The sequence below is a fragment of the Salvelinus fontinalis genome, chromosome 20 (assembly GCF_029448725.1).
Source record: "Salvelinus fontinalis isolate EN_2023a chromosome 20, ASM2944872v1, whole genome shotgun sequence".
NCBI lineage: Eukaryota > Metazoa > Chordata > Actinopteri > Salmoniformes > Salmonidae > Salvelinus > Salvelinus fontinalis.
The window spans coordinates 38,636,520-38,708,608 of NC_074684.1; the positions used below are offsets into that span (position 1 = coordinate 38,636,520).

At 47.7% G+C, this 72,089-nt stretch overlaps 2 protein-coding genes across 4 annotated transcripts; one reads left to right on the top strand and one right to left on the bottom strand.

Annotated features, from left to right (window-relative positions):
- Positions 1 to 20,254: 20,254 nt before the first annotated feature.
- LOC129817810 (vacuolar protein sorting-associated protein 18 homolog) lies at positions 20,255 to 49,498 on the bottom strand. Of its 3 annotated transcripts, XR_008753775.1 has the most exons (17): positions 49,134 to 49,498; positions 48,774 to 48,915; positions 48,259 to 48,350; positions 42,267 to 42,517; positions 40,795 to 40,974; positions 40,439 to 40,612; positions 40,046 to 40,171; positions 30,230 to 30,336; positions 29,523 to 29,805; positions 29,093 to 29,338; positions 27,831 to 27,965; positions 27,368 to 27,595; positions 26,954 to 27,094; positions 24,052 to 24,261; positions 23,550 to 23,789; positions 22,031 to 23,175; positions 20,255 to 21,995 (listed from the first exon to the last, which is right to left on the bottom strand). XR_008753775.1 is itself a non-coding variant. In XM_055873381.1 (16 exons), the coding sequence occupies exons 1-16, from the start codon at positions 49,225 to 49,227 to the stop codon at positions 22,873 to 22,875; spliced, it is 2,952 nt and encodes a 983-aa protein (XP_055729356.1). In that variant the 5' UTR covers positions 49,228 to 49,498; the 3' UTR covers positions 20,255 to 22,872. The 3 variants fall into 3 exon arrangements, 2 of the variants coding, with proteins under 2 accessions (XP_055729356.1, XP_055729357.1); XM_055873381.1 differs by having other exon boundaries at positions 20,255 to 23,175; XM_055873382.1 differs by lacking the exon at positions 20,255 to 21,995 and having other exon boundaries at positions 23,045 to 23,175; positions 23,546 to 23,789.
- Positions 49,499 to 49,538: 40 nt separating this feature from the next.
- On the top strand, positions 49,539 to 54,169 carry LOC129817811 (rho-related GTP-binding protein RhoV-like). The gene is made up of 3 exons (XM_055873383.1): positions 49,539 to 51,316; positions 51,532 to 51,590; positions 51,978 to 54,169. The coding sequence occupies exons 1-3, from the start codon at positions 51,079 to 51,081 to the stop codon at positions 52,422 to 52,424; spliced, it is 744 nt and encodes a 247-aa protein (XP_055729358.1). The 5' UTR covers positions 49,539 to 51,078; the 3' UTR covers positions 52,425 to 54,169.
- The last annotated feature ends 17,920 nt before the right edge of the window (positions 54,170 to 72,089 follow it).

Here is a 72,089-nt window from a genome sequence, read left to right on the forward strand (position 1 = left end):
TACAGTGGGGGACAGCGATCTGTAACAGTGGGGGGGAGATCTGTTACAGTGGGGGGGGGGGGAGATCTGTTACAGTGGGGGAGAGAGATCTGTTACAGTGGGGGGGGGAGATCTGTTACAGTGGGGGGGGGGGGGATCTGTTACAGTGGGGGAGAGAGATCTGTTACAGTGGGGGGGGAGATCTGTTACAGTGGGGGACAGCGATCTGTTACAGTGGGGGGGGGAGATCTGTTACAGTGGGGGGGGGGGGAGATCTGTTACAGTGGGGGGGGGGAGATCTGTTACAGTGGGGGGGGGGAGATCTGTTACAGTGGGGGGGAGAGATCTGTTACAGTGGGGGGGAGAGATCTGTTACAGTGGGGGGAGAGATCTGTTACAGTGGGGGGGAGATCTGTTACAGTGGGGGGGAGATCTGTTACAGTGGGGGGGAGATCTGTTACAGTGGGGGGGAGATCTGTTACAGTGGGGAGAGAGATCTGTTACAGTGGGGGGGGGGATCTGTTACAGTGGGGGGGAGAGATCTGTTACAGTGGGGAGAGAGATCTGTTACAGTGGGGAGAGAGATCTGTTACAGTGGGGGGGAGAGAGATCTGTTACAGTGGGGGAGAGAGATCTGTTACAGTGGGGGGGAGAGAGATCTGTTACAGTGGGGGGGAGAGAGATCTGTTACAGTGGGGGGGAGAGATCTGTTACAGTGGGGGGGAGAGATCTGTTACAGTGGGGAGAGAGATCTGTTACAGTGGGGGAGAGAGATCTGTTACAGTGGGGGGGGGGATCTGTTACAGTGGGGGGACAGAGATCTGTTACAGTGGGGGAGAGAGATCTGTTACAGTGGGGGAGAGAGATCTGTTACAGTGGGGGAGAGAGATCTGTTACAGTGGGGGGGAGAGATCTGTTACAGTGGGGGGGAGAGAGATCTGTTACAGTGGGGGGGAGAGATCTGTTACAGTGGGGGGGGAGAGATCTGTTACAGTGGGGGAGAGAGATCTGTTACAGTGGGGGAGAGAGATCTGTTACAGTGGGGAGAGAGATCTGTTACAGTGGGGGAGAGAGATCTGTTACAGTGGGGGAGAGAGATCTGTTACAGTGGGGGAGAGAGATCTGTTACAGTGGGGGAGAGAGATCTGTTACAGTGGGGGAGAGAGATCTGTTACAGTGGGGGGGAGAGATCTGTTACAGTGGGGGAGAGAGATCTGTTACAGTGGGGTGGAGAGATCTGTTACAGTGGGGGAGAGAGATCTGTTACATTGGGGTGGAGAGATCTGTTACAGTGGGGGAGAGAGATCTGTTACAGTGGGGGAGAGAGATCTGTTACAGTGGGGGGGAGAGATCTGTTACAGTGGGGGGGAGAGATCTGTTACAGTGGGGGGGAGATCTGTTACAGTGGGGGAGAGAGATCTGTTACAGTGGGGGGAGATCTGTTACAGTGGGGGGGAGATCTGTTACAGTGGGGGGGAGATCTGTTACAGTGGGGGGGAGATCTGTTACAGTGGGGGGGGAGATATGTTACAGTGGGGGAGAGAGATCTGTTATAGTAGGGGGGAGAGATCTGTTACAGTGGGGGGGGGGAGATCTGTTACAGTGGGGGGGGGATCTGTTACAGTGGGGGAGAGAGATCTGTTACAGTGGGGGACAGCGATCTGTTACAGTGGGGGACAGCAATCTGTTACAGTGGGGGGGAGATCTGTTACAGTGGGGGGGAGATCTGTTACAGTGGGGGGGGAGATCTGTTACAATGGGGGGGGGAGATCTGTTACAGTGGGGGGGAGATCTGTTACAGTGGGGGGAGAGATCTGTTACAGTGGGGGGGGGAGATCTGTTACAGTGGGGGGGGGGATCTGTTACAGTGGGGGGGAGATCTGTTACAGTGGGGGGGAGATCTGTTACAGTGGGGAGAGAGATCTGTTACAGTGGGGGAGAGAGATCTGTTACAGTGGGGGAGAGAGATCTGTTACAGTGGGGGGGGGGAGATCTGTTACAGTGGGGACAGAGATCTGTTACAGTGGGGGGGAGATCTGTTACAGTGGGGGAGAGAGATCTGTTACAGTGGGGGAGAGAGATCTGTTACAGTGGGGTGGAGAGATCTGTTACAGTGGGGGAGAGAGATCTGTTACAGTGGGGGGGGGGAGATCTGTTACAGTGGGGGGGGGGGGATCTGTTACAGTGGGGGAGAGAGATCTGTTACAGTGGGGGGGGAGATCTGTTACAGTGGGGGACAGCGATCTGTTACAGTGGGGGGGGGAGATCTGTTACAGTGGGGGGGGGGGAGATCTGTTACAGTGGGGGGGGGAGATCTGTTACAGTGGGGGGGGGGAGATCTGTTACAGTGGGGGGGAGAGATCTGTTACAGTGGGGGGGAGAGATCTGTTACAGTGGGGGGGAGAGATCTGTTACAGTGGGGGGGAGATCTGTTACAGTGGGGGGGAGATCTGTTACAGTGGGGGGGAGATCTGTTACAGTGGGGGGGAGATCTGTTACAGTGGGGAGAGAGATCTGTTACAGTGGGGGGGGATCTGTTACAGTGGGGGGGAGAGATCTGTTACAGTGGGGAGAGAGATCTGTTACAGTGGGGAGAGAGATCTGTTACAGTGGGGGGGAGAGAGATCTGTTACAGTGGGGGAGAGAGATCTGTTACAGTGGGGGGGAGAGAGATCTGTTACAGTGGGGGGGAGAGAGATCTGTTACAGTGGGGGGGAGAGATCTGTTACAGTGGGGGGAGAGATCTGTTACAGTGGGGAGAGAGATCTGTTACAGTGGGGGAGAGAGATCTGTTACAGTGGGGGGGGATCTGTTACAGTGGGGGGAGATCTGTTACGGTGGGGGGAGAGATCTGTTACAGTGGGGTGAGAGAGATCTGTTACAGTGGGGGGGAGAGATCTGTTACAGTGGGGGAGAGAGATCTGTTACAGTGGGGGAGAGAGATCTGTTACAGTGGGGGGACAGAGATCTGTTACAGTGGGGGAGAGAGATCTGTTACAGTGGGGGAGAGAGATCTGTTACAGTGGGGGAGAGAGATCTGTTACAGTGGGGGGGAGAGATCTGTTACAGTGGGGGGGAGAGAGATCTGTTACAGTGGGGGGGAGAGATCTGTTACAGTGGGGGGGGAGAGATCTGTTACAGTGGGGGAGAGAGATCTGTTACAGTGGGGGAGAGAGATCTGTTACAGTGGGGAGAGAGATCTGTTACAGTGGGGGAGAGAGATCTGTTACAGTGGGGGAGAGAGATCTGTTACAGTGGGGGAGAGAGATCTGTTACAGTGGGGGAGAGAGATCTGTTACAGTGGGGGAGAGAGATCTGTTACAGTGGGGGGGAGAGATCTGTTACAGTGGGGGAGAGAGATCTGTTACAGTGGGGTGGAGAGATCTGTTACAGTGGGGGAGAGAGATCTGTTACATTGGGGGGGAGAGATCTGTTACAGTGGGGGAGAGAGATCTGTTACAGTGGGGGAGAGAGATCTGTTACAGTGGGGGGGAGAGATCTGTTACAGTGGGGGGGAGAGATCTGTTACAGTGGGGGGGAGATCTGTTACAGTGGGGGAGAGAGATCTGTTACAGTGGGGGGAGATCTGTTACAGTGGGGGGGAGATCTGTTACAGTGGGGGGGAGATCTGTTACAGTGGGGGGGAGATCTGTTACAGTGGGGGGGGAGATATGTTACAGTGGGGGAGAGAGATCTGTTATAGTAGGGGGGAGAGATCTGTTACAGTGGGGGGGGGGAGATCTGTTACAGTGGGGGGGGGGATCTGTTACAGTGGGGGAGAGAGATCTGTTACAGTGGGGGGAGAGAGATCTGTTACAGTGGGGTGGAGAGATCTGTTACAGTGGGGGAGAGAGATCTGTTACAGTGGGGAGAGAGATCTGTTACAGTGGGGGAGAGAGATCTGTTACAGTGGGGGGGAGAGATCTGTTACAGTGGGGGGAGAGATCTGTTACAGTGGGGGGGAGATCTGTTACAGTGGGGGAGAGAGATCTGTTACAGTGGGGGGAGATCTGTTACAGTGGGGGGGAGATCTGTTACAGTGGGGGGGAGATCTGTTACAGTGGGGGGGAGATCTGTTACAGTGGGGGAGAGAGATCTGTTACAGTGGGGGGGAGAGATCTGTTACAGTGGGGGGGGGAGATCTGTTACAGTGGGGGGGGGGATCTGTTACAGTGGGGTAGAGAGATCTGTTACAGTGGGGGACAGCGATCTGTTACAGTGGGGGACAGCAATCTGTTACAGTGGGGGGGAGATCTGTTACAGTGGGGGGGAGATCTGTTACAGTGGGGGGGGAGATCTGTTACAATGAGGGGGGGAGATCTGTTACAGTGGGGGGGGAGATCTGTTACAGTGGGGGGGAGATCTGTTACAGTGGGGGGGGAGATCTGTTACAGTGGGGGGGGGGGGGGGGATCTGTTTAAGTGGGGGGGGAGATCTGTTACAGTGGAGAGAGAGATCTGTTACAGTGGGGGAGAGAGATCTGTTACAGTGGGGGAGAGAGATCTGTTACAGTGGGGGGGGGAGATCTGTTACAGTGGGGACAGAGATCTGTTACAGTGGGGGGGGGATCTGTTACAGTGGGGGAGAGAGATCTGTTACAGTGGGGGAGAGAGATCTGTTACAGTGGGGTGGAGAGATCTGTTACAGTGGGGAGAGAGATCTGTTACAGTGGGGGAGAGAGATCTGTTACAGTGGGGGAGAGAGATCTGTTACAGTGGGGGAGAGAGATCTGTTACAGTGGGGGAGAGAGATCTGTTACAGTGGGGGAGAGAGATCTGTTACAGTGGGGGGGAGAGATCTGTTACAGTGGGGGAGAGAGATCTGTTACAGTGGGGTGGAGAGATCTGTTACAGTGGGGGAGAGAGATCTGTTACATTGGGGTGGAGAGATCTGTTACAGTGGGGGAGAGAGATCTGTTACAGTGGGGGAGAGAGATCTGTTACAGTGGGGGGGAGAGATCTGTTACAGTGGGGGGGAGAGATCTGTTACAGTGGGGGGGAGATCTGTTACAGTGGGGGAGAGAGATCTGTTACAGTGGGGGGAGATCTGTTACAGTTGGGGGGAGATCTGTTACAGTGGGAGGGAGATCTGTTACAGTGGGGGGGGAGATCTGTTACAGTGGGGGAGAGAGATCTGTTACAGTGGGGGGGAGAGATCTGTTACAGTGGGGGGGGGGGGATCTGTTACAGTGGGGGGGGGGTCTGTTACAGTGGGGGAGAGAGATCTGTTACAGTGGGGGACAGCGATCTGTTACAGTGGGGGACAGCAATCTGTTACAGTGGGGGGGAGATCTGTTACAGTGGGGGGGAGAGATCTGTTACAGTGGGGGGGAGATCTGTTACAATGGGGGGGAGATCTGTTACAGTGGGGGGGGAGATCTGTTACAGTGGGGGGGAGATCTGTTACAGTGGGGGGGGAGATCTGTTACAGTGGGGGGGGGGAGATCTGTTACAGTGGGGGGGGAGATCTGTTACAGTGGGGAGAGAGATCTGTTACAGTGGGGGAGAGAGATCTGTTACAGTGGGGGAGAGAGATCTGTTACAGTGGGGGGGGGGAGATCTGTTACAGTGGGGACAGAGATCTGTTACAGTGGGGGGGAGATCTGTTACAGTGGGGGAGAGAGATCTGTTACAGTGGGGGAGAGAGATCTGTTACAGTGGGGTGGAGAGATCTGTTACAGTGGGGGAGAGAGATCTGTTACAGTGGGGAGAGAAATCTGTTACAGTGGGGGACAGCGATCTGTTACAGTGGGGGGGAGAGATCTGTTACAGTGGGGGGGAGAGATCTGTTACAGTGGGGGGGGAGATCTGTTACAGTGGGGGAGAGAGATCTGTTACAGTGGGGGGGAGATCTGTTACAGTGGGGGGGAGATCTGTTACAGTGGGGGGGAGATCTGTTACAGTGGGGGGGGAGATCTGTTACAGTGGGGGAGAGAGATCTGTTACAGTGGGGGAGAGAGATCTGTTACAGTGGGGGGGAGAGATCTGTTACAGTGGGGGGGGGGAGATCTGTTACAGTGGGGGGGGGGGATCTGTTACAGTGGGGGACAGCGATCTGTTACAGTGGGGGACAGCGATCTGTTACAGTGGGGGACAGCAATCTGTTACAGTGGGGGGGGAGATCTGTTACAGTGGGGGGGAGATCTGTTACAGTGGGGGGGGAGATCTGTTACAATGGGGGGGGAAATCTGTTACAGTGGGGGGGGGAGATCTGTTACAGTGGGGGGGAGATCTGTTACAGTGGGGGGGAGATCTGTTACAGTGGGGGGGGGGGAGATCTGTTACAGTGGGGGGGAGATCTGTTACAGTGGAGAGAGAGATCTGTTACAGTGGGGGAGAGAGATCTGTTACAGTGGGGGAGAGAGATCTGTTACAGTGGGGGGGTGGGAGATCTTTTTACAGTGGGGACAGAGATCTGTTACAGTGGGGGGGGGGTCTGTTACAGTGGGGGAGAGAGATCTGTTACAGTGGGGGAGAGAGATCTGTTACAGTGGGGTGGAGAGATCTGTTACAGTGGGGGAGAGAGATCTGTTACAGTGGGGAGAGAGATCTGTTACAGTGAGGGAGAGAGATCTGTTACAGTGGGGGGGAGAGATCTGTTACAGTGGGGGGGAGAGATCTGTTACAGTGGGGGGGGAGATCTGTTACAGTGGGGGAGAGAGATCTGTTACAGTGGGGGGGAGATCTGTTACAGTGGGGGGGAGATCTGTTACAGTGGGGGGGAGATCTGTTACAGTGGGGGGGAGATCTGTTACAGTGGGGGAGAGAGATCTGTTACAGTGGGGGGGAGAGATCTGTTACAGTGGGGGGGAGAGATCTGTTACAGTGGGGGGGGGAGATCTGTTACAGTGGGGGGGGGGGATCTGTTACAGTGGGGTAGAGAGATCTGTTACAGTGGGGGACAGCGATCTGTTACAGTGGGGGACAGCAATCTGTTACAGTGGGGGGGGAGATCTGTTACCGGGGGGGGGTGATCTGTTACAGTGGGGGGGGAGATCTGTTACAATGGGGGGGGGAAATCTGTTACAGTGGGGGGGGGAGATCTGTTACAGTGGGGGGGAGATCTGTTACAGTGGGGGGGAGATCTGTTACAGTGGGGGGGGGGGGGGATCTGTTACAGTGGGGGGAGATCTGTTACAGTGGAGAGAGAGATCTGTTACAGTGGGGGAGAGAGATCTGTTACAGTGGGGGAGAGAGATCTGTTACAGTGGGGGGGTGGGAGATCTTTTTACAGTGGGGACAGAGATCTGTTACAGTGGGGGGGGTCTGTTACAGTGGGGGAGAGAGATCTGTTACAGTGGGGGAGAGAGATCTGTTACAGTGGGGTGGAGAGATCTGTTACAGTGGGGGAGAGAGATCTGTTACAGTGGGGAGAGAGATCTGTTACAGTGAGGGAGAGAGATCTGTTACAGTGGGGGGGGGGGGATCTGTTACAGTGGGGGGGAGAGATCTGTTACAGTGGGGGGGAGAGATCTGTTACAGTGGGGGAGAGAGATCTGTTACAGTGGGGAGAGAGATCTGTTACAGTGGGGGAGAGAGATCTGTTACAGTGGGGAGAGAGATCTGTTACAGTGGGGGAGAGAGATCTGTTACAGTGGGGGAGAGAGATCTGTTACAGTGGGGGAGAGAGATCTGTTACAGTGGGGGAGAGAGATCTGTTACAGTGGGGGAGAGAGATCTGTTACAGTGGGGGAGAGAGATCTGTTACAGTGGGGGAGAGAGATCTGTTACAGTGGGGGGGAGAGATCTGTTACAGTGGGGGAGAGAGATCTGTTACAGTGGGGTGGAGAGATCTGTTACAGTGGGGGAGAGAGATCTGTTACATTGGGGTGGAGAGATCTGTTACAGTGGGGGGAGAGATCTGTTACAGTGGGGGGAGAGATCTGTTACAGTGGGGGGGAGATCTGTTACAGTGGGGGAGAGAGATCTGTTACAGTGGGGGGAGATCTGTTACAGTGGGGGGGAGATCTGTTACAGTGGGGGGGAGATCTGTTACAGTGGGGGGGAGATCTGTTACAGTGGGGGGGAGATCTGTTACAGTGGGGGAGAGAGATCTGTTACAGTGGGGGGGAGAGATCTGTTACAGTGGGGGGGGGGGGATCTGTTACAGTGGGGGGGGGATCTGTTACAGTGGGGGAGAGAGATCTGTTACAGTGGGGGACAGCGATCTGTTACAGTGGGGGACAGCAATCTGTTACAGTGGGGGACAGCAATCTGTTACAGTGGGGGGGAGATCTGTTACAGTGGGGGGGAGATCTGTTACAGTGGGGGGGAGATCTGTTACAATGGGGGGGGGGAGATCTGTTACAGTGGGGGGGGGAGATCTGTTACAGTGGGGGGGAGATCTGTTACAGTGGGGGGGTGGAGATCTGTTACAGTGGGGGGGGGGGAGATCTGTTACAGTGGGGGGGAGATCTGTTACAGTGGGGAGAGAGATCTGTTACAGTGGGGGAGAGAGATCTGTTACAGTGGGGGAGAGAGATCTGTTACAGTGGGGGGGGAGATCTGTTACAGTGGGGGGGGAGATCTGTTACAGTGGGGGAGAGAGATCTGTTACAGTGGGGGAGAGAGATCTGTTACAGTGGGGTGGAGAGATCTGTTACAGTGGGGGAGAGAGATCTGTTACAGTGGGGAGAGAGATCTGTTACAGTGGGGGAGAGAGATCTGTTACAGTGGGGGGGAGAGATCTGTTACAGTGGGGGGGAGAGATCTGTTACAGTGGGGGGGAGATCTGTTACAGTGGGGGAGAGAGATCTGTTACAGTGGGGGGAGATCTGTTACAGTGGGGGGGAGATCTGTTACAGTGGGGGGGAGATCTGTTACAGTGGGGGGGAGATCTGTTACAGTGGGGGAGAGAGATCTGTTACATTGGGGGGAGAGATCTGTTACAGTGGGGGAGAGAGATCTGTTACAGTGGGGGGAGATCTGTTACAGTGGGGGGGGGATCTGTTACAGTGGGGTAGAGAGATCTGTTACAGTGGGGGACAGCGATCTGTTACAGTGGGGGACAGCAATCTGTTACAGTGGGGGGGGAGATCTGTTACAGTGGGGGGGAGATCTGTTACAGTGGGGGGGAGATATGTTACAATGGGGGGGGGGGAGATCTGTTACAGTGGGGGGGGGAGATCTGTTACAGTGGGGGGAGATCTGTTACAGTGGGGGGGGGAGATCTGTTACAGTGGGGGGGGGAGATCTGTTACAGTGGGGGGGGAGATCTGTTACAGTGGGGAGAGAGATCTGTTACAGTGGGGGAGAGAGATCTGTTACAGTGGGGGAGAGAGATCTGTTACAGTGGGGGGGGGGAGATCTGTTACAGTGGGGACAGAGATCTGTTACAGTGGGGGGGGGGATCTGTTACAGTGGGGGAGAGAGATCTGTTACAGTGGGGGAGAGAGATCTGTTACAGTGGGGTGGAGAGATCTGTTACAGTGGGGGAGAGAGATCTGTTACAGTGGGGAGAGAGATCTGTTACAGTGAGGGAGAGAGATCTGTTACAGTGGGGGGGGGGGGTCTGTTACAGTTGGGGGGTGGGATCTGTTACAGTGGGATAGACAGCAACACAATTAGACCCAACCAAATCATGAGATAACAAAAATATATTTACTTGACACATTGGAAAGAATGAACAAAACTGAGCCATCTAGAATGCTAGTTTGATCCGTTTTGTTAAGAGTAGAATAACTGGCAGAATACCTGACCACTGTGACTGACACAAACGTAAGGAAAGTACAGACTCAGTGAGCATAGCCTTGCTATTGAGAAAGGCCGCCGTAGGAAGACTTGGCTCTCAAGAGAAGACAGGCTATGTGCACACTGCCCACAAAATGAGGTGGAAACCGAGCTGCACTTCCTAACCTCCTGCCCAATGTATGACCATATTAGAGACACATATTTCCCTCAGATCCACAAAGAATTCGAAAACAAATCCAATTTTGATAAACTCCCATATCTACTGGGTGAAATACCACAGTGTGACATCACAGCAGCAAGCCACGAGAAAAGGTCAACCAGTGAAGAACAAACACCTTTGTAAATACAACCCATATTTATGTTTATTTATATTCCCTTTAACTATTTGAACATCATTACAACACTGTATATAGACATAATATGACATTTGAAATGTCTTTATTCTTTTGGAACTTTTGTGAGTGTAATAATTACTGTTCATTTTTATTGTTTATTATCTACTTCACTTGCTTTGGCAATGTTAACATATGTTTCCCATGCCAATAAAGCCCTTAAATTGAGAAACTGGAGAGAGAGGTTAGGAGAGAAAGAGTGTGTGTGTGAGAGACAGACAGACAGACAGACAGACCAGACCAGACCAGACCAGACCAGACCAGACCAGACCAGACCAGACCCTTTTGTTCCATACAGTCTAGATAAGTTTTCAGGGTATAGACATGGCTCTTTGGGTTGACTTGATTCACAGTGAGCCAAGCTAAGACTTTATTTCCCTGACTTAAGTTACGTTCCACTGGAGTTTTTACAACCAGAAAAGAACAATAGTTGTTAAATACCCAAGCTATAGTGTGAACACGGTATAATTCTGGGTGTACAGGGTTTTCTACAGGGGGAGACGAGGGTGTAACCGATGTGAAATGGCTAGCTAGGTAGCGGTGGTGCGCGCTAGCAGCCTTTCAGTCGGTGACGTCACTTGCTCTGAAACCTTGAAGCCGCGGCCTTTGTGGAGCGATGGGTAACGACGCTTCGTGGGTAACTGTTGTTGATGTGTGCAGAGGGTCCCTGGTTCGCGCCCGGAGCGAGGGGACGCCATAAAGTTATACTGTTACAAGGGCATAGGTTGTTCAGTAGGATGACTTAGTTTAGATCCAGTTACCAACTCAGCCTTCACGGCTCTTAGAATATTGCATCGTCACTTATTGTAAAACACATAGTGAATGTGCCATTGGCTCTCCGGGCTCCAGAACGTCCTGATCACCTTCCTGTCGTGAGGGTTCCCCTAGTATGGCAACACCTGAAGGACAAACATTACACAAGGTAAGCACACAGAGTTTACAAAACTGAAGAACACCTGCTCTGTCCATGACATAGACTGACCAGGTGAATCCAGGTGAAAGATATGATCCCTTATTGATGTCACTGGTTAAATCACCTTCAATCAGTGTAGATGAAGGGGAGGAGACGGGTTAAAGAAGGATTTTTACGCCTTGACACAATTGAGAGATTAATTGTGTATATGTATCATTCAGAGGGTGAATGGGTAAGACAAAATATTTAAGTGCATTTGAACCCTGTATGGTAGTAGGTGCCAGGCACACCGGTTTGTGTCAAGAACTGCAACGCTGCTGAGTTTTTCCACACTCGACAGTTTCCCGTGTGTATCAAGAACGGTACAACACCCAAAGAACATCCAGCCAACTAGACAAAACTGTGGGAAGCATTGGAGTCAACATGGGCCAGACATCTTGTAGAGTCGATGCCCCGACGAATTGAGGCTGTTCTGAGGGCAAAAGGGGGTGCAACTCAATATTAGGAAGGTGCTCTCAATGTTTCTATAGCAACTATTGACTACATTTATTTAAATATTTAAAAGGAGTTCTCCTGTGTAAAATAAATAAATAAAACATTTGTCTTATCACAACAGTGTTTTTAAATGTACAAGCTGCAACAATACTTGTTTCAGTATAAAAGAGAACTTTTTTAGTTTTCATACAATGTCCTTTTACAAAATCTCCTTCTTGTTTGTCCAGAAAACATGTGAACTCTGACTGGAGATTGTTGATGTGAGACTTAATGAATCAGGCGTACCGGCTGAGGCTCCATTGTGTGTGTGTTTCCATTGTTGTTGGGTCAGTTTCTATGCCCGTCTCGTTCCCCAGGAACTAACTGATATTCATCTGACATTTGTTAACACCTCGTTACCATGGGGAAACTTTTGATTTACTATCTTCTGAGAAACAGCCAACAGTGACGGAGGAGGAGAGAGGAGGAAGAGGAGGGTGTGGAGAAGGAGGAGAGAGGAGGAAGAGGAGGGTGTGGAGAAGGAGGAGAGAGGAGGAAGAGGAGGGTGTGTGGCAAGATGCCAGGCCTTTGATACAAGCTGGTTGACATGCCGCACCCCCCTCACATATACTGTACAAAACAGTGAATTAACCCCTCACATCTACAAAACAGTGAATTAACCCCTCACATCTACAAAACAGTGAATTAACCCCTCACATCTACAACACAGTGAATTAACCCCTCACATCTACAACACAGTCAATTAACCCCTCACATCTACAACACAGTGAATTAACCCCTCACATCTACAACACAGTCAATTAACCCCTCACATCTACAACACAGTCAATTAACCCCTCACATCTACAACACAGTCAATTAACCCCTCACATCTACAACACAGTGAATTAACCCCTCACATCTACAACACAGTCAATTAACCCCTCACATCTACAACACAGTCAATTAACCCCTCACATCTACAACACAGTGAATTAACTGAGAGAAAGAGAGGATCGGTGGGATGGGGGGGGGGGGAACAAAGTAAGAAAACAGCCGAGGACAGGAGAAGACAGAGAATGAAAGAGGGGAACATTTCCCTGCTATATCCATATGTCTCCTAAGGTGCAGTTGGTGTCAGGTTAGCAGTGTAAACTCCTGTTGCCAGTTATTCAACGTGGAGGCGGGAGAGATGATGAGGAACGGACCCCAGACGTTGTCACGCTGTACAGGTCAGTAGGACCACACTCAGTCAGTCACCACAACAGGTGTGTGTGTGTATTAAAAACAGAAAACGCTTGGCGACAAGGCACAGTTGTCTTCCTACGGGACAAGGGCTCGAAACAGTAGACTGACATTCTCCAAATGTCCCTCTACTTCCCCTTGCATTTATAAGCAACTTAGGTTCAGAGAGACTCATGCAATTATGTCATGGATGCAGCTGGAATGGTCCCATTCATCAACAATTGTCCATAAAAAAAGAATGACACGTTTTTTTTCCACTCGTTCTTTCTCAACAATGAGACATTGCAGCTTTTGCATCCAAAGTGCAAACACAATAGAGAGTACTTTTGAGTTCATCCAATGTTTGGTTTGTTCATTTGTACGTCATGTTCCATTTCACCAGGCAAACAGTATTTGACATTTAGTTTGTATTTGAGCTAGGTGTGAGAGCTTACCTCAGCCAGGGGCCCCAGCAGGGCGGTGCTCTGAACAGTCTTCCCCAGACCCAGCTCATCTGCTAGGATACCATTAATACCCTACATGAAAAATGTAAGAGATATGAGAGAGAGAGAGAGAGAGAGAGAGAGAGAGAGAGAGAGAGAGAGACACAGAGATAGACACAGAGATAGAGAGAGACAGAGAGAGAGAGAGAGAGAGAGAGAGAGAGAGAGAGAGAGAGAGAGATATGAGAGATATGAGAGAAAGGAGAGAGAGAGACACAGAGATAGACACAGAGATAGAGAGAGACAGAGAGAGAGAGAGAGAGAGAGAGAGAGAGAGAGAGAGACACAGAGAGAGAGAGAGAGAGAGAGACACAGAGAAAGAGAAGTTTATCTTTTGAAGCTTCTCTTACGCACCTGTTCGTAGAGGTTAGCCAGCCAGTTCATGCCTTTGAGCTGATAGCCCTTCAGTTTCCCTTTGAAGATGGTTGAATGGGGGATGTCCACTCCAGCCTGGATAGAAGGGTTAGACAGGCTTGTAGCTCTCCCCGAACCCTGACCTCCCACTGGCCTGGTGAAGGGAGGCACAGCGACTGTCCTTAGCCTCCTTGTCAAAGAGACGCATCTAGAGGACTTAAGTCTGCTTTGAAAATGCTGGTCAGTTTTCATGTCTGTCAGCGGTGGCTGGTGGGAGGAGCTATAGGAGGGTGGGCTCATTCTAATGGACGGGATGGAATAAATGGAACGGGGTATGTTTAATAATGTTAAATTAACTCCATTCCGGTCATTACAATGAGCCTGTCCTCACATATCTCTTCCCACCAGCCTCCTCTGGTGTACGTGGGTCATCATTATGGACCTCATGATGATGGGGTGTTGGAGGTAATACCGGTACTTACTCTGGCCTGGTGCATCTCGTAGGCCTCTTTAGCGTTCCTTCGGGCCTGAGACTTGTAGTTTTCACCATCTGAGACGGACAACAATTGAACACAATGACAACTGAACTTCATTTCACAAAAAGTGTAATGGACCTCTTCACGGTCAAGCACACAAGAAGACTCCACTTGAGATCCAAGTAATCAATCAATTATGATTGGATTTGACTATTAATTAACCTGACTGTGTTATTTAGAATGTTAAAGTAGCAATCATTACTCTAGTCCTCCTGTCCAACGCTGAACATCACCCCTCGACCAATGTCCATCTGGCTGTGAGAGGAGGTATCATCCAGCTTGTTGAGAATGTCCTCCTGTCCCCCCTCCTCCTCCTCCTCCTCTCCCTCCACCCCAGGACCCTTGCCCCCCCCCCCCCACCACCACCCCCCCCCCCCCCCCCCCCCCGTACAGTTCCGTCTGGGTGATCAGGAAGTTCAGTTTACACAGCTGACGTTTCACCTGGAAGGAGACAACTGGAGATATGAGGGTTGTCCTGGGATAATGAGGTAAGTTTTATGGTGTATTATGGAATTAAGCAAACACTCATTTTACATTTTATAGCCCAGTTGTTTTACAGGCCAGTTGTTTTACAGGCCAGTTGTTTAACAGGACAGTTGTTTTACAGGCCAGTTGTTTTACAGCCCAGTTGTTTAACAGGCCAGTTGTTTTCCAGGCCAGTTGTTTTACAGGCCAGTTGTTTAACAGGCCAGTTGTTTTACAGGCCAGTTGTTTTACAGGCCAGTTGTTTACAGGCCAGTTGTTTTACAGGCCAGTTGTTTTACAGGCCAGTTGTTTTACAGGCCAGTTGTTTAACAGGCCAGTTGTTTAACAGGCCAGTTGTTTTACAGGCCAGTTGTTTAACAGGCCAGTTGTTTTACAGCCCAGTTGTTTAACAGGCCAGTTGTTTAACAGGCCAGTTGTTTTACAGGCCAGTTGTTAAACAGGCCAGTTGTTTTACAGGCCACGTCAGTTATTGTACTGGAGTACTTCCGGTTGAGGAGCTCACTGAGTAAACGCTGTGTGACATATAGAAGTCAGTAGAACTATTGTTTGTATAGCAGGTTGTGCTCCCCCAGTCTCACCTCTCTCATTATATTTTTTTATATTTTTTATTTAACTAGCTGGGGCGGCAGGTAGCCTAGTGGTTAGAGCGTTGGACTAGTAACCGAAAGGTTTCAAGTTCGAATCCCCGAGCTGACAAGGTAAAAATCTGTCGTTCTGCCCCTGAACAAGGCAGTTAACCCACTGTTCCTAGGCCGTCATTGAAAATAAGAATTTGTTCTTAACAGACTTGCTTGGTTAAATATATACACTGCTCAAAAAAATAAAGGGAACACTTAAACAACACAATGTAACTCCAAGTCAATCACACTTCTGTGAAATCAAACTGTCCACTTAGGAGTTACATTGTGTTGTTTAAGTGTTCCCTTTATTTTTTTGAGCAGTGTATATATATCCAATTTGTAAGTCGCTCTGGATAAGAGCGTCTGCTAAATGACTTAAATGTAAATGTAACTAGGCAAGTCAGTTAAGAACAAATTCCTATTTACAATGACGCCTACCCCGGCCAAACCCGGACGACGCTGGGCCAACTGTGCGCCGCACTATGGGACTCCCAATCATGGCCGGAGGTGATGCAGCCTGGATTCAAACAAGGGACGGTAGTCACTACCGTGCCTCCAGTCACTACTGTGCCTCTAGTCACTACCGTGCCTCCAGTCCAGTCACTACCGTTCCTCCAGTCACTACCGTGCCTCCAGTCCAGTCACTACCGTGCCTCCAGTCACTACCGTGCCTCCAGTCACTACCGTGCCTCCAGTCACTACCGTGCCTCCAGTCACTACCGTGCCTCCAGTCACTACCGTGCCTCCAGTCACTACCGTGCCTCCAGTGCCTTACAGATGGTAGGCAATTAAGGTCACAGTTGTGAGAACTTAGGACACTAAAGAGGCCTTTCTACTGACTCTGAAAAACACCAAAAGAAAGATGCCCAGGGTCCCTGCTCATCACCAGATACTGACTGTTACTTTCTGTTAGTCACATGTCTGTGCAACTTGTTCAGTTTATGTCTCAGTTGTTGAACCTTGTAATGTTCATACAAATATCTACACATGTTAAGTTTGCTGAAAATAAACGCAGTTGACAGTGAGAGGACGTTTCTTTTTTTCCTGAGTTTATTTATGTTTTTGACAACTTTTACTTCACTACATTCCTAAATAAAATAATGTACTTTTTACTCCATACATTTTCCCTGACACCCAAAAGTATTCGTTACATTTTGTTTGCTTAGCAGGACAGGAAAATCGTCCAAATCACCCACTTATCAAGAGAACATCCCTGGTCATCTACTGTCTCTGATCTGGTAGACTCACTAAACACAAATACTTAGTTTGTAAATGATATCAGAGTGTTGGAGTGTGACCCTGGCCATCAGTACATAAAAAAATAGATAGTCGTGCCATTATACTTTTACTTTTGATGCTTAAGTATATTTAAAACCATATACTGTACTTTGACTTTTACTCAAGTAGTATTTTACTGGGTGACTTTCACTTTTACTTGAGTCATTTTCTATTAAGGGATCTTTACTTTTACTCAAGTATGCGAATTGAGTACTTTTTTCCACCACCGACAGTTCACAACAACTCACAGATTTACAAAGACCTCCACCCACTCCTACATTTATCACCATGACTCTTATAGCCGTCTCAGACTACACTACCCAGCGTACCTTGGGAGGAGAGCAGTTGTGTTCTATCACACTGACACTGCTGCAGCTGAGGAGGGGTGAGAACAGTTACAACACAAACTGAACAGGGTCTTCATAGTTCAGTCAATGCTATCACAGTGTGTGTGTGTGTGTGTGTGTGTGTGTGTGTGTGTGTGTGTGTGTGTGTGTGTGTGTGTGTGTGTGTGTGTGTGTGTGTGTGTGTGTGTGTGTGTGTGTGTGTGTGTGTACCTATAAATGAGTGTGTACTTCTGTGAGTGTGTAGTGTTCCATAAATGTGTGTGTGTGTGTGTCTATATATGAGTGTGTAGTGTTCCATAAATGTGTGTGTATGTACCTCTCGGGTCGTTGTGGAACTTGTTCTGGTGCTCCCTGATGAACCGGTGCAGTCTGAGCATGCCTTGTAGCTCTTATCTGGACAGACTGAAGTCCGAGTCCTCTGTGTCTGACTAACTGGTGTCATCACTCAACAGGATACTCGTATGGCGGGGGGGGGGGGAAGAGGATGAGGAACAATTCAGATACATCCAGAGAATGTATTTATTTTTTGTCCAAGGCTAGATTTTTTGTTTGGGAAACTTAATATTAGACACTCAATCATAAAGCCATGCAAAATAGCTTGATCCATTTCCTGCTCTTCTTCAGCTTGGATATGTTGTATAGCCTGGCTTTGTCTGCCTTGTGTTCTGTGGAGAGAGAATGAGAGCAGGAAGTGTGAAATAGAGAATTAATGGCAGTGAATAAAGGTCTGTGTGAGATTGGATATTGATACAGGATATTGCACTTGTATGGAGTCAATGTTTACAATTAATCTGAGATTACACCTTGGAATCCAAATTCCTTCTAAAGCATATCCTGTAACAGTACGATCATATACACGATACAACAGCTGGTAGGGAGTGGACTCTTTTAAAGGTACACTATGCAGAAATCACTCCACCATTTCCTGGTTGATACAATTCTTAATATTCGCCTAATTTCAGTTTATGTGACAAAATAAGATAGTGTAGTGTAGAGAATCATTGTACCATCTTAACCGCTGTGAAATATATTTTCCACAACCAAACATATTGTATTTTCAGCTGGTGTACAAAACTGAAAGTAAAAGATGCAAAAACGAAATATAAGAAAAGGAAGCATAGAAGTAGAGCACACAGAACAGATCTACCGCTTCTTAGACTTGCTTTCAATGAGAATGACACCTTTAGTCGGGACGCCCAAATGCTACACATTGCAGCTTTAAGGTGCATGCAACTGTTTGAACCTTCCAGGTGAACTAATGGAACCTTCCAGGTGAACTAATGGAACCTTCCAGGTGAACTAATGGAACCTTCCAGGTGAACTATTTGATCTATCCAGGTGAACTAATTTACCCTTCCAGCTGAACTAATTGACCCTTCCAGGTGAACTAATTGACCCTTCCAGGTGAACTAATGTAACCTTCCAGGTAAACTAATGTAACCTTCCAGGTGAACTAATGTAACCTTCCAGCTGAACTAATTGACCCTTCCAGGTGAACTAATTGACCCTTCCAGGTGAACTAATTGAACCTTCCAGGTGAACTAATTAAACCTTCCTGGTTAACTAATTGAACCTTCCTGGTGAACTAATTGAATCTTCCAGGTGAACTCTCACTAAGCTCATATTCACCTTGTAGTAGAGCTCCATTGAGGGTGTTTCCCTCGGTAACAAGCCCCTCCTCCTTCGGGTCACAGGACCCATCCTTTAATCAGCGCCACGCGCTGATTGATCAGCCCCAGAGAAGGCCCCTCCCTCAGTCCACCATCATCGCTGTCATCACTGTGATATGAAAACCATATACACATAAGACCAGGGTCATCCAAGTCACATCAATAAAGGACATTTAGCATTAATTCCAGGCTGCAGAGAAATCCCCGGTGCTGACTCTGTTGTTGACCTTCTGGTCATGCTAGAAGAAGAAAACTAAAGTATAGCGCCATCTAGCCACAAAGAGGATTTACAACACTGGTTAAGAGTTTCCACTTGAATATTTTCCCAGCGGAGTGCAAAGGCCCCAAAATCAACATCACGGGCCCTTAAATCTAACCTCACATAGAACAGGTGCAGGTCACATGAAATGTTATTGTGCCAACATATGTCTCTGTTCTGTTGTAATGTGTTGTTGTAATTCATATTGTATAGTACCTAAATATAATCTCTGTTCTGTTGTAATGTGTTGTTGTAATTCATATTGTATAGTACCTAAATATAATCTCTGTTCTGTTGTAATGTGTTGTTGTAATTCATATTGTATAGTACCTAAATATAATCGCTGTTCTGTTGTAATGTGTTGTTGTAATTCATATTGTATAGTACCTAAATATAATCGCTGTTCTGTTGTAATGCATTGTAAATAACTGTACTTTTCCTAGATAGGGCTCTGCGGAAGACTGAGGCAGTCTGACAGAGGAAGGCGTCGAGGCGTAGGGATCTCTCCAGGTGCTGGAGGTGAAGTGGCTTGGCCAGGCCTGATGAAGTCCCTGCTGCCACATCGTCCTCCTCCGCCTGCCCAACCCCAGACGCCATGGAGGACTGAGATCTGTAGGGCCTACTGGGCAGGTACACTCACTGAGGAAGGGAGATTGTGAGAGGGTAAAAAGATAGATAGTTGGAGAGAAAAGGAGTGGGATAGGGAGAGAGAGAAATTGGAGGGGAGAGAGAGAGACAGGGAGAGAGAAATGGGAGGAGAGAGAGAAATGGGAGGAGAGAGAGCGGAGGCAGAGAGATAGGGAGAGATAGAAATGGGAGGGGAGAGAGAGAAATGGGAGGGGAGAGAAATGGAAGAGAGAGAGAGACAATTATCTCAACAACAACGAGCTAGAGGGGAAGAGGTTCTTGTGTTTGCCTCGTCAGAACCTGCTCTCATCTGCTCTTCAAGGGAATGTGCAGCGGAAATGTATCAACAGAAACATTTTAACGTGTATTTCCTGGTCAGTTGTGTCAAAAAAAATTCCCATTAGGAGGTGATTTATACAACATTATCGTTTGAGCCTACTACTCCTGAAGATTACCCAGCTACATGTTCCATCACTCAAAGGGAAGTATCGCGAGATGGTTACTATTGTGATTTTTTGGGGGCGATTTTATGACTGATTTGATATGAGCTATAAAATGCACAAAAGACATGTTGCCATGTCTTAACATCAATATATACCCGATTCATATAATATTTTTTATATATATTTTACAACCTTCACACTCACTTTTTAAAGAGGTGCAACAGTGCAGAGAAAATGCTGGTACATTTATGACAATGTAAACACTGAACTGAAGTACCTGGCCACTTCCCTGGCCGTTGCTGCATATTCATGAGAGGAAGGCGTCTCACCCAATCCCCGAGAATAAAATCCTAATTTAAAAAATGTGAATATTTTCGACTTTCACATAGAAGCTCTCTCCCTCCATCCGAGGAATTCATTACGCTCAAAACACTTGAAATAAAACAATTCAAAAAGAGACTGATTTAAACATTTGTTTAATTTTCACAAGTGCATTTTTAGCAAACCATAGCAAAGTGTGGTTACACTGACCTGATCTCAGAGTCACAACAGAAAACACCGCCAGTCAATGAAACAGGGGTGAAGGAAGTGACACATAACATGAGTAATTCAGCGCATTCATTCTATAGTACTATTCATGTCTCTAGCCAGTGGAATTAACTAATACCAGTTGAGATTAATCAATCTGAATTTATAAAATCTACATTTCAGAGACAATTTCAGAGTTGTTTTGTTAAATTCAGACAGATTTGAGTGTAAAGACGGTAAACTGATCTACTTTAGTAACGTCTGATGAAGCAATGCGCGTGCAAGAGACTGACAGCCTCAGTGCAGTCTGAAGATTAGCAGAAAAATGGGAGAAAGAGACTAGAATATATGATACTACAGAGACACAGAGGAGCCAATCAAATGGCTACCCAGACTATTTGCATTGCCCCACCCCCTTTTATACTGCTGCTACTCTCTGTTATTATCTATGCATAGTCACTTTAATAACTCTATGTACATGTACATATTACCTCGACGAACCAGTGCCCCCGCACATTGGCTCTGTACCGTAACACCCTGTATATAGCCTCCACATTCACTCTGTACCGTAACACCCTGTATATAGCCTCCACATTGACTCTGTACCGTAACACCCTGTATATAGCCTCCACGATGACTCTGTACTGTAACACCCTGTATATAGCCTCCACATTGTACCGGTACCCCCTGTATATAGCCTCCACATTGACTATGTACCGTAATACCCTGTATATAGCCTCCACATTGTACCGGTACCCCCTGTATATAGCCTCCATATTGACTCTGTACCGGTACCCCCTGTATATAGCCTCCACATTAACTCTGTACTGTAACACCCTGTATATAGCCTCCACATTGTACCGGTACCCCCTGTATATAGCCTCCACATTGTACCGGTACCCCCTGTATATAGCCTCCACATTGTACCGGTACCCCCTGTATATAGCCTCCACATTGTACCGGTACAACCTGTATATAGCCTCCATAGTGACTCTGTACCGGTACCCCCTGTATATAGCCTCCACATTGTACCGGTAACCCCTGTATATAGCCTCCACATTGTACCGGTATCCCCTGTATATAGCCTCGCTATTGTTATTTTACTGCTGCTCTTTAATTATTTGTTATTCTTATCTTTTACTTGTTTTTGTTGGTATTTTCTTAAAACTGCATTGTTGGTTAAGGGCTTGTAAGTAAGCATTTCACTGTAAGGTTTACACCTGTTGTATTCAGCATTTCACTGTAAGGTCTACTACACCTGTTGTATTCAGCATTTCACTGTGAGGTCTACTACACCTGTTGTATTCAGCATTTCACTGTGAGGTCTACTACACCTGTTGTATTCAGCATTTCACTGTAAGGTCTACTACACCTGTTGTATTCAGCATTTCACTGTAAGGTCTACTACACCTGTTGTATTCAGCATTTCACTGTAAGGTCTACTACACCTGTTGTATTCAGCATTTCACAGTAAGGTTTACACCTGTTGTATTCAGCATTTCACTGTAAGGTCTACTACACCTGTTGTATTCAGCATTTCACTGTAAGGTCTACTACACCTGTTGTATTCAGCATTTCACTGTAAGGTCTACTACACCTGTTGTATTCAGCATTTCACTGTAAGGTCTACTACACCTGTTGTATTCAGCATTTCACTGTAAGGTCTACTACACCTGTTGTATTCAGCATTTCACTGTAAGGTTTACACCTGTTGTATTCAGCATTTCACTGTAAGGTCTACTACACCTGTTGTATTCAGCATTTCACTGTGAGGTCTACTACACCTGTTGTATTCAGCATTTCACTGTAAGGTCTACTACACCTGTTGTATTGGGCATTTCACTGTGAGGTCTACTACACCTGTTGTATTCAGCATTTCACTGTAAGGTCTACCTACACCTGTTGTATTCAGCATTTCACTGTAAGATCTACTACACCTGTTGTATTCAGCATTTCACTGTAAGGTCTACTACACCTGTTGTATTCAGCATTTCACTGTAAGGTCTACTATACCTGTTGTATTCAGCATTTCACTGTGAGGTCTACTACACCTGTTGTATTCAGCATTTCACTGTGAGGTCTACTACACCTGTTGTATTCAGCATTTCACTGTAAGGTCTACTACACCTGTTGTATTCAGCATTTCACTGTGAGGTCTATCTACACCTGTTGTATTCGGCGCATGTGACTAATAACATTTGATTTGATAAGAGGTTACAAAGGAGATCCTGCATTCCTTCCCCTTTTCTGTGTCTATCCATCACCAGGCAGCGGTGGCTATACTTCCCATTATCACAGAGAGATATTCCATTCCATTTCAGACAGCATAAGTTGTCCATTTCAGTCATCATTTCAGACATTTCTGAAATAAAGTCTATTTCACTCAAGAGTTCAGACAGCTCATTTCAGACCAGTTCCAGTCCCACTTCATTTCACTTGTCATTTTCAGAATGGCAGCTCAAGTCCATTTCAGACCCGTTTCCATTCAGACAGCCACCTCAAGTCCGCCATGTCAAACCCGTCCAGTTTCAGGCAGTCCAACCATCCATTTCAGAGCCAGCTGGACTTTTCCTCCTCGAACTTCTGTGGATCAATAAACGGCTTGTCGATCGACTTGATCATCAGCTCCCCGCAGTACACACACTCGCAGGCGATGATGTCATCGATGTCGGACTTGATCTGCTCGCGGCTGACCCTGGCGCTTCCTTTCCCCAGGCTGGCGGTGTCGCCCCCCTCCTCCTTCTCCTTCGTGGCGGGGCGCTGGCGGGACTTGGAGGTCTGAGTGGCTGCAGCCAGCTTCTTCTGCAGCTCATCTAGTTTAGTCTGCTTGTAGGTGGACAGGTGAGGGCTCACCTAAGGAAAGACCCACTGTTACAGTATGTGAGCTCCATACAAGATAACTAGTGAATTTTTAAAAAAACGCTATTGAATTACTGAATCTCCTGGGGGAAGAAGACATTAGTTGTGATACATTTTTGGGGATATCCTCCTCCAAGCCTTTTTCATTGTGTATGTAGCGTACATCATTTACAAATATATACACAGTAATGACCCAATGGCCCTCTGTTTGCTGCAATAGATTGTTGGCTAACTCTTCTTTCAATCGGGTCAAAGTTCAAGAGAAAAGAAGGATGTGCTACTGACCTACTGGTATATATATATATATCGTAAGCTAACTGTTCTTGAAATCGGGTCAAAGGTCAAATGAAATTGGTTTGCATACCGACCTCCAGGAAGAGGCAGTCGTAGTGGAACATGTGTCCACAGAGGAACAGATAGAAGGGTCTGTTGAGGAGGGGGAAGTCGCAGGCAGCACATTTCTCCTGACTCTCCACCACCCCGTACTTGTTCCTCATCTCCTGGATGTCCTCTCTGATCCGCTTGGCGCTCTCCGTCGCCTCCTCCATCTCCTGCTTCAGCTCGTCTATATGCTGGTTGTACTCCTCTAAAGAGCTGCAGATAGCTTCCTGCAGGGAGAGGGGAGGGGAGGATGGTGTGGAGGGACATAAAAACACATGTCAAATTACTTACTAGAAGCTGAGATTTGGTTCGGGTGCCAAGATTACATACTGACAAACATTTGGTTTAGCTGGTACAATGGAAACAATAGAATAGTCCCCAAAAGTGCAAGCTCCAAGGTAAATTAAGTGCACCTCAAATACTGTCTCGTATGTTTGTGTGTTTGTTTGTTTGTTTGTTTAGATCCTAAATATTTGATGACAGTATTACCTTAAAGTGGTCTATGGTGACGAAGTCTGGGAAGAAGGGCAGTATGTCTTCGATCTTGAGCAGGTTACAGCTGGACAGACAGTTCATGGCCTTCTTCACATCCTTCTCCTCTTGCACCACGTGACGGGCGATCTTCAGCCACAACTTCTTCTTCAACTCCTCATCCTCCTCAGGCAGGTCAGCGCACGTCTTGGCCAGGTCCACATCCACCTGGAAGGACAAACAGCACAGGAGAAGCACCAGCCGCTTGAGGAATGGTTTTCAAGGAGCGGGACACTAATCTAGATGCTTACAAGAAATCCCGCTATGCTCTACGACAAACCATCAAACAGGCAAAGCTTGAATCGAGAACTCAGATCGAAACCTACTACACCGGCTCTGACGGTCGTTGGATGTGGCAGGGCTTGCATACTATCACGGATCACAAAAGGGAAACCCAGCCACGAGCTGCCCAGTGAAGCGAGCCTACCAGATGAGCAAAATGCCTTCTATGCTGGCTTCGAGGCAAGCAACACTGAACCATGTATGAGAGCACCAGCTGTTCCAGACGACTGTGTGATCACACTCTCTGTAGCAGATCCGAGTAAGCCCTTTCAACAGGTTAACATTCACAAGGCCGCGGGGCCAGACAGATTACCAGGACACATTCTCAGAGCATGAGCTGACCAGCTGGAACGTGTCTTCACTGATGTTTTCAATCTCTCCCTGACCCTGTCTATAAATCATATATGTTTCAAGCAGACCACCATAGTACCTGTCCCCAAGAACGCCAAGGTAACCTGTCTAAATGACTATCACCCTGTAGCACTCAGATCTGGAGCAATGGAATGCTTTGTAAGGCTGGTAATGGCTCACATCAACACCATCATCCCAGACACAGTCCAATTCACCGCCCCAACAGATCCACACTGCACTTTACCACCTGAACAAGAGCAACACCTTTGTGACAATGCTGTTCATTGACTACAGCTCAGCGTTCAACACCGTAGTGCCCACGAAGCTCATCGCTAAGCTAAGGACCCTGGGACTAAACACCTCCCTCTGCAACTGGATCCTGGACTTCCTGACGGGCCGCCAATAGGTGGTAAGGGTAGGTAGCAACACATCTGCCACGCTGGTCCTCAACACTGGGGCCCCTCAGGGGTGTGTGCTTAGTCACCTCCTGTACTCCCTGTTCACCCACGACTGCATGGCCAAACACAACTCCAACACCATCATTAAGTTTGCTGACGAAATGGCGGTGGTAGGCCTGATGACCAACGATGATGAGACCGACGATGATGAGACAGCCTATAGGGAGGAGATCAGATACCTAGCAGTGTGGTGCCAGGACAACAACAACCTCTCCCTCAACGTCAGTAAGACAAAGGAGCTGACCGTGGACTACAGGAAACGGAGGGCAGAGACACACCCCCATTCACGTCGACGGGGCTGTAGTGGAGTGGATCGAGAGCTTCAAGTTCCTCGGTGTCCACATCACTCAGGATCTATCATGGTCCATACACACCAGCACAGTCGTGAATCAAATCAAATCAAATGTATTTATATATTCCTTCTTACAATCAGCTGATATCTCAAAGTGCTGTACAGAAACCCAGCCTAAAACCCCAAACAGCAAGCAATGCAGGTGTAGAAGCACGGTGGCTAGGAAAAACTCCCTAGAAAGGCCAAAACCTAGGAAGAAACCTAGAGAGGAACCAGGCTATGAGGGGTGGCCAGTCCTCTTCTGGCTGTGCCGGGTGGAGATTATAACAGAACATGGCTAAGATGTTCAAATGTTCATAAATGACCAGCAGGGTCAAATAATAATAATCACAGTAGTTGTCGAGGGTGCAACAAGTCAGCACCTCAGGAGTAAATGTCAGTTGGCTTTTCATAGTCGATCATTAAGAGTATCTCTACCGCTCCTGCGGTCTCTAGAGAGTTGAAAACAGCAGGTCTGGGACAGGGCACAACAACGCCTCTTCCCTCTCAGGAGGATGAAAAGATTTGACTGGGCCGTCAGATCCTCAAAAAGTTATACAGCTGCACCATTGAGAGCATCTTGACTGGCTGCATCACCGCTTGGTATGGCAACTACTTGGCATCTGACCGCAAGACGCTACAGAGGGTAGTGCGTACTGCCCAGTACATCATTGGCGCCAAGCTTCCTGCCATCCAGGACCTCTATACCAGGCGGTGTCAGAGGAAAGCCCTAAAAAAAGACTCCAGCCACCCAAGTCATAGACTGTTCTCTCTGCTACCGCACGGCAAGCGGCACCAATGTATGACATCTGGAACCAACAGGACCCTGACCAACAATGTTGTTACCAATGTCTACACTGTATTTCTGATCAATTTGATGTTAGTTTAATGGACAATTAAAAATATGTTATTTTCTTTCAAAAACATGGAGATTTCTAAGTGACCCCAAACTTTTGAACGGTAGAAGAAACTGAGAAGTGGTCTGTGGTCACCACCTGCAGAATCACTCCTTTATTGGGGGTGTCTTGCTAATTGCCTATAATTTCCACCTTTTGTCTATTCCATTTGCACAACAGCATGTGAAATTTATTGTCAATCAGTGTTGCTTCCTAAGTGGACAGTTTGATTTCACAGAAGTGTGATTAACTTGGAGTTACATTGTGTTGTTTAAGTGTTCCCTTTACTTTTTTGAGCAGTATATATATATATAGAGAGATAATGTCTGTATATATATATATATATATATTGAGATAATGTCTGTATATATATATATTGAGATAATGTCTGTATATATATATATATATATATATTGAGATAATGTCTGTATATATTGATGGTGTAGCCCACTATTTGCACATTCTTATTCTTGCAATATCCTGTTAATATCAAACGATCAACAGTTAGCCACAAATTCATCAAAACTAGCCAAGACACTCACTTGTAGGGCCAGATCAACAGCCTCCTCATACAGCTCCAGGATCTTATAGACCAGAACACAGGCCTGGAGGTAACCGTGTTCAGCACACAGCCTCAGGGCGTACTTTAAATCATAGTGGATGTCTGACAAGTGGGTCCCAGCCTGTCAATAATAACAACACATTTGATTTGTTAATAATATATATTTGTGTATTAATAAAAATAATAATACATTGTAATATTATATTTGATTTACTTTCAAGATACCCAAGGACACTTAAGAGTAAACTAGAATAAAATATAAACACGTCATTATGAAGAAAAAAAAGTAAATTCCACAATTATCAAGACATTTAGTCTGCGTGTCCTTGGTGAAAAGTAAGGTGCTATATAGGGAACAAGGTGCCATTTGGGATGGTCACAGCCTTGAACCTACCTGTTCCAGGTACCACAAGAGACTATCAGGTTTGTACTTGGCGTAGAGGGCCAGCAGGTAGTTGTGTATGGCCTCTTCGGTCACAGTGAGCTGGTAGACACAGAACTCCATGTAACGGATGGTCTCGTTGACCTGTTGTGTCGGTCCCATCTGACTGTAGTTGACCAGGGCTGGGATCAGCTTCTTAGGCTCCAGCCTGCTACCCATCTGGATCCACGCATCCACCACCTTTTACGGTTATTAAAAAAAACTATATTTATTGTTGATTAATTCATTCAATTTCAATTCATTATTCACGGATAAACAAATCTGCACTTTTACGTGCCATGATTTTCCATGAATATTGAAGATAAAGTATGGTATTGTACGGCACGTCAAACTGAATTGCATTGTACTTGAATACACAAAGACAAAAATAATACCAAAACATTTCATTGCAACCGGTTAAAAATTATTTTATCACCTTCTTAGGTATGTGTTGCATGAGGATGGGGGAGAACTTATAGAAGAGCTTCTCGTCGCAGTGCTTAGAAAGCACCTCCAGGGCGGCGCTATAGTCATCATGCTGACAGTGGTGGGAGATCACCCTCTCATAGTCCTAGAGAGAGAAGATAGATTCTTTCTTAAATCCCAGAAAATGTCAAAACAGCAACAGATAAGACATACTTTATACAAAACAGAAAATAAAAGTGACATAAAATGTCCGTAACATTAGGAGGCGGGCGTTAATTTGAGCACCTAGTTCAGTTTTAGTCTTAAAATAACTTTTGTAGTTTTTAGGTCAAATTTTAGTAATTTCATCCTTTGTTAGTTTTAGTTATTATCAGTCGACATAAAACTATGGATATTTTGTCTAGTTTTAGTCACAGCCGTATTAGTGACCTAATAATGAAAATTGAGGCTACCTCTAACTTCCCTCATGTGCACATTCAGATAGGCTTGTCCAACTAGGCCTACTATCCCTTAGCTGGTAACAATGATATCGTGGCAGATTGTAACCAATGCCAGGCATAATTAACCATATAGGCTATAAAGCTTTGGCTACAGGTTCAAAATGTTACACCTCTGATTTTCTCCTTGTCGGAACCGCTGGCTCTTCGGATTCAAATAATGTGGCTTTTTGTTTAATCTGATTGGAAGTATTACACCAAGGACTGCATTCTGTCTCCAGAGGTAGCAGAGGAAGGTCAGGGGCTGTTCAGGGAATGCTCCTAACCACTGACAAGATGTGGCGGCTTTTCGTTGCACTTTTCAGCAGCCGTGGCATCACCCAGGTGGGCGCTACACTCCTGGAAATGAAGGACCAGAACCAGAGAAGTGGATCCAATGGAGTGACTGGACATTCAGAGAAGCAGGTGTTGAAGAGCTCTTCGTTTTCAGACTGTCTTTGTGGAACCTACACGGCCTTTCCCGCCCAAACTGGCTCAACCTCATCCTAAGCCCACTGACACCGTTTCAGCCTGCTATATACTATTGTGTGTTAACGATTAGAGACATTTATTTAAGAGGACCCCAATGGAAATAAGTTTTCAAACTTTTTTTGGTCATCCTCGATTTTAAATGCATTATCCACATGTGGTTGTATTGTGTTTAAATAATATTATAGAGAAAGCGCGAGAGAGAGCGAGCGAGAGATAGCGAGCGAGAGATAGCGAGATATTTGGTTCACTTTCTGAATTGAAATAGAATTGTGCCTAACCCTGGATAAATAGCATCATAAGATACCTGCATGACGACAGAGAAGTAGACCATGTCGTGCACGTTGCCGTGGCTAGCCAGCAGGTCATAGATGGTCGTACGGTTGTTATAGAGACACTCCTTGTGTTTGGAACTACTGAGGAACTTCCGGAACTCATCACGTGTCTCCTGGAACACCTCATGTTTCCCCTCATCTGATTGTAGAAGCCCCAGGCGATTCAGGTAGAGCTCCGTCAGCCAGGTGACCAGTAAGATGATCTGGGTCTTCTCACTCTGTTTCAATTTATCAATCAAACTTAGGGGTAACATGATCAAAAATACAGTCCCTACAAAATAGTTAAAAAATAATTATACAAAAGAGAGTTTATGGGAGCCTATTCCCTATATAGTGCACTACTTTTGACCAGGACCCAGAGGGTGCCATTTTGGACCTACTAAGTCACCAAAAACATCCTACCTGCTTCAGGTTGTTGAGTTTCTTCAGAAGGAACTCTTTCAGAGCTTCTTCCTGTTTCGCCTCGATGAACTTCAACGCAATCTCCTCAAAGTAGTTCTGGGTCAGGGCGTAACACTTAGCACTCTCCAGGTAACGTTTGTCCTGGAAGCAGTGTTCTGCCTCCTTAGCCAGGACTATGTCCATGCACTCTGGCCGGTCCCGGCAGTACTCCTTAGCCAGGTCAAACTTGTTCATACTCATGTACATCTGCCACACATCCCTGGCTTCTCTCTGGATGTGGTATCTGGATTGAGAGAGGAAAAACCTGACTGTTGTACTTGTCTTTCACACTCTCGCCTGTCTTTTGTTTCTAGCACTGATTCCACAGATAGCGGCTGAACAGGGTTTAACTAGCAACGGCAGATCTAGTCTGATTCCACAGATAACGGCAGATCTAGTCTGATTCCACAGATAGCGGCTGAACAGGGTTTAACTAGCAACGGCAGATCTAGTCTGATTCCACAGATAACGGCAGATCTAGTCTGATTCCACAGATAACGGCTGATCTAGTCTGATTCCACAGATAACGGCTGATCTAGTCTGATTCCACAGATAACGGCTGTGACTTGGTTGTTCTACTGATCCCAGTTGATTGCACTGATTGTAAGTCTGTCTGAGCATCTGCTAGGTTGACTAAAAAAACAAAATAATAAAATGTAAAAACGAACCTAAAGACGGCCTTCTCAGTGTAGATCCACACCAGGCCTCCTGCTGGGTCCTTAATCATCTTCTTCAGAGTGCCGAACTTATCAGGGAACACGTCCTCGTACACCACCTGTCAATCAATACATACCTCAATCAACATAGACATACATCAATCAATACAATCAATACAGACATACATCAATCAATACAATCAATACAGACATACATCAATCAATACAATCAATACAGACATACATCAATCAATACAATCAATACAGACATACATCAATCAATACAATCAATACAGACATACATCAATCAATACAATCAATACATACATACATACATACATAAATACAGACATACATCAATCAATACATACATACATACATACATACATACAATCAATCAATATATACATCCATCAATCAAATGAATGTATTCATAAAGGGGGCCTAGTCAAAAGAAGTGCACTACATAGGAAATAGGGTGTCATTTTGGACAAATCCAAAATGAGCAGCTGTCACTAAGACTGTGTTTAGACTAGGGTTGAATGGCGGGAACCCGCTTAACGGAATGTACCAGAATTTACCGTCCGAAACCACTCCTTTTTCCAGGGGTTAAATAACTGCGAGAAACCGGTAAATAAATAAAAAGTATTTATATGAACAGCATGGCGTGAAATGGAACTGTTCAATTATATGATGTGTCCAAATCTAGCTTCTCTACGGCCTCTGCATGATGAATCAACACTCAGGGTGGGGGGGGGACAGACAGCCCATCTCAGGGTGGGGGGGGACAGACAGCCCATCTCAGGGTGGGGGGGGGACAGACAGCCCATCTCAGGGTGGGGGGGGACAGACAGCCCATCTCAGGGTGGGGGGGGGGGACAGACAGCCCATCTCAGGGTGGGGGGGGGGGACAGACAGCCCATCTCAGGGTGGGGGGGGGGGACAGACAGCCCATCTCAGAGTGGGGGGGGGGGGTGGGGACAGACAGCCCATCTCAGGGTGGGGGGGGGGGGGACAGACAGCCCATCTCAGGGTGGGTGGGGGGGGGGGACAGACAGCCCATCTCAGGGTGGGGGGGGGACGACAGACAGCCCATCTCAGGGTGGGGGGGGGACGACAGACAGCCCATCTCAGGGTGGGGGGGGGACGACAGACAGCCCATCTCAGGGTGGGGGGGGGGGCAGACAGCCCATCTCAGGGTGGGGGGGGGGACAGACAGCCCATCTCAGGGTGGGGGGGGGGACAGAAAGCCCATCTCAGGGTGGGGGAGGGGGACAGCCCATCTCAGGGTGGGGGGGGGACAGAAAGCCCATCTCAGGGTGGGGGAGGGGGACAGCCCATCTCAGGGTGGGGGGGGGGGGACAGACAGCCCATCTCAGGGGGGGGGGGAGGGGGACAGACAGCCCATCTCAGGGTGGGGGGGGACAGACAGCCCATCTCAGGGTGGGGGGGGGGGACAGACAGCCCATCTCAGGGTGGGGGGGGGGGGGACAGACAGCCCATCTCAGGGTGGGGGGACAGACAGCCCATCTCAGGGTGGAGGGACAGACAGCCCATCTCAGGGTGGGGGGGGGGACAGACAGCCCATCTCAGGGTGGGGGAGGGGACAGACAGCCCATCTCAGGGTGGGGGGGGGACAGACAGCCCATCTCAGGGAGGGACGGGGACAGACAGCCCATCTCAGGGTGGAGGGGGGGGGACACAGCCCATCTCAGGGTGGGGGGGGGGGGGACAGCCCATCTCAGGGTGGGGGGGGGACAGACAGCCCATCTCAGGGTGGGGGGGGGACAGACAGCCCATCTCAGGGTGGGGGAGGGGGACAGACAGCCCATCTCAGGGTGGGGGGGAGGGGGGACAGACAGCCCATCTCAGGGTGGGGGGGAGGGGGGACAGACAGCCCATCTCAGGGTGGGGGGGGGGGTGGGGACAGACAGCCCATCTCAGGGTGGGGGGGGGGGTGGGGACAGACAGCCCATCTCAGGGGGGGGGGTGGGGACAGACAGCCCATCTCAGGGTGGGGGGGGGGACAGACAGCCCATCTCAGGGTGGGGGGGGGGACAGACAGCCCATCTCAGGGTGGGGGGGGGGACAGACAGCCCATCTCAGGTTGGGGGGGGGGAGACAGACAGCCCATCTCAGGGTGGGGGGGGGGACAGACAGCCCATCTCAGGGTGGGGGGGGGACAGACAGCCCATCTCAGGGTGGGGGGGGGGGGACAGACAGCCCATCTCAGGGAGGGACGGGGACAGACAGCCCATCTCAGGGTGGAGGGGGGGGGGACACAGCCCATCTCAGGGTGGGGGGGGGGGGGGGGGGGACAGCCCATCTCAGGGTGGGGGGGGGACAGACAGCCCATCTCAGGGTGGGGGGGGGACAGACAGCCCATCTCAGGGTGGGGGAGGGGGACAGACAGCCCATCTCAGGGTGGGGGGGAGGGGGGACAGACAGCCCATCTCAGGGTGGGGGGGAGGGGGGACAGACAGCCCATCTCAGGGTGGGGGGGGGTGGGGACAGACAGCCCATCTCAGGGGGGGGGGGGGGACAGACAGCCCATCTCAGGGTGGGGGGGGGGGGTGGGGACAGACAGCCCATCTCAGGTTGGGGGGGGGGAGACAGACACCCCATCTCAGGGTGGGGGGGGGACAGACAGCCCATCTCAGGGTGGGGGGGGGGGGGGACAGACAGCCCATCTCAGGGTGGGGGGGGGGGGGGACAGCCCATCTCAGGGTGGGGGGGGACAGACAGCCCATCTCAGGGTGGGGGGGGACAGACAGCCCATCTCAGGGTGGGGGGGGGGACAGACAGCCCATCTCAGGGTGGGGGAGGGGGACACACAGCCCATCTCAGGGTGGGGGGGAGGGGGGACAGACAGCCCATCTCAGGGTGGGGGGGGGGTGGGGACAGACAGCCCATCTCAGGGTGGGGGGGGGGGGTGGGGACAGACAGCCCATCTCAGGGTGGAGGGGGGGGACGACACAGCCCATCTCAGAGTGGGGGGGGGGGGGGACAGCCCATCTCAGGGTGGGGGGGGGACAGACAGCCCATCTCAGGGTGGGGGGGGGGACAGACAGCCCATCTCAGGGTGGGGGGGGGGGACAGACAGCCCATCTCAGGGTGGGGGAGGGGGACAGACAGCCCATCTCAGGGTGGGGGGGGGGACAGACAGCCCATCTCAGGGTGGGAGGGGGACAGACAGCCCATCTCAGGGTGGGGGGGGGACAGACAGCCCATCTCAGGGTGGGGGGGGGGACAGACAGCCCATCTCAGGGTGGGGGGGGGGACAGACAGCCCATCTCAGGGTGGAGGGACAGACAGCCCATCTCAGGGTGGAGGGACAGACAGCCCATCTCAGGGTGGAGGGACAGACAGCCCCTCTCAGGGTGGAGGGACAGACAGCCCATCTCAGGGTGGGGGGGGGGGGGGGGGGACACAGACAGCCCATCTCAGGGTGGGGGGGGGGGACGGGGACAGACAGCCCATCTCAGGGTGGAGGGGGGGACACAGCCCATCTCAGGGTGGGGGGGGGGGGGAACAGCCCATCTCAGGGTGGGGGGGGGGGGGACAGCCCATCTCAGGGTGGGGGGGGGACAGACAGCCCATCTCAGGGTGGGGGGGGGGGGGACAGACAGCCCATCTCAGGGTGGGGGGGGGGGTGGGGACAGACATTCCATCTCAGGGTGGGGGGGGGGAGACAGACAGCCCATCTCAGGGTGGAGGGGGGGACGACACAGCCCATCTCAGGGTGGGGGGGGGGGGGGCAGCCCATCTCAGGGTGGGGGGGGGGGGGACAGCCCATCTCAGGGTGGGGGGGGACAGACAGCCCATCTCAGGGTGGGGGGGGGGACAGACAGCCCATCTCAGGGTGGGGGAGGGGACAGACAGCCCATCTCAGGGTGGGGGAGGGGGACAGACAGCCCATCTCAGGGTGGGGGGGGGGGGGGGACAGACAGCCCATCTCAGGGTGGGGGGGGGGACAGACAGCCCATCTCAGGGTGGGGGGGGGACAGACAGCCCATCTCAGGGTGGGGGGGGGACAGACAGCCCATCTCAGGGTGGAGGGACAGAAAGCCCATCTCAGGGTGGGGGGGGGACAGACAGCCCATCTCAGGGTGGGGGGGGACAGACAGCCCATCTCAGGGTGGGGGGGGACAGACAGCCCATCTCAGGGTGGGGGGGGGACAGACAGCCCATCTCAGGGTGGGTGGGTGGGGGGGGGGGGCAGCCCATCTCAGGGTGGGGGGGGGGGGTGGGGACAGACAGCCCATCTCAGGGTGGGTGGGTGGGGGGGGGGGGCAGCCCATCTCAGGGTGGGGGGGGGGGTGGGGACAGACAGCCCATCTCAGGGTGGGGGGGGGGGGGACAGACAGCCCATCTCAGGGTGGGGGGGGGGGGGGGGAGACAGACAGCCCATCTCAGGGGGGGGGGGGGGGGGGGGGACAGACAGCCCATCTCAGGGTGGGGGGGGGGGGGGGACAGACAGCGTAGCCTAGTGGTTAGAGCGTTGGACTAGTAACCGGAAGGTTGCAAGTTCAAATCCCCGAGCTGACAAGGTACAAATCTGTCGTTCTGCCCCTGAACAGGCAGTTAACCCACTGTTCCTAGGCCGTCACTGAAAATAAGAATTTGTTCTTAACTGACTTGCCTAGTTAAATAAAGGTAAAAAAAAAAAAATAAAAAAAAAATAAATCTCAGGGTGGGGGGGGGGGACAGACAGCCCATCTCAGGGTGGAGGGACAGACAGCCCATCTCAGGGTGGGGGGGGGGACAGACAGCCCATCTCAGGGTGGGGGGGGGGGACAGACAGCCCATCTCAGGGTGGGGGGGGGGGACAGACAGCCCATCTCAGGGTGGGGGGGGGGGGCAGACAGCCCATCTCAGGGTGGGGGGGGGGGACAGACAGCCCATCTCAGGGTGGGGGGGGGGGGACAGACAGCCCATCTCAGGGTGGGGGGGGGGTGGGGACAGACAGCCCATCTCAGGGTGGGGGGGGGGTGGGGGGGACAGACAGCCCATCTCAGGGTGGGGGGGGGTGGGGACAGACAACCCATCTCAGGGCGGGGGGGGGGGGGTGGGGACAGACAGCCCATCTCAGGGTGGGGGGGGGACAGACAGCCCATCTCAGGGTGGGGGGGGGGGGGACAGACAGCCCATCTCAGGGTGGGGGGGGGACAGACAGCCCATCTCAGGGTGGGGGGGGGGGGGACAGACAGCCCATCTCAGGGTGGGGGGGGGACAGACAGCCCATCTCAGGGTGGGGGGGGGACAGACAGCCCATCTCAGGGTGGGGGGGGGGGGACAGACAGCCCATCTCAGGGTGGGGGGGGGGGGTGGGGACAGACATTCCATCTCAGGGTGGGGGGGGGGAGACAGACAGCCCATCTCAGGGTGGAGGGGGGGACGACACAGCCCATCTCAGGGTGGGGGGGGGGGGGGCAGCCCATCTCAGGGTGGGGGGGGGGGGGACAGCCCATCTCAGGGTGGGGGGGGACAGACAGCCCATCTCAGGGTGGGGGGGGGGACAGACAGCCCATCTCAGGGTGGGGGAGGGGACAGACAGCCCATCTCAGGGTGGGGGAGGGGGACAGACAGCCCATCTCAGGGTGGGGGGGGGGGGGGGACAGACAGCCCATCTCAGGGTGGGGGGGGGGACAGACAGCCCATCTCAGGGTGGGGGGGGGACAGACAGCCCATCTCAGGGTGGGGGGGGGACAGACAGCCCATCTCAGGGTGGAGGGACAGAAAGCCCATCTCAGGGTGGGGGGGGGACAGACAGCCCATCTCAGGGTGGGGGGGGACAGACAGCCCATCTCAGGGTGGGGGGGGACAGACAGCCCATCTCAGGGTGGGGGGGGGACAGACAGCCCATCTCAGGGTGGGTGGGTGGGGGGGGGGGGCAGCCCATCTCAGGGTGGGGGGGGGGGTGGGGACAGACAGCCCATCTCAGGGTGGGTGGGTGGGGGGGGGGGGGCAGCCCATCTCAGGGTGGGGGGGGGGGTGGGGACAGACAGCCCATCTCAGGGTGGGGGGGGGGGGGGACAGACAGCCCATCTCAGGGTGGGGGGGGGGGGGGGGAGACAGACAGCCCATCTCAGGGTGGGGGGGGGGGGGGGGGACAGACAGCCCATCTCAGGGTGGGGGGGGGGGGGGGGACAGACAGCGTAGCCTAGTGGTTAGAGCGTTGGACTAGTAACCGGAAGGTTGCAAGTTCAAATCCCCGAGCTGACAAGGTACAAATCTGTCGTTCTGCCCCTGAACAGGCAGTTAACCCACTGTTCCTAGGCCGTCACTGAAAATAAGAATTTGTTCTTAACTGACTTGCCTAGTTAAATAAAGGTTAAAAAAAAAAAAAAAAAAAAAAAAAAATCTCAGGGTGGGGGGGGGGGACAGACAGCCCATCTCAGGGTGGAGGGACAGACAGCCCATCTCAGGGTGGGGGGGGGACAGACAGCCCATCTCAGGGTGGGGGGGGGGGACAGACAGCCCATCTCAGGGTGGGGGGGGGGACAGACAGCCCATCTCAGGGTGGGGGGGGGGGACAGACAGCCCATCTCAGGGTGGGGGGGGGGGACAGACAGCCCATCTCAGGGTGGGGGGGGGGGACAGACAGCCCATCTCAGGGTGGGGGGGGGGTGGGGACAGACAGCCCATCTCAGGGTGGGGGGGGGGTGGGGGGGACAGACAGCCCATCTCAGGGTGGGGGGGGGGTGGGGACAGACAACCCATCTCAGGGCGGGGGGGGGGGGGGGGGGGGTGGGGACAGACAGCCCATCTCAGGGTGGGGGGGGGACAGACAGCCCATCTCAGGGTGGGGGGGGGGGGACAGACAGCCCATCTCAGGGTGGGGGGGGGACAGACAGCCCATCTCAGGGTGGGGGGGGGACAGACAGCCCATCTCAGGGTGGGGGGGGGGGACAGACAGCCCATCTCAGGGTGGGGGGGGGACAGACAGCCCATCTCAGGGTGGGTGGGGACAGACAGCCCATCTCAGGGTGGGTGGGTGGGGGGGGGGGGACAGCCCATCTCAGGGTGGGGGGGGGGGGTGGGGACAGACAGCCCATCTCAGGGTGGGGGGGGGGGGGTGGGGACAGACAGCCCATCTCAGGGTGGGGGGGGGGGGGGGGGAGACAGACAGCCCATCTCAGGGTGGGGGGGGGACAGACAGCCCATCTCAGGGTGGGTGGGGACAGACAGCCCATCTCAGGGTGGGTGGGTGGGGGGGGGGGAGACAGCCCATCTCAGGGTGGGGGGGGGGGTGGGGACAGACAGCCCATCTCAGGGTGGGGGGGGGGGGTGGGGACAGACAGCCCATCTCAGGGTGGGGGGGGGGGGGGGGACAGACAGCCCATCTCAGGGTGGGGGGGGGGGGGGGGGGGACAGACAGCGTAGCCTAGTGGTTAGAGCGTTGGACTAGTAACCGGAAGGTTGCAAGTTCAAATCCCCGAGCTGACAAGGTACAAATCTGTCGTTCTGCCCCTGAACAGGCAGTTAACCCACTGTTCCTAGGCCGTCACTGAAAATAAGAATTTGTTCTTAACTGACTTGCCTAGTTAAATAAAGGTTAAAAAAATAAAAAATAAAAAATAAATCTCAGGGTGGGGGGGGGGGACAGACAGCCCATCTCAGGGTGGAGGGACAGACAGCCCATCTCAGGGTGGGGGGGGGGGGACAGACAGCCCATCTCAGGGTGGGAGGGGGGGACAGACAGCCCATCTCAGGGTGGGGGGGGACAGACAGCCCATCTCAGGGTGGGGGACAGACAGCCCATCTCAGGGTGGGGGGGGGGTGGGGACAGACAGCCCATCTCAGGTTGGGGGGGGGGGGAGACAGACAGCCCATCTCAGGGTGGGGGGGGGGGGGGGGAACCAGACAGCCCATCTCAGGGTGGGGGGGGGGGACAGACAGCCCATCTCAGGGGGGGGGGGGGGGACAGCCCATCTCAGGGTGGGGGGGGACAGACAGCCCATCTCAGGGTGGGGGGGGGGACAGACAGCCCATCTCAGGGTGGGGGGGGGGACAGACAGCCCATCTCAGGGTGGGGGGGGGGACAGACAGCCCATCTCAGGGTGGGAGGGGGACAGACAGCCCATCTCAGGGTGGGTGGGGACAGACAGCCCATCTCAGGGTGGGGGGGGGGACAGACAGCCCATCTCAGGGTGGGGGGGGGGGGCAGACAGCCCATCTCAGGGTGCGGGGGGACAGACAGCCCATCTCAGGGTGCGGGGGGACAGACAGCCCATCTCAGGGTGGGGGGGGGGACAGACAGCCCATCTCAGGGTGGGGGGGACAGACAGCCCATCTCAGGGTGGGGGGGACAGACAGCCCATCTCAGGGTGGGGGGGACAGACAGCCCATCTCAGGGTGGGGGGGACAGACAGCCCATCTCAGGGTGGGGGGGGGGGGGACAGACAGCCCATCTCAGTATGCACTGTCATTTCATCATGGTAACTTTTTGTCTTGTGACAGGTAGGTCTACATTTTCTGCAGCATAGCCTACGCTAGAATAATATAGAGACCAAACGCATGTCTAATTTACCCATCTACATCTGGATTTTGGTGATCACCTTGTTTTTATAATTGTAAAGATTATATATTTTTTAAATTAAAAAACAGCCAATAAGTCAAATATCGTTACTTTTAAATCAGTGCACCTCTCGCAGTTTCTCTCCATCAACTCCATTCAAAATGGCAACTAAAATAGATCATCCTGTTCTAGACTGAGATAGAGATATATATTTAGATGTCCTAGCCTACCTCTTTCAATACATTCAATGCAGTATTAGCCTTATATTTAGCTAATTAATGAGGAGTTATGTATAAATATGCTTCTAACTGATAGGGGGACAGAGATGGGCTGCCTGTGCTCCGCTGGGGGCCCTCCTTAAAAAAAGGCTCTTGCGAGTCCCAAACGCTAGACTAGAATAGATTACTGGACAATAGTTCTTACGCCAATAGACTATACAAAGAGGGACACAATCTCTTGTTTTCTGAATGTTAAATACAGCAGCCTACAGTACTGACGGGAAGTTTGAAAGAAGAGCGAACGCAAGATGGCGGCAGGCTACTCCCTGAAGGAGAAGTGAAAACCTTCTGTGTCTAATTCTAGTCTCATATTATTCAAGCATGTCATTAGAATGATGACGAGAAGGACAACAAAACAGATTTACATTTGTTGAAAGCGAGGAAGGAATGAAGCAACACTAGAGAGAGAGAGAGAGAGAAAAGGAGGCAGGATAATAACATTATGAAAAGGTAAATATGCGTCAACCTACTAATTTTACAAAAACAGTCCCTATTATATATTAAAAAAGTGTAAATCAAATCCGCTTGCCAATACTTGTAACGTTGTAGGCTGCATGCGATGCACCAGAATCACATGTTCTCTTCTGCCTCATGGTTTGAAAGACGTGTGTAATTCCAGTCCATAGAAATACAGTATAATGCAATCAAGTAATACAGTTACTTTATTGTCCCCAATAAAGTAATGCGTTGTGGTCAAAAATACCAATTAAATGGGAAAAATATCAGAATTGGGCCACCTGTGTAAACGCAGGTTAAGTGCTTTTATAGTAACCCGGCCTGGACCCCACAGTAGCCCGGCCCGGACCCCACAGTAGCCCGGCCCGGACCCCACAGTAGCCCGGCCCGGACCCCACAGTAGCCCGGCCCGGACCCCACAGTAGCCCGGCCCGGACCCCACAGAGCAAGCAGCAGCAAAGGCAGAGTTCCGTCTGTCTGTGTGTGTGTGTGTGTGTGTGTGTGTGTGTGTGTGTGTGTGTGTGTGTGTGTGTGTGTGTGTGTGTGTGTGTGTGTGTGTGTGTGTGCGCCCACCTGTCCGTTGAGGGTGCAGATGGCTTTGACGCGGTCAGGGAGGAGGAGTAGAATGTGGAACTGAGTCAACACGATGGAGATGGGCTTGTTGAAACTGAAGTCTATGTCTGGGGTGTAATCCCACACCTGATGGGGGGGGGGTTAAATAAATTAAGAGAGAGAGACAGAGAGAGAGAGACAGAGAGAGAGACAAAGAGAGACAAAGAGACAGAGATAAGTGCAGCAGAAATATTAATTTCTAGAATACAATAGAATTATTCTGAAAGCCCAGTAACAAATAGACCTTCAGCCCACCCATATCACCTGTGGGGAGTTCACCACTACAGCACATGACCAAATACAACACATCAAACCTTAAAGTATACTAGCCTAAATATATTAGAAAAACAGTACCTGCACATCACTGAGCAGCGAGTCCATCTTGGCGTAGTCCAGCTGACCGTAGAGAACTCCGTTACCCATCATCCATGCGAAGGCCTTGGGGCACGACCTGAGCTTGGGGGTGTAGAAGGTGATCTCACTGTAGCCCATATTAAACGGAAACTCCTGGAAGCTGGGCAGAAGCTCCTAGTAGTAGCAGACATAGCACATTATAAGCCTTGTCACAAGACATATTAAAAAGGTTCCTATACGGTTATAACAAGTTATAAAGTACCTCATAGGCTCTGACCAAAAGTAGTGGACTATATAGGGAATAGAGTCCAATTTCCAACACGGCCATGTTGTTTTAAAAGGCTGTCTGAACAGACCTGATTCTGTGAGAATATGGAGCTGAAGCCTTGCTGCTCGGACCCCTCTGCCACACGACCTACAAACTGGAACAGACGCTTCCTGGTGGTGGCGATGATGACGACTTTAGACTCCGGACCTCGTTCCACCTCTATACAGCATACTGGAGCGGGCCTCCCGTCCTCCTCCAGGGAATGGACCTGTGTTTCAATGACATACATTACTCGGTATAATAAAAGGATTCGTTTTGCAAACGTACTTTCAAAACACGATAGCGAAAGCTGTTCACAAAAGCTTTCAGCCTGCGGATAAGTTCACACGAAGGAGTGTAACCATCTCAGCATGGATTGATTCTTTTTTGAATTTCAATAGGTTTGATTAGCAGAGCTTTCCACTGGTTCAAAATCAATCAACAACAAAAAAAGAATACAGTATTAACAGCATTTGTTTTGGCTATGTTGTATAATTTCTGAATATACAGTACCAGTCAAATGTTTGGATACACCTACATATGCAAGGGTTTTTCTACATTGTAGAATAATAGTGAAGACATCTAAACTATGAAATAACACATATGGAATAATGTAGTAACCAAAAAACTAAAAGTGTTAAACAAATCAAAATATATTCTAGATTCATCAAAGTAGCCACTCTTTGCCTTGATGACAGCTTTGCACACTCTTGGCATTCTCTCAACCAGCATAATGAGGTAGTCACCTGGAATGCTTTTCCAACAGTCTTGAAGTACTTCCCACATAATTCTGAGCACTTGTTGGCTGCTTTTCCTTCACTTTGCGGTCCAACTCATCCCAAACCATCTCAATTGGCTTGAGGTCGGGTGATTGTGGAGCGATTTCAAATGAACGTATCCTCTGCAGCAAAGGTAACTCTGGGTCTTCCTTTCTAGAGGCGGTCCTCATGAGAGGCAGTTTCATCATAGCGCTTGATGTTTTTTGCAACTGGATTGACTGAAAGTAATGATAGACTGTTGTTTCTCTTTGTTTATTTGTGCTGTTCTTGCCATAATATGGACTTGGTCTTTTACCAATTAGGGCTATCTTCTGTATACCCCCCCTACCTTGTCACAACACAACTGATTGGCTCAAACGAATTAAGGAAAGAAATTCCACAAATGAACTTTTAACAAGGCACACCTGTCAATTGAAATGCATTCCAGGTGACTACCTCATGAAGCTGGTTGAGAGAATGCCAAGAGTGTGCAAAGCTGTCATCAAGGCAAAGGGTGGCTACTTTGAAGAATCTCAAATATGAAATATAATTTTGATTTGTTTAATACTTTTTTGGTTACTACATGATTCCAAATGTGTTATTTCATAGTTTTGATGTCTTCACTATTATTATACAATGTAGAAAATAGTACAAATAAAGAATAACCCTGGAATGAGTAGGTGTGTCCAAACTATTGACTGGTAGTGAACATGAAGATATACAGTATAATGTCATTAGTTTATAGTCACATCCTACCACTGACCTGTTTGAAGTAGTGGTCGGGGTTGGTGTTAAACAAGCTTCCCTCTGAAGCAGAGATCTCAGCCTCGAAGATGATTCCCTGGCTGGTTCCCACTAGGATGGGCCCAGTGTTGGTCTCTGTCCTCAGTAGCTTGTTCCAGCCTACACTGTCTATGAGGTGTCCTCTCCAGCGGGACAGACACCTCACCCTCTGGGTGTTCCTGTTCAGATACAGACACTCACTGGTACTGAGAGAAATCACCAGGTGAGACCCTGCAGGGAAGGAGAGGGGAGACCAGAGTTATAACTGGTACTGAGAGAAATCACCAGGTGGGACCCTGCAGAGGACCAGAGTTATAACTGGTACTGAGAGAAATCACCAGGTGGGACCCTGCAGAGGACCAGAGTTATAACTGGTACTGAGAGAAATCACCAGGTGGGACCCTGCAGGGAAGGAGAGGGGAGACCAGAGTTATAACTGGTACTGAGAGAAATCACCAGGTGGGACCCTGCAGAGGACCAGAGTTATAACTGGTACTGAGAGAAATCACCAGGTGGGACCCTGCAGGGGACCAGAGTTATAACTGGTACTGAGAGAAATCACCAGGTGGGACCCTGCAGGGAAGGAGAGGGGAGGCCAGAGTTATAACTGGTACTGAGAGAAATCACCAGGTGGGACCCTGCAGGGAAGGAGAGGGGAGGCCAGAGTTACTACTGGTACTGAGAGAAATCACCAGGTGGGACCCTGCAGGGAAGGAGAGGGGAGGCCAGAGTTACTACTGGTACTGAGAGAAATCACCAGGTGAGACCCTGCAGGGAAGGAGAGGGTAGATAGGTAGGTTTACTGTCACGTCGTAACCTACCTATTTCAAGACACCTTAACAGACAGATAGGTAGGTTACGACATGACAGTAAACCTAATCTATCTGTCTGTCTGTCCTGTCTGTCCTGTCTGTCTGGGTGTCTGTTGAAATAGAGGTTATGACGGGACAGTAAACCTATCTGTGAAGGTGTCTGTTGAAATAGAGGTTACGACATGACAGTAAACCTGTCTGAAGGTGTCTGTTGAAGAGGATTTATGACGTGACAGTAAACCTATCTATCTATCTGTGAAAGTGTTTGTTGAAATAGAGGTTGACAAGACAGTAAACCTATTTCAACAGACACCTTCACAGATAGATAGATAGGCAGGTTTACTGTCACGTCGTAACCTATCTATCTGTGAAGGTGTCTGTTGAAATAGAGGTTATGACGTGACAGTAAACCTATCTGTGAAGGTGTCTGTTGAAATAGAGGTTATGACGAGACAGTAAACCTATCTATCTGTGAAAGTGTCTGTTGAAATAGAGGTTATGACGAGACAGTAACAGACCTGTAAGAGTAAAGGAATTTAATTGGTCCAGATGTTTCTGTACTTCATTTGTGGTTCTTAGATGAAAAACCATGACTTCTTTAGTATGTTTACTCACATCAATTAGAAATAATTTTAAAAAACAGCTTGGTGAAAAATTTACCTGAGAAATACCTCTATGAAAACCCTTGATAGGCAACAGACTGTCAATTTAAAGTGGAACTGGCAGCATTTTAACTACTTTGCAGTTATGAAACAAACAGAAAATCATAATATCAGTCAAAAATATCAAATCGTCAGTTAATGATACAAAACCAACTTCATGGGCTTTACAAAGAGGTAATTTGTTACTCAAAATCCCATGATGTAGAGTAAGGAATAGTTGGCAGAATAGATGGATGTAGTTCAATATATAGATATATACAGTTGAAGTTGGAAGTTTACATACATTTAGGTTGGAGTCATTAAAACTAGTTTTTAAACCGCTCCACACATTTCTTGTTAACAAACTATAGTTTTGGAAAGTCGGTTAGGACATCTACTTTGTGCATGACAAGTAATTTTTCCAACAATTGTTTACAGACAGATTATTTCACTGTATCACAATTCCAGTGGGTCAGAAGTTTACATACACTAAGTTGACTGTGCCTTTAAACAGCTTGGAAAATTCCAGAAAATGATGTAATGGAAGCTTCTGATAGGCTAATTGACATCATTTGAGTCAATTAGAGGTGTACCTGTGGATGTATTGCAAGGCCTACCTTCAAACCCAGTGCCTCTTTGCTTGACATCATGGGAAAATCAAAAGAAAATACGCCAAGACCTCAGAAAAAAAAATTGTAGACCTCCACAAGTCTGGTTCATCCTTGGGAGCAATTTCCAAACGCCTGAAGATACCACGTTCATCTGTACAAACAATAGTACGCAAGTATAAACATCATGGGACCACGCAGCCTTCATACCGCTCAGGAAGGAGACGCGTTCTGTCTCCTAGAGATGAACGTACTTTGGTGCGAAAAGTGCAAATCAATCCCAGAACAGCAAAGGACCTTGTGAAGATGCTGGAGGAAACAGGTACAAAAGTATCTATATCCACAGTAAAACAAGTCCTATATCGACATAACCTGAAAGGCCGCTCAGCAAGGAAGAAGCCACTGCTCCAAAACCGCCATAAAATAGCCAGACTACGGTTTGCAACTGCACATGGGGACAAAGATGGTACTTTTTGGAGAAATGTCCTCTGGTCTGATGAAACAAAAATAGAACTGTTGGCCAAAATGACCATCGTTATGTTTGGAGGAAAAAGGGGAAGCTTTCAAGCCGAAGAACACCATCCCAACCGTGAAGCACGTGGGTGGCAGCATCATGTTGTGGGGGTGCTTTGCTGCAGGAGGGACTGGTGCACTTCACAAAATAGCTGACATCATGAGGCAGGAAAATGATGTGGATATATTGAAGCAACATCTCAAGATATCAGTCAGGAAGTTAAAGCTTGGTCGCAAATGTGTCTTCCAAATGGACAATGACCCCAAGCATACTTCCAAAGTTGTGGCAAAATGGCTTAAGGACAACAAAGTCAAGGTATTGGAGTGGCCATCACAAAGCCCTGACCTCAATCCTATAGAAAATTTGTGGGCAGAACTGAAAAAGTGTGTGCGAGCAAGGAGGCCTACAAACCTGACTCAGTTACACCAGCTCTGTCAGGAGGAATGGGCCAAAATTCACCCAACGTATTGTGGGAAGCTTGTGGAAGGCTTCCTGGAACGTTTGACCCAAGTTAAACAATTTAAATGCTACCAACTACTAATTGAGTGTATGTAAACTTCTGACCCACTGGGAATGTGATGAAATAAATAAAAGCTGAAATAAATCACTCTACTATTATTCAGACATTTCACATTCTTAAAATAAAAGTGGTGATCCTAACTGGCCTAAGACAGGGAATTTTTACTTGGATTAAATGTCAGGAATTGAGTTTAAATGTATTTGGCCAAGGTGTATGTAATCTTCTGACTTCAACTGTACTGTATGTATGTGTTCACGAATACATTTCTTGGTGGTGCAACAAATATTGCCATCAGGTTGTAAATCAAACCTGGCCTGGTACTCCAGCCCTTCGGGATGCACTGTTTCAGTTTCAATTAATCAATATTTTGGACAAAAACAGACGAATGTAACTAAGGCTGAGAATGTCAATACAATCAAACAATCAAGGGCAATGACCACAAGTCAGTCATACAGTGACTAAAAAGCTAGCGTATCTATTTATGTAGCAAGATCAAACCACAGAGCCTAACGTTAGCTAGCTAGCTAGCTGCTGGGAGGATGTCATGTGATTGGACCAGTGGATGAGTGACAGACTCCGCCTCCCTATACTGTTTTTCCAGCGGCTACACAGCTAGAGATGCAAGTGTCATCTGGTTAGCTGTAAACTCAGCAAAAAAAGAAAACGTCTCTTTTTCAGGACCCTGTCTTTCAAAGAAAACTCAGAAAAACTCACAACTTTACAGATCTTCATTGTAAAGGGTTTAAAACACTGTTTCCCATGCTTGTTCAATGAACCATAAATAATTAATGAACATGCACCTGTGGAACGGTCGTTAAGACACTAACAGCTTACAGACGGTAGGCAATTAAGGTCACAGTTACGAAAACTTAGGACACTAGAAAGAGGAAATTTTTACTGACTGAAAAACACCAAAAGAAAGATGCCCAGGGTCCCTGCTCATCTACGTGAACGTGCCTTAGGCATGCTGCAAGGAGGCATGAGGACTGCAGATGTGACCAGGGCAATAAATTGCAATGTCCGTACTGTGAGACGCCTAAGACAGCGCTACATGGGAGACAGGATGGACAGCTGATCATCCTCGCAGTGGCAGACCACGTGTAACAACACCTGCACAGGATCGGTATATCCGAACATCACACCTGCGGGACAGGTACAGGATGGCAACAAAAACTGCCCGAGTTACAACAGGAACGCACAATCCCTCCATCAGTGCTCAGACTGTCCACAATAGGCTGAGATGCTGGACTGAGGGCTTGTAGGCCTGTTGTAGGGCAGGTCCTCACCAGACATCACCGGCAACAACGTCACCTATGGGCACAAACCCAACGTTGCCGGACCACACAGGACTGGCAAAAAGTGCTCTTCACTGACGAGTCGTGGTTTTGTCTCACCAGGGGTGATGGTCGGATTCGCGTTTATCATCGAAGGAATGAGCGTTACACCGAGGCCTGTACTCTGGAGCGGGATCGATTTGGAAGTGGAGGGTCCATCATGGTCTGGGGCGGTGTGTCACAGCATCATCGGACTGCGCTTGTTGTCATTGCAGGCAATTTCAACGCTGTGTATTACAGGGAAGACATCCTCCTCCCTCATGTGGTACCCTTTCCTGCAGACTCATCCTGACATGACCCTCCAGCATGACAATGCCACCAGCCATACTGCTCGTTCTGTGAGTGATTTCCTGCAAGACAGGAATGTCAGTGTTCTGCCATCGCCAGCGAATAGCCCAGATCTCAATCCCATTGAGCACGTCTGGGACCTGTTGGATCGGAGGGTGAGGGCAAGGGCCATTCCCCCCAGAAATGTCCAGGAACTTGCAGGTGCCTTGGTGGAAGAGTGGGGTAACATCTCACAGCAAGAACTGGCAAATCTGGTGCAGTCCATGAGGAGGAGATGCACTGCAGTACTTAATGCATCTGGTGGCCACACCAGATACTGACTTTTACTTTTGACCCCCCCCCCCACACTTTGTTCAGGGACACATTATTCCATTTCTGTTAGTCACATGTCTGTAGAACTTGTTCAGTTTATGTCTCAATTGTTGAATCTTGTTATGTTCATACAAATATTTACACATGTTAAGTTTGCTGAAAATAAACGCAGTTGACAGTGAGAGGACGTTTCTTTTTTTGCTGAGTTTATATCATCACTTCGCTAGCTAGCTATGCTGAACTTGAACAACTGTTATCCAAAGTTAGCATAGCTCTTAGTTGTAAATCAAATGCATTTAGCATTGATCAAATGGGAGGGCAGGCAATTTCCCATTCAGTTGTCAAACGTGGGTTGGGACAAGCACGCAGGCAATTTTTATAAGCAAAATTTTGACGGCCAACTACAAGCAACAACAAAAAAGGTTTGAGAGGGTTTATCTACTGTTCCCTGGTTAGATTTTAGCTCATCTCACTCTGGCTAACATTTGTTGATCTTGTTGATGTGCATAAGCAACAGAGAGAGAGAGACAGAGGGAGAGACAGAGAGAGACAGAGGGAGAGACAGAGAGAGACAGAGAGAGGGAGAGACAGAGAGGGAGACAGAGAGAGAGAGAGAGAGCCTACCTGTTCATGGTTGTTTGATCAATAGGAAAGTAAAGTTCACAAATGTAAGAGGACTCCCTTGATATTTACATACAGTATTTGCAGAAATCCATAAAGGTGTATTTTGTGGCTTTTGTCAAATGTTTTCTACTGATCTAAAGTCGCGCTGTTGCTACTGCCTGGGAATACTGTGCAGGTTCTCACCTGTGGGGTTCAGGAAGAGCTCTCTGGTTCTCACCTGTGGGGTCCAGGAAGAGCTCTCTGGTTCTCACCTGTGGGGTCCAGGAAGAGCTCTCTGGTTCTCACCTGTGGGGTCCAGGAAGAGCTCTCTGGTTCTCACCTGTGGGGTCCAGGAAGAGCTTGTGTACTCTGCTGTCCTCCTTCCTCCCCAGCTCTACCTGGTTGGGCCGGTCCGGCTTGGCAAGGTCAATCCTGGAACAACATACAGAGGAAAACTTAAACACCTTTATAAAAGTCAAATTCCCTTATCTTAGATACCAATATGGTATACAATCTTATGTGAAAAGACACACAGCTATTTCAGAAGATATTTGAAAGTTGTGCAACAACACATGAAATATCATCATCATTACACCGATCCACAATTACACATAAATCACCCTGAATGACTGACATGATCAACTCTTAATCCATCATTTAGCTTTTAATCCCATCATTTAGCTTTTAATCCCATCATTTAGCAATCACATCAAGATACAAACTGCACCCATCACTCATTCTGCTGGTTTTACACAGAGTGGAATGGGCAGGCATTGGTGACGGGGCTATTCACAAGAACATGATAACGCGGGATCACTAGGGGTTGTTGCAGATTTAAAAGAAAGAGTCCCCTACCTCAGAAGAGTGTCCTTTCCTAAACTCATGCATAGTTGATTGTTGCAGACAGCAAAGTGGTTGATCTTCTCTGGGGGTGAGAAATCAATCCTCTGTTTGTTGAATATCGGCTTCTCTTCCTCCAGTCTCACATTCACGAACCCTACGACGAATCACGTATGTCAATCATCATCATTATTGCCAACATAATTGTATCTTATTTGATCAAATCGGTATCAAGCTAGCTAAACAGTATACAGATAATGATTATATTAGCTAGGTGAAAGTAATTTGGTGCACAGATTCAACCATATAGATGGTCCCAACTAGCCTTATCATAATCAAAACCCAATTGAGAGGCCCGTAGCCTTTCCCCAGTACCGGAGTGTGTTATGCCGATGTTGGCAGCAGACAGGCGGCTACTGTGTTGCCTGCTGTTCAGCGAGTCCTCGTATTCATCCAGGATAGAAGACATTGCAAAATGTAGGGGTGGTCTAAAGCAGAGAAAACCTAACTAATAGCTAACTTCTACAATGTCAGATCATGCGATGACATGACTGTGCTAGCTAACTATTTTACAATCTGCACAAAACAGATCCGGTTGCCTGCGTCTCGTGAGAAATGTTTCAGAATAGAAGAGTAGCCCAAAAAAGAAAGACAACTGTATAATCTCATCCATTTAAAAACTATAGAAACATGCTTATTTGGTGAAGCTTCCTGAAAATATACAAATGCACAATAAGGGAGGGACAGTTTTGGGTCAGGTGATCCACGGATATCATTATGTGCTCAGGACACTTGTAGTTCCGACGTCTGACACTAGGATGCGCACTTTGTCCAATATTCAAAAAGGTCTACTGTCTATTTGTGGATGATTATAAATTGAATTCCCTGCAAAATCATATAAGAAAAAAAATGAATACATTATTGTACTTCATAACCCTTTAACCCAATTCTCAACCGGCTGGTAGAGCATGTTTTGACAATGGATTTTGAAGTGGATATGAACAGAATATTCATTTGTACTTGATTGGTCAACTCCCCCATCCCTCCTGCATCAATTTACATTATTTGTATCATTTTAGGTTGCTGCAGTTAGATGTTGTGGCGCTTTACCCATTTAGAGGGCTGTAAGAAACTCCAAATCAATCACCAAAAATATGGGATTAAAGACAGGAATTCCGTTTGTGAGGGATACATATTGCACCATTTGTGTTACTAGAGACTGTGAAGACTAGGAATATGAAAGTAAATAGTTAAAATGCAAAAAAAGGCTAAAAAGCAAAGGTTTTGTAGAACTGTGCTCAACCAGGCAGTTAATATGAACGACAACAAAAAAGTATGGTGGTCTCAGACTAGGGTATGTCATTTTTCTTTATTATCTAATACATATTTGGATTAAAAATATGATAGAATTTTTGACACACTATATTAGACAACATAAATTGGTTAAAACACATCATTAATTTTTGTAAATTTGTTGAGATGAGTAAAAATGCTATGCAAATTGCCATTCTAATATGGCATTGCTGGTATGACCCTCTATTGACTTCTCAACCGCCTGTTATCAAGTAAAACATAACTAGTTGTTAGCCATAGGAATTTAAGGTGAAATAATTTTTCCCAAACGTTTTTCAAGAAGAGGATACGAATTGTCCGTTTTTTTATATATTTTATTTTTTATAAAAAATAAAGGGATAACAATAGTCCGTTTTGAAAATACACAACTGCAAATAATTTATTGTATTTTTGATTCGTTGCACAATAGATTTCCCTGTAAACTTTATTCTTGTAATTTCCTTATCTTTGCATTATTATCTTAATTCTTTCAAAAAAAATATCACATCAAATATTTGTGAAGTAGCTCCCATCTCAAAACAGCATGCAATATAAGAACTCAACCAACCACCCAACGTTCTTTGTCAGACGGTATCAGGGATGGGCAACTTTGATGGGGTTCAGGGGGCCACAAAAAAATAATATATATTCTTTGCCAACCATCTCACAATTTCCAAGGAACCAAATGCGCTGGCTGGGGAGTCAGATGGTCATTGTTTCATCTCAGCTTGGCGTCAGTTCACACCTGTCTTGATCTGCGTTTAGCGGGGGCGGGGCTATGCAAATCACAACCTGTCTGAGCGGAAAAGTCCCCTCAAAACCAAGTCGCATCACACCGTCATTCACAAACCATCAAAGTAACGATAGAGGAGACACTCCGGTCCAGGATCATACAGAAACCAAAACTGTTCTAGAGAATCGCACATCGAAATAAGACTGATCACTTCTGCACTGGGAAGTTACTATTCTTCAATTTGAGTTGTTGGACATGCCACCTCAAATGGATTATTATTGTGAAGAATCCCGCGTTCCCTCTTCATGCGGACTGATGAGCCAAGAGGCCGGGTTGGAGAGGGAGCCAGCGCCCGGGTTGGAGAGGGAGCCCGCGGCTATCAGCTGTATGCTGGTGGGGGACGGGGCTGTGGGCAAGACAAGCATGATAGTCAGTTACACCACAAATGGATACCCCACGGAGTACAAACAGACCGGCTTTGATGTCTTTTCTGGTGAGTACCTTTTAAATGACCCAAAATAAAAAATATAAACCGTTGTAGTCTAAGTTTATAAACTTATATTAGCGTAATTTATAACAATTGAATAACTGAATGTATTGCTGGCTACTAGGTTATTGCATTGTAAATTATAATTGTTTATGGAAATACCCAAACTATGTACAAACTTGAGTTAAAAAATAATTGTATTCTTCTGTTTTCCTTAACAGGTCAAGTCCAAGTAGAAGGAGCCCCAGTCAAAATACAACTATTGGACACAGCTGGACAGGTAAAAAATATCAGACAATTTTTTTAACTTTTTTTTTTAATAAGAAAATGATATCATCCGTAATGAATAGGTTATTCTTGTATCTCATTAGTCCGATTTTTAATGACAACGGTTTGAAATGTGTTGGAATGGAACATCCCGTGTGCTTTGTAGAATCAGTCACAAATGTGACAAACAGATTTAGTGACAGGAAACGATCAGTCATCTACAATGTAGCAGCAGTAGAATTGGAGTGTTAAATTCTAAAGGCCAATACATGTCATGCCATGTGTGTCATCGTCTCTCTCTGTCACGGCGTCCATTGTTGTTGTTCAGACCACCAGACAGTATTTACACTCTGCTGAATCAGCTAACCTGACCCCTCTCTCTCTCTCTTGACATTTCCAGGAGGTGTTTGATGATTTCCGCTCCCTCTCCTACTCCCACACGGACGTCTTCCTGCTCTGCTTCAGTGTGGTCAACCCCACCTCCTTCCGCAATGTCACCAACAAGTGGATCCCCGAGATCCGAGCCTGCAACCCCTCAGCTCCCATCGTCCTCGTGGGCACCCAGTCAGACCTCCTGCTGGACGTCAACGTCCTGATCAACCTGGACCACTACGGGGTCAAACCGGTGCTGACCCCTCGGGCACAGAGCATGGCGGATAAGATCAGAGCGGTGGACTATGTCGAGTGTTCTTCGTTGACGCAGAAGAACTTAAAAGAGGCGTTCGACGCGGCCATATTTGCTGCCATCAAACACAAGGCCAGGAAGGAGAAGAAGAGGCGGATGTCAGAAAGACACAGCAAGGCCTTCTCTAAATGCAGCTGGAAGAAGTTCTTCTGTTTTATCTGAGATACAGACCCCATTGGTCATGGACAGAAAGACTATTATTTATTCACTTATGAAGACTTTGTAAGAACGATGTAACTTTAGAATAAACCAGCGGTGGTGAATGGACTGAGCTCTATGGACCTATAAAAGTGCTTAGTTCTCTCCTGGTCTGGAGATGGTGGTATAGATACTGAGGCTCACTTAGCCAAATGTCTGTGGTTGGGTGTCTAGGCTGCTCTGAGCAGGCTCTCTCTCTCTCTCCTTATCTCTTTCTCTGTGGATTGAGTTGCTTTGATTAGTGATTTACATTGATTACAACAAAACCAGGGCACATTAGCATGCCTGATTGTTCAGGTTGACAGATAGTCACTATCCAAAAGTACAGTATCTGTCAAGTAGGCCTACATGGTTGAGGTAACCAAGTAAGAAGCGAAAGAATAGAGAGAATATTAAAACCATGTACATAAACAAGCATCCTGTCAGTGGGACAAGGCCATCATGTAAATGTTCTGAACTAATTTGCATGGTCCGGATTGGTGCCCATTCCATCCTGAGATTTTACTGCGTTGACTCTGTGTGGTAGTACCGTGTAGCTCAGTCGGTAGAGCGTGGCGCTTGTACTGTCAGGGTTGTGGGTTCGATTCCCACGGGGGACCAGTATGGGGGGGGGGGATACTCTGGATAAGAGTGTCTGCTAAACGACCCTAAATAGTCAGAACATGAGTGGGTTGAGAGAGAGAGAGAGAAACACATGGTTGTTAGCCTTTTCTCCTTTGTGTTCTGTGCTGCCGAGCCACACAGACCTATTCATATGCAACACTGTATGTAGGCTGAAGTAGGTGCTAACGTCTTACCTGTGTGTGAACTGGGAATGACTCACAGGCCTATGTGTTGATTATAGTATTAGGCTTTGATGTAATGAGCGGTCAGTATCAACACTAGCCTGTGACAAGGTGTAGAGTAGTAAGGAGACTTACCCTGCCCCAGGCCCCAGCCCCCAGCAGAAACCCAGCCCAGCCACCCCAGGGATTGACACTCCTGTCTCTGGGACCTCATTTGCTTCTTCATTCATTTGTTTACACTAGACACCCCAGCCAGTAAAAGAAAAAAGCCCAGCCCAGCCCCCCTCCAGTGAATGAAACACTCCTGTCTGTCTCTGATTCTCTGTTAGTTGACGCTGACCACACTATCGTGTCTATCTCCAGACGAATCAGCCTGCCCAATCTACAGGATACAATGTGTACATTATAGGAGGCTAAGTAGCTCCTGCTTGAATGTTAACGCTCACTTTAAATAGCTTGCCCGTCTGGTTCTGTGTTGTTTTGTAAAGTGATGTTATTACCAGACCGATGGTTGGTGGCAGTCAGTCCTAGCTGGTTTATAGATATGAGGGTTGGTACCCAGGCTAGATGAGGGTTTGGTACCCAGGCTAGATGAGGGTTGGCACACAGGCTAGATGAGGGTTGGTACTCAGGCTAGATGAGGGTTGGTACCCAGGCTAGATGAGGGTTGGTACTCAGGCTATATGCTTTTTATACTTCTTGTGGAAGAGTGAATGTAAATTTGAAATATATTTCTGTTTGTTTAAAACAGTTCATCCAACTTTTTTTTTTGTCTGCAATTTTACAGATCTGTGAAAAAGTTTAATTTTTTTGTGAAATTGTATATTTTTTGTCACTAAAATCTCCAACCAAACCCTCTGTCACTAGTGTCTACATATTTTCATGCTGTTTTTGAATGAAGTGATGGAAATAAATTCTGGAGAAGAAAAAAAAAATCTATGTAATGTTCTTTTGTCAAAATGTATTGCTGCTTCATTTGAATAAAATAACATGTATATTGATGATCCGTTTTGTGATTCCGGAGACTTCCGTAACCGTGTCTAGCACGTCGGAGGACTGTAAGGATGTAAAGGCCTGTTTAGGAAGAACACTACTTGAGCCTGATTGGCGTTTAGTATTGTTCTCTACGGGGGTCCTGAGTATTCTGTAGAAACTCCCCAGGTACCCTATATCGTATAGCTGGACCATCACATTACCTTGGGATGTGGTGATAGCTGTCCACAGGAACTGTCTGCTGAGTGAAGGGGGTGAGAGGGTAAATGCTGGGTGGAATCCACATGGAGAATGGATATTGTAGCACAGCTATGTCATGCTGGGAGAGGTTCTTGAGGGAAGGTTACAGGGAGGCAGGGAGGGAGGCAGGGAGGGAGGGAAGCAGGGGTTAGAGCAGATTCACAGTGTTTATAGTGATAAACATTTGACCGAGTGCAGTTACATCAAAATAAATAAAGCATGCATCCCAAATAGACCCCAATTCAATTCAAGGGGCTTTATTGGCATGGGAAACATGTGTTAACATTTTCAAAGCAAGTGAGGTAGACAATACACAAAAGTGAAACAAACAATACAAATTAACAGTAAACATTACACATACGAAGTTTCCCTATATAATGCACGACTTTAGTAGTGTCATCTGATTTGATTGTGTTGATAATGTGGGCACTTCATTTATCAATTAAGAGGGAGGGAGGTAGTTAGGGAGGTAGGTAGGGAAGGAGGGAGGCAGAGAGGGAGGGATGGATTAATTAATTAATGGAGGGATGAATGAGTTAATGGATAGATGAATGGCCATGAACACTGCTGTGTATTTCCTGTCCAGAGAGTTAAGCATTTGTACTCAAAGAAGTAAGGTGGTGAAATGTTAGGCGTGTGTGGTTGGGTGCGTGTGTGTGTGTGTGTGTGTGTGTGTGTGTGTGTGTGTGTGTGTGTGTGTGTGTGTGTGTGTGTGTGTGTGTGTGTGTGTGTGTGTGCGTGTGCGTGCGCGTGTGTGTGTGTATTCATCTTAATGTGACAGACCTTGTGTAAGGTTCAAGGTCTGTTGGGATGAGTCATACAACAGGAGAAAAATACTCACCCACCCCTCATACATTATCACTGCAATCTGGCTATCATCACTGTCTTCTGTGTAAAATCCATCTTGAACAACAGGTGTAAATGTGTCACAGTTTTGTTTAAAGGATCGTTGTAGCCTGGGTGCCAGTCTGTTTCTGGTCTCTTGCCAACTCAGAAACAGACTGGCACCCAGGCTAAGTTATCAATGGGGAAAAGCAGACCTTTCCACCTCCTCTGACAGCTGATGACCTGAGGATACCCAACAGAGAGAGATCACAGCCAATAGATAGCCAATCGAGAGAGGTCAGAGGTCAGTGGAAAACATGTTGCACTGGGCTTGACCCGAGGCTAGAGATCAAACCAGTTGTTGACAGATAGATGAGCTAACTGACTTTCCTAAAGCAGACCGCCATAAAGCAGACCGCCTTATAGCAGACAGCCCTAAAGCTGACCCACCTAAATCAGACAGCCCTAAAGCAGACAGTCTTAAAGCAGACAGCCCTAAAGCTGACCCACCTAAAGCAGACCGCCCTAAAGCAGACAGTCTTAAAGCAGACAGCCCTAAAGCAGACAGCCTTATAGCAGACAGCCTTAAAGCAGACAGCCCTAAAGCAGACAGCCTTATAGCAGACAGCCTTAAAGCAGACAGCCCTAAAGCAGACAGCCCTAAAGCAGACAGCCTTAAAGCAGACAGCCCTAAAGCAGACAGCCTTATAGCAGACAGCCTTAAAGCAGACCGCCCTAAAGCAGACAGTCTTAAAGCAGACAGCCTTAAAGCAGACCGCCTTATAGCAGACAGCCCTAAAGCAGACAGCCTTATAGCAGACAGCCTTAAAGCAGACAGCCCTAAAGCAGACAGCCTTATAGCAGACCGCCCTAAAGCAGACAGCCTTATAGCAGACAGCCTTAAAGCAGACAGCCCTAAAGCAGACAGCCCTAAAGCAGACAGCCTTAAAGCAGACAGCCCTAAAGCAGACAGCCTTATAGCAGACAGCCTTAAAGCAGACAGCCTTATAGCAGACAGCCTTAAAGCAGACAGCCTTAAAGCAGACAGCCCTAAAGCAGACAGCCTTATAGCAGACAGCCTTAAAGCAGACAGCCCTAAAGCAGACAGCCCTAAAGCAGACAGCCTTAAAGCAGACAGCCCTAAAGCAGACAGCCTTATAGCAGACAGCCTTAAAGCAGACCGCCCTAAAGCAGACAGCCTTAAAGCAGACAGCCTTAAAGCAGACCGCCTTATAGCAGACAGCCCTAAAGCAGACAGCCTTATAGCAGACAGCCTTAAAGCAGACAGCCCTAAAGCAGACAGCCTTATAGCAGACCGCCCTAATGCAGACAGCCTTATAGCAGACAGCCTTAAAGCAGACAGCCTTATAGCAGACAGCCTTATAGCAGACAGCCTTAAAGCAGACAGCCATAAAGCAGACAGCCTTAAAGCAGACAGCCTTAAAACAGACAGCCCTAAAGCAGACAGACGTATAGCAGACAGCCTTAAAGCAGACAGCCCTAAAGCAGACAGCCTTAAAGCAGACAGCCCTAAAGCAGACAGCCTTAAAGCAGACAGCCTTATAGCAGACAGCCTTATAGCAGACAGCCTTAAAGCAGACAGCCCTAAAGCAGACAGCCTTAAAGCAGACAGCCTTAAAGCAGACAGCCCTAAAGCAGACAGACGTATAGCAGACAGCCTTAAAGCAGACAGCCCTAAAGCAGACAGCCTTAAAGCAGACAGCCCTAAAGCAGACAGCCTTAAAGCAGACAGCCTTAAAGCAGACCGCCCTAAAGCAGACAGCCTTATAGCAGACAGCCTTAAAGCAGACAGCCTTAAAGCAGACAGCCTTAAAGCAGACAGCCTTATAGCAGACAGCCCTAAAGCAGACAGCCCTAAAGCAGACAGCCCTAAAGCAGACAGCCTTATAGCAGACAGTCCTAAAGCAGACAGCCCTAAAGCAGACAGCCTTAAAGCAGACAGCCTTTTAGCAGACAGCCTTAAAGCAGACAGCCTTATAGCAGACAGCCTTATAGCAGACAGCCTTAAAGCAGACAGCCTTATAGCAGACAGCCTTAAAGCAGACAGCCTTATAGCAGACAGCCTTATAGCAGACAGCCTTATAGCAGACATCCTTATAGCAGACAGCCCTAAAGCAGACAGCCTTATAGCAGACAGCCTTAAAGCAGACCGCCTTAAAGCAGACCGCCTTATAGCAGACAGCCTTATAGCAGACAGCCTTATAGCAGACAGCCCTAAAGCAGACAGCCCTAAAGCAGACAGCCTTATAGCAGACAGCCTTATAGCAGACAGCCTTAAAGCAGACAGCCTTATAGCAGACCGCCTTAAAGCAGACAGCCTTATAACAGACAGCCCTAAAGCAGACAGCCTTATAGCAGACAGCCTTAAAGCAGACAGCCTTAAAGCAGACCACCCTAAACCAGACCGCCCTATAGCAGACAGCCTTAAAGCAGACCACCACTAGTTTGAAGTTTGAATCAAGCATATGTAGGAATTCTATTCTCTCACTGTGGTTCATATCAACATGTTTCCTTTAGAAAGGCAAATGCCCACAGTATTTTATTGAAAATAGAAAACGCTGTTTGATATGCCCATTATAAACACCTGGAGATGTAGGCTACAGAGAGCGAGGGCAGGTTAGAGGGAGTTCTTAGCCCCTCTAAAGGTTCTTAACCCCTCTAAAGGTTCTTAACCCCTCTAAAGGTTCTTAACCACTCTTGTAACGATTCTCGTCTAGTGAAGGAGAAGAGGACCAAAATGCAGCGTGGTAAGTGTTCATCATATTTTAATTTAAAACTGAACACTACACAAAATAACAACGATGAGAAAACGAAACAGTTCTGCAAGGTGAACAGACACTACACAGAAAATAAACACCCACAACCAAAATGGGGAAAACAGGCTACCTAAGTATGATTCTAAATCAGAGACAACGATCGACTCCTGCCTCTGATTGAGAACCATACTAGGCCAAACACATAGAAATATAACAACATAGAAAAAAGAACATAGACTACCCACCCCAACTTACGCCCTGACCAACCTAACACAAAGACATAAAAAAATAACTAAAGTCAGAACGTGACACCTCTAAAGGTTCTTAACCCTGACTCACAGAGGCCATGAGAGAGTGGACCACACCTGCAAGGCCCAGCTAATACATGGCGCACTTCCACAAGTAGGCAAAGGCTAAAGTATACACACATGCAACATTATCCTAACATACATTAACAGTTTTACCAAGAAGATATGGCCACTAATAATAACAATAATCATGTAATTTAATATTGACAGCCATGACACCATTATTCTCACACACACATACAAAGGGATTCCCACACACACTCGCATTGAGCAATCAAGGCCAAGTCGAACAGGTTTTAGGTTCCCATGAGCTCTCTCTCTCTCTCTCTCTCTCTCTCTCTCTCTCTCTCCCTCTCTCTCTCTCTCTCTCTCTCTCTCTCTCTCTCTCGCTCTCTCAAATTCAAATTTCAAATTCAAGCTGCTTTATTGGCATGAAAAACATTGTGTCGATATTGCCAAAGCAACAATGTATACAATATACATTGTAATACAATTCTAAACAATGACAAATAATAATATAGAATGGCAGTAAATAATAATACAAAATTAAATATTAAAATAGTAACAATAAATGGTAACAGTCAATAATCGAATGTAATGTAATAAACATTTTTTTTCAATTAAAATAATAAAAATATAACTAACTTATAACTAAATAACGGTCATCTTCACCATTACATTGGTGCTACAACTACTATCATCATTACCACTACTACCACCACCACCATCATTAAACTGCTATCATTACCATTACCACCCATACCACTACTATTTGGAATGATAAACAACAATAATAATAGTAATAACAATAACAGTCATAATAAGTAAGTTACTGCTTACTATGCAGATGTTATTATTCAGTGTCTCTCAGGCTATGGCAGGCAAATACATATTTGGCTGCAAGAGGAGCCATTGCTCCTTCGCCCATGAGTATTTTTAGTTTTTCCTCTGGGTTTAATAAGTTAAAATTTGGAATAAATGTAATCATTTCTGTGAATAATGAATCTCTTGCTGAGGAATATTTATCACAGTAAAGGAGAAAGTGCATCTCTGTTTCTACCTCCCCTGTCGTGCAGTGACCACATACACGCTCCTCTTTGGGTAGCTATGTCTTTTTATGTCTGCCGGTTTCTATTGCCAATCGGTGGTCACTCAGCCTGTACTTGGTAAGGATCTGTCTCTGCTTCGTATCTCTGACAGAGTAGAGATAATCAGCCAATTCATATTCTCTGTTCAGGGTCAGATAGCAATTTAGTCGGCTTTGGGATTTTGTTTCGTTTTCCAATGTTGTAAATATGAGTCCTTTGATTGGTTCATGATTTTGTTTATTGGAATTCTTTCTTTTGAAGCAGTGCTGGTGTCAGCTTGGTTGGTTAGGTCCAACACCAGCTGACTGAGAGGGCTCGTTTCTGGGCTCAGCTCTTGGGTTTGAAGTGCTTTAAATTGCAGATTCGAATTCGGACTTGATTTCAGATGTAGCCAAAATTTTAATGACCTTTTCTGTATTTTCATTATTACTGGAAAGCGGCCCAATTCTGCCCTACATGCATTAGTTGGTGTATTTCTCTGGACTTGTAGGATTTTCCGACAGAATTCTGCATGTAGGGCTTCAATTGGATGTTTGTCCCACATTTTAAAGTCCAGTTTATTGAGTGGTCCCCAAACCTCACTTCCGTAAAGAGCTATTGGTAGGATTACACTGTCAAATATTTTGGTCCAAATTCTAATTGGGATGCTGATTTTGAATAATGTAATTTTTATTGCATACAATGCTCTGCGGGCTTTTTCTTTGAGTGCATTCACTGCTATATTAAAGTTTCCCGATGCAGATATGGTCAGACCAAGGTAGGTGTAATGTTTTAGTGTGTTCAGTTATGATGTTGTTCAGGGTGAATTTATATTTGTGTTTCTGACACCTGTTTTTTTTGGAAAATCATGATTTTAGTTTTTTTTTAATTTACTGCCAGGGCCCAATTATAGCAATATTGCTCTAGAATATTAATGTTCTGTTGAAGACCTTCTTCGGTTGGTGATAGAAGTACCAAGTCATCAGCATATAGCAGGTATTTCACCTTTGTGTCAAATAGTGTGAGTCCTGGGGCTGGAGAATGGTCCAACATGTCTGCTAATTCATTGATATAAATGTTGAAAAGATTTGGACTCAAACTACAGCCTTGTCTCACACCTCGACATTGGGAAAAGAATTCTGTTCTTTGGTTTCTGATTTTTATTGCACACTTGTTTTCTGTGTACATACATTTTATTAAGTCATACACCTTACCACCAAGCCCACTTTGTAGAATTTTGTAGAATAGCCCTTCGTGCCAAATAGAATCAAATGCTTTTTTAAAGTCAATAAAGCAAGCAAAGATTTTGCCCTCTTTTTTTGGTGGACGTGTTTATTAATTAGTGTGTGTAAGGTGTATATATGGCCAGTAGTGCGATGGTTAGGGAGAAAGCCAATTTGACATTTAGTTATTACATTTTTTTCTTGAAGAAAGGTTTGAATTCTTGAATTCAAAATGCTACAGAAAACCTTTCCCGAGTTACTGTTTACACAAATTCCCCTGTAGTTATTGGGGTCTGATTTGTTTCCACTTTTGTGGATAGGGGAGATGAGCCCCTGGTTCCAGACATCAGGGAAGCAGCCAGAAGTTAAAACCATGTTGAACAATTTAAGCACAGCATTTTGCAACTCAGGTGTGCTGTTTTTCAGCATTTCATTTCTGATGTTGTCTAGACCACAAGCCTTCTTTGATTTAATAGATTTGAGCTTTTCATTTAGTTCTTGTTAGGTTATTGGGTAATCTAATGGATTTTGGTTGTTTTTAATGACTGATTCAAGGATGTTCAATTTTTCATTAATTTCTAATTGGTTCTGTTTTAAGTCTTTTTGTGGGATGTTTTTGTATAGATTATCAAAATAAGTTTTCCAAATTCCTACATCTTGTATGGCTAATTCTTGTGGCTTTGTTGTGCTTAAATTGTTCCACATGTCCCAGAACTGATTTTGGTCAATTGCGTTTTCAATTTCATCAAGTGTCTTGTTGGTATAATTCAGTTTCTTGCGTTTCAGTGTATGTTTATACTGTTTCAGAGTTTCAAAGTATTCATATCGTAGCTCTGGGTTGTTTTGCTGCTTATGTTTTTTGTTTGACATTTGTCTTAGGTGTTTTCTAATTGTTTTACATTCATTATCAAACCATTTGTCAGAAACATTTAGTTTTTTGTTTCTGATGTTGCATTTCTTTGGTTTTCTCAAATTTGCTTTCGATGCTACTTTTTGGAATATGCAGTTGATGTTTAGAGTAGCCGAATTGACACCATCTTTACTGTTTTGGTATTGTGAGTTATTGAAAAACTGTATAGAGTTAATCATTTAATTTGAGTTCAATGTTTCAATGAATCTCTCTGCACTGTTTGGAGCCCATCTGTACAATTGGTTTATGTTGTAGAGTTTAGAGTTCTCTCTCTCTCTCTCTCTCTTTCTCCCTCTCTCTTTCTCTCTCTCTCTCTCCCTTTCTCTCTCTCTCTCTTTCTCTCTCTCTCTCTCACTCTCTCTCCTCTCCGTCTCTCTTTCTCTCTCTCACACAGTTAGTCATCCCTTTGTTCTTCTCCTCTCCCACAAGGAGGGCCACCCCTCTCACTACTCACCCCCCTCTTTCTTTTTCCCAGGGATCCTCGCCCCAAGCAACTCCTCTGGCCATGCGCCAGTTTCACTCGTGTGCTTGCCAGCGCATATGTGTGTGTGTGTGTGTGCATGTACGTACATGTGTGCTTGCGATACTCCAGTTTCACTCCAGTCATCGTCTGCCAGGGACCTGCTAGACAACAGGTGTAACAAGAGGTATATCTAGCAATGTCTTTAGACGATTGGCTAATACCTATTACCCATCCACTTCCTGGTCATTCAAATCCACTGTGACAGTTATGCCCCAAGGCACTGTTATGACTTGACTTGGCACTGATGTCACCTAATGTCACTTTCTCATACACAGAGAGACATTGAGCCAACAGATGCTGTGATGTTCTAATTGAGTTATGTGACAATGGGAATATGAGGCTAGTTTGTTTCTTTTTGAGAGGGGAGGCTGGTGGTATTTTACCCCTTTTTGGGCGATCGGAAAGGAATTTGCCAATTAACTAAAGAAGAAACTAAAGAAGCCAACCTGTCAGTCGTATCTACTGTACTAGCAGGTTGAAATTTAACCCCTATCCTCCCTATTGTAAACAGTAAACCGTCCGTTTACTCTCTCTCTCGCTCTCTCTCTCGCTCTCTCGCTCTCTCGCTCTCTGAAGGATAGAATCCCAGTTTCCACAGAGGGTGGTGTGGTAATAATTTTGTGCTATATTCATGACACGACCCATCGATGACGAACACAGTAACTCTGAAACGGTGATACACAAGGTTAATAGGAAAAGGAAAAAGTCAAGCATGAATTGTAGTGTGTTTACTCTCTGTTTCGTCATCCCACATGAATAGTGAATGACAGTGAAAGATATAGAGCCACTTGGAAATGACCATCAAACTCTGTCCATCAAACTCTGACCATCAAACTCTGTCCATCAAACTCTGACCATCAAACTCTGTCCATCAAACTCTGTCCATCAAACTCTGACCATCAAACTATGTCCATCAAACTCTGTCCATCAAACTCTGTCCATCAAACTCTGTCCATCAAACTCTGTCCATCAAACTCTGACCATCAAACTCTGTCCATCAAACTATGTCCATCAAACTCTGTCCATCAAACTCTGTCCATCAAACTCTGTCCATCAAACTCTGTCCATCAAACTCTGTCCATCAAACTCTGTCCATCAAACTCTGTCCATCAAACTCTGACCATCAACATCATGGTAGAGTGCTTTACTGTAATACCCAACCCAGGCTATATACATGACCATTTAACAGAGTTGTGCTAGTGGAACTATTAGTATGCCAGCCAGGCTGTAGTAGGCTACTTGACATTTAACACTCAGATACTGATGAGCTGATTACCACTTCAAACAACCAATCAGAGAGTCATTACGCTGACCCCAGACTCAGGCTGTTATCAGCACTTCACGACTCATCACACACACACACGCACGCACGCACGCACGCACGCACGCACGCACGCACGCACGCACGCACGCACGCACGCACACACACACACACACACACACACACACACACACACACACACACACACACACACACACACACACACACACACACACACACACACACACACACAATCATCACAAATTATCTCGACCATCAGACAGGCTGCTGTGAGAGACATCGTTCAGGGAATAAAGAAATAAATTAAATTAAGAACGAAATGAAGAAAGGCATACACATTTGAGGTTTTGGAATGGCCTATCGAGATGATGTGGCAGGACTTGAAACGAGCAGTTCATGCTTGAAAACCCACAAATGTCGCTGAGTTACAGCAGTTCTGCATATGGAAGAGTGGGCCAGAATTCCTCCACAGTGATGTGAGAGACTGATCAACAACTACAGGAAGTGTTAGGTTGGAGTCATTGTAGCTAAAGTTTGGCACAACCAGTTATTGAGTGTAGCGGGGCAATTACTTTTCACACAGGTTGGAATGTTGTGTTATTTGTTCACTCAGGTTCTCTTTATCTAATATTAGTTTTTGGTTGAAGATCTGAAAACATTTAGTATCAAAAAAATATGCAAAAATAGAGAAAATTAGAAAATGACTTTTTCACGGCGTTGTATATGCTGCTATTACGTGTTGTGATCAATGAACCTGCATCACAATACACAGACAAGGACAATACACAGACAAGGACAATACACAGACAAGGACAATACACAGACAAGGACAATACACAGACAAGGACAATACACAGACAAGGTCTCAGCTGCCGCAGCCCTCATCAGGGCGTACTTTGCTCATCGTCATCTGCTCATCTATCACTCCAGTGTTAATCTGCTAAATTGTAATTATTTCGCTACTATGGCCTATTTATTGCCTTACCTCCTCACGCCATTTGCACACACTGTATATAGACTTTCTTTTTTTCCCTACTGTATTACTGACTGTATGTTTTGTTTATTCCATGTGTAACTCTGTGTTGTTGTTTGTGTCGCACTGCTTTGCTTTATCTTGGCCAGGTCGCAGTTGTAAATGAGAACTTGTTCTCAACTAACCTACCTGGTTAAATAAAGGGGAAATAAAAAATGTAAATAAAAATACTGTATTGAAAATTACAGACTCACAACTATCATACTCCTCCCATCTTGGGGGTTTGTGCGTCTGTAACTTTCTCACTCATCATTATTCACAATTCATTTAGGATTATCAGTAATCACGTGTAGCGTCCACATTAATGTGGAAGTGCTTAGAAACATATTCTATTCTTATTAACAATAAAAGTGACTCCAAAATGACACAATACATTATTCACCATTCAATTTTATTGGTCACAAAATAATCTTAAACACAACCTAATCAAACAGCGAATGTGTAGAGTCACAAACGTGATGAAGTCATTATGTATTAGGAATATGGCACCAAATACTACACTTTTTCCTACTTTCATACACACACAGTATAAGTGTATTTATCCCAATACTTTTGGTCCCCTAAATAAAAGTGCTGTAATTTCTTAACACACACAAACCCACCCACACACCCCTCAGGCATATTAATATCCCCGTAGCCAATAATGAAGCACGTTGCCCACCTTTTGGTCCCAGTTTCAAACGGTTCACCCGATATGGATGAAAACCTCTTCAAATTAAAGCTGACAGTCTGACCTTTAACCTCATAGTTGTCGTATCATTTCAAATCCAAAGTTTTGGAGTACAGAGCCATAAACAACAACAAATGTGTCACTGTCCCAATACTGTTGGAGCTCCCTGTATAATAAGGATGAGAATATGTTATTTAGTTGTGTCTCTGGATACCAAGGACATCTCTGGACATCCCAAGGACATCTCTGGACATCCCAAGGACATCTCTGGACATCCCAAGGACATTTCTGGACATCCCAAGGACACCCCAAGGACATCTCTGGATCCCAAAGACGTCTCTGGACATCCCAAGGACATCTCTGGACATACCAAGGACATCTCTGGACATCCCAAGGACATCTCTGGACATACCAAGGACATCTCTGGACATCCCAAAGACATTTCTGGACATCTCTGGACATACCAAGGACATCCCAAGGACACCCCAAGGACATCTCTGGACATCCCAAAGACATTTCTGGACATCTCTGGACATACCAAGGACATCCCAAGGACACCCCAAGGACATCTCTGGATCCCAAAGACGTCTCTGGACATACCAAGGACATCTCTGGACATCCCAAGGACATCTCTGGACATTCCAAGGACATCTCTGGACATCCCAAGGACATCTCTGGACATCCCAAGGACACCCCAAGGACATCTCTGGATCCCAAAGACGTCTCTGGACATCCCAAGGACATCTCTGGACATACCAAGGACATCTCTGGACATACCAAGGACATCTCTGGACATCCCAAGGACATCTCTGGACATACCAAGGACATCTCTGGACATCCCAAAGACATTTCTGGACATCTCTGGACATACCAAGGACATCCCAAGGACACCCAAAGGACATCTCTGGACATCCCAAAGACATCTCTGGACATCTCTGGACATACCAAGGACATCCCAAGGACACCCCAAGGACATCTCTGGATCCCAAAGACGTCTCTGGACATACCAAGGACATCTCTGGACATACCAAGGACATCCCTGGACATCCCAAAGACATTTCTGGACATCTCTGGACATAGCAAGGACATCCCAAGGACATCTCTGGACATCCCAAAGACATTTCTGGACATCTCTGGACATACCAAGGACATCTCTGGACATCCCAAGGACATCTCTGGACATCCCAAGGACATCTCTGGACATCCCAAGGACATCTCTGGACATCCCAAGGACATCTCTGGACATCCCAAGGACATCCCTGGACATCCCAAGGACATCTCTGGACATCCCAAGGACATCCCTGGACATCCCAAGGACATCTCTGGACATCCCAAAGACATCTCTGGACATCTCTGGATCCCAAAGTGTAACGGCTTTCGTCGGTGGAAGGAGAGGAGGACCAAAGCGCAGCGTGGTGCGCATCCATATTTATTAGAATACTAATCAATTATGAACAAAACAATAAACTGACGAAAACCAACGAAGCTACAGTCCCGAACTAGTGAACACAGACAAACCAGGAACACAGGAACAGGAACAATCACCCACAAAACACACTACAAAACAGGAACACACGAACAGGAACAATCACCCACAAAACACACCACAAAACAGGAACAAACGAACAGGAACAATCACCCACAAACCCCAACACAAAACAGGAACACACGAACAGGAACAATCACCCACAAAACACACTACAAAACAGGAACACACAAACAGGAACAATCACCCACAAACCCCAACACAAAACAGGAACAAACGAACAGGAACAATCACCCACAAACCCCAACACAAAACAGGAACACACGAACAGGAACAATCACCCACAAACCCCAACACAAAACAGGAACACACGAACAGGAACAATCACCCACAAACCCCAACACAAAACAGGAACACACAAACAGGAACAATCACCCACAAAACACACTACAAAACAGGAACAAACGAACAGGAACAATCACCCACAAACCCCAACACAAAACAGGAACACACAAACAGGAACAATCACCCACAAAACACACTACAAAACAGGAACACACAAACAGGAACAATCACCCACAAACCCCAACACAAAACAGGAACACAGGAACAGGAACAATCACCCACAAACCCCAACACAAAACAGGAACACACGAACAGGAACAATCACCCACAAACCCCAACACAAAACAGGAACACACGAACAGGAACAATCACCCACAAACCCCAACACAAAACAGGAACACACGAACAGGAACAATCACCCACAAACCCAAACACAAAACAGGAACACACGAACAGGAACAATCACCCACAAACCCCAACACAAAACAGGAACACACGAACAGGAACAATCACCCACAAACCCCAACACAAAACAGGAACAATCACCCACAAACCCCAACACAAAACAGGAACACAGGAACAGGAACAATCACCCACAAACCCCAACACAAAACAGGAACACACGAACAGGAACAATCACCCACAAAACACACTACAAAACAGGCTACCTAAATATGGTTCCCAATCAGAGACAACGCAAAACACCTGTCTCTGATTGAGAACCATATCAGGCCAAACACATAGAAATAGACAAACCAGACATACAACATAGAATGCCCACACAGATCACACCCTGACCAAACAAAACATAAAACATACAAAGCAAACTATGGTCAGGGTGTGACACAAAGACATCTCTGGACATCCCAAGGACATCTCTGGACATCCCTGGACATCCCAAAGACATCTCTGGACATCCCAAGGACATCTCTGGACATCCCAAAGACATCTCTGGACATCCCAAGGACATCTCTGGACATCCCAAAGACATCTCTGGACATCCCAAAGACATCTCTGGACATATCTGGACATACCAAGGACACCCCAAGGACATCTCTGGATCCCAAAGATGTCTCTGGACATACCAAGGACATCTCTGGACATCCCAAGGACATCTCTGGAAATCCCAAGGACATCTCTGGACATCCCAAAGACATCTCTGGACATCCCAAAGACATCTCTGGACATCTCTGGACATCCCAAGGACATCTCTGGACATCTCTGGACATCCCAAGGACATCTCTGGACATCCCAAAGACATCTCTGGACATCTCTGGACATACCAAGGACATCCCAAAGACATCTCTGGACATCCCAAGGACATCTCTGGACATCCCAAGGACATCTCTGGACATCCCAAGGACATCTCTGGACATCCCAAGGACATCTCTGGACATCCCAAAGACATCTCTGGACATCTCTGGACATACCAAGGGCATCCCAAAGACATACCAAGGACATCTCTGGACATCCCAAGGACATCTCTGGACATCCCAAGGACATCTCTGGACATCCCAAGGACATCTCTGGACATCCCAAGGACATCTCTGGACATCCCAAGGACATCTCTGGACATCCCAAGGACATCTCTGGACATACCAAGGACATCTCTGGACATCCCAAGGACATCCCAAGGACACCCCAAGGACATCTCTGGACATCCCAAGGACATCTCTGGACATCTCTGGATCCCAAAGTGTAACGGCTTTCGTCGGTGGAAGGAGAGGAGGACCAATGCGCAGCGTGGTGCGCATCCATAATTATTTGAATACTAATCAATTATGAACAAAAACAATAAACTGACGAAAACCAACGAAGCTACAGTCCCGAACTAGTGAACACAGACAAAACAGGAACACACGAACAGGAACAATCACCCACAAACCCCAACACAAAACAGGAACACACGAACAGGAACAATCACCCACAAACCCCAACACAAACCAGGAACACACGAACAGGAACAATCACCCACAAACCCCAACACAAAACAGGAACACACGAACAGGAACAATCACCCACAAAACACACCACAAAACAGGAACACACGAACAGGAACAATCACCCACAAAACACACCACAAAACAGGAACACACGAACAGGAACAATCACCCACAAACCCCAACACAAAACAGGAACACACGAACAGGAACAATCACCCACAAACCCCAACACAAAACAGGAACACACGAACAGGAACAATCACCCACAAAAAACACCACAAAACAGGAACACACGAACAGGAACAATCACCCACAAAACACACCACAAAACAGGAACACACGAACAGGAACAATCACCCACAAAACACACCACAAAACAGGAACACACGAACAGGAACAATTACCCACAAAACACACCACAAAACAGGAACACACGAACAGGAACAATCACCCACAAACCCCAACACAAACCAGGAACACAGGAACAGGAACAATCACCCACAAACCCCAACACAAAACAGGAACACACGAACAGGAACAATCACCCACAAACCCCAACACAAAACAGGAACACACGAACAGGAACAATCACCCACAAACCCCAACACAAAACAGGAACACACGAACAGGAACAATCACCCACAAACCCCAACACAAAACAGGAACACACGAACAGGAACAATCACCCACAAAACACACTACAAAACAGGAACACACGAACAGGAACAATCCCCCACAAACCACACTACAAAACAGGAACACACGAACAGGACCAATCACCCACAAACCCCAACACAAAACAGGAACACACGAACAGGAACAATCACCCACAAAACACACTACTACCTAAATATGGTTCCCAATCAGAGACAACGCAAAACACCTGTCTCTGATTGAGAACCATATCAGGCCAAACACATAGAATAGACAAACCAGACATACAATATAGAATGCCCACACAGATCACACCCTGACCAAACAAAACATAAAACATACAAAGCAAACTATGGTCAGGGTGTGACACAAAGACATCTCTGGACACACCAAGGACATCTCTGGACATCCCTGGACATCCCAAGGACATCTCTGGACATCTCTGGACATCCCAATGACATCTCTGGACATCCCTGGACATACCAAGGACATCTCTGGACATACCAAGGACATCTCTGGACATCTCCGGACATATCAAGGACATCTCTGGACATCCCTGGACATACCAAGGACATCTCTGGACATACCAAGGACATATCTGGACATCCCTGGACATACCAAGGACATCTCTGGACATCCCTGGGCATACCAAGGACATCTCTGGACATACCAAGGACATCTCTGGACATCCCTGGACATACCAAGGACATCTCTGGACATCCCTGGACATACCAAGGACATCTCTGGACATCCCTGGACATACCAAGGACATCTCTGGACATACCTGGACATACCAAGGACATCTCTGGACATCCCTGGACATACCAAGGACATCTCTGGACATCCCAAGGACATCCCCGGACATACCAAGGACATCTCTGGACATACCAAGGACATCTCTGGACATCCCTGGACATACCAAGGACATCTCTGGACATCCCTGGACATACCAAGGACATCTCTGGACATACCAAGGACATATCTGGACATCCCTGGACATACCAAGGACATCTCTGGACATCCCTGGGCATACCAAGGACATCTCTGGACATACCAAGGACATCTCTGGACATCCCTGGACATACCAAGGACATCTCTGGACATCCCTGGACATACCAAGGACATCTCTGGACATCCCTGGACATACCAAGGACATCTCTGGACATACCTGGACATACCAAGGACATCTCTGGACATCCCTGGACATACCAAGGACATCTCTGGACATCCCAAGGACATCCCCGGACATACCAAGGACATCTCTGGACATACCAAGGACATCTCTGGACATCCCTGGACATACCAAGGACATCTCTGGACATCCCTGGACATACCAAGGACATCTCTGGACATCTCTGGACATACCAAGGACATCTCTGGACATACCTGGACATACCAAGGACATCTCTGGACATCTCTGGACATACCAAGGACATCTCTGGACATCCCTGGACATCCCAAGGACATACCTGGACATACCAAGGACATCTCAGGACATCCCTGGACATACTAAGGACATCTCTGGACATCCCAAGGACATACCTGGACATACCAAGGACATCTCTGGACATCTCTGGACATCCCAAGGACATCTCTGGACATCCCTGGACATCCCAAGGACATCTCTGGACATCCCTGGACATCCCAAGGACATACCTGGACATACCAAGGACATCTCTGGACATCCCCGGACATCCCAAGGACATCGCGCAGAACAGACACAATATGAAAAGCAGTAACCAGAACAGGAATAACAAGGTGATTCTGAATGACAGGGACTGTTATTATTACATGTCCTTATGTGGTTGTATTATTGTGTATTATAAACAAAGCACAAAGTTAATACTACAATGTTTTCCTAAAAACATTATCAAATATCCCCCGCCTTCTCAGTTTTCTCCCATCTATGGTGTTTTACTGTTACTCCCCCCAACCCCAATACACCCCCCAACCCCCTACACCCCCCCACCCTCCCAGTTTTCCTCCATCTATGGTGTTTTACTGTTACTCCCCCCAACCCCAATACACCCCCCAACCCCCTACACCCCCCCACCCTCCCAGTTTTCCTCCATCTATGGTGTTTTACTGTTACTCCCCCAACCCCCTACACCCCCCCACCCTCCCAGTTTTCCCCCATCTATGGTGTTTCACTGTTACTCCCCCCCCCCCCCACCCTCCCAGTTTCCCCCATCTATGGTGTTTTACTGTTACTCCCCCCAACCCCCATACACCCCCCCCCACCCTCCCAGTTTCCCCCCATCTATGGTGTTTTACTGTTACTCCCCCCAACCCCCATACACCCCCCCCACCCTCCCAGTTTCCCCCCATCTATGGTGTTTTACTGTTACTCCCCCCAACCCCCCATACACACCCCCCCACCCCTTTTCCAATCCATAACCCTTACCCCCAACCTAGCTTTCATAACCCCCAACACCAATGAATAACAATGGCTTAAGTGACACACTGTCCACTTTCAATGGCAGCAAAATCCTATCAGCAGGTACACTGAGTTACTGTACCTCAATCCAAAGGACAAATCTAACCACTCAACATCTTTAAATCAGA

Coding starts and splice junctions, on each gene's coding strand:
- LOC129817811 (XM_055873383.1), top strand. CDS start 51,079: ATGCCACCTCAAATGGATTATTATTGTGAAGAATCCCGCGTTCCCTCT. Junction 51,317..51,531: donor CGGCTTTGATGTCTTTTCTG/GTGAGTACCTTT, acceptor TTTCCTTAACAG/GTCAAGTCCAAGTAGAAGGA. Junction 51,591..51,977: donor TATTGGACACAGCTGGACAG/GTAAAAAATATC, acceptor TGACATTTCCAG/GAGGTGTTTGATGATTTCCG.
- LOC129817810 (XM_055873381.1), bottom strand. CDS start 49,227: ATGTCTTCTATCCTGGATGAATACGAGGACTCGCTGAACAGCAGGCAA. Junction 40,975..42,266: donor CCGACCACTACTTCAAACAG/GTCAGTGGTAGG, acceptor ATTGAAACACAG/GTCCATTCCCTGGAGGAGGA. Junction 29,339..29,522: donor AACTCAACAACCTGAAGCAG/GTAGGATGTTTT, acceptor AAATTGAAACAG/AGTGAGAAGACCCAGATCAT.